This window comes from Squalius cephalus (assembly GCF_949319135.1).
Source record: "Squalius cephalus genome assembly, chromosome: 7".
Taxonomy (NCBI): domain Eukaryota; kingdom Metazoa; phylum Chordata; class Actinopteri; order Cypriniformes; family Leuciscidae; genus Squalius; species Squalius cephalus.
The window spans coordinates 18,862,567-18,934,655 of NC_137128.1; the positions used below are offsets into that span (position 1 = coordinate 18,862,567).

Here is a 72,089-nt window from a genome sequence, read left to right on the forward strand (position 1 = left end):
ACTGACAGAGGTGTGAGACAGGTGGAAATGAGACAATTTCCTAAAAGGTTTGGATTGTCTCATGTTGTTCTGCATTGTGCGTCAGAGGCTAAACTCATCTCTCACAATCACCACCCTGACATCTGACACTGGAGCTCCCATACTGCCATAGTTTTCTCTATTTTTAGCTTTAGCCATCTGGAAAAATCACCCAAGTCATGGCGCGCTGAACACAACGTTTTCAAAATCATCCCGACATTTCAAATAAAACCAGTAAGGCAGAAAAGCAGATCAAAGCTGATCACGTTCTCACAAATTACGCAAACCCTCGGGACACCCGTCTAAGTGATACTTCCTTCTTTCAATTTCAAATGAACAAGGGACATCAAATACAGACAGTGTAGTTATCATACAGAAAAAAGCGCACTGAAATCAAATGGACAAAATCATTTGAAAATTCTTCCGTTTTGTACTAAAAGAAATGTGCATTTTTATTAAAAGAAAGTCCCACCAGTCTATGTTGTCTCAAAAAAGTTTAGTTAACTATCCAGTTGTCCAGTGTTTCTGCATATTCCAGCTCTTTCTCCTATTTTTCTGTTCAAGACTCAAATCAAAAGCAGTTTCAATGTCTCCCAGTATCAGGCACAATCCTCTTCAGTCAGCAAGCTCCATTGAGACCTTGACAGAATGGCAGACATTATTGATTTTGATTCACAGTTATTAGTGATCCTTGAAGAAACACTGAAATAGAATAAATCACACAGTATTGTGCTTTTCAGTTACACTGAGATCTCGGAGATATCGTTGGAATTTGATCTCTATGAGTACTAGAAGTTTTATAAATCCATGAGGTATTTGCTTTTGACAAATAGTTTTTTCTCCCTGTGATGCAGAGATGCAATCCATGCTCCAGGCGCATCCTCTTCAGATAAAGTTATTGAGTCTTCGGTTCTGCCAACTTCTCTGGCACCATATCTAAGTCGGTTAAGCAGCAGTAGCACATGATCTGAGCATATTTGGTGAAAGAATCTGTCACAGAGGAAAGAGAGAGAAACACGTTGGTGGGGATAAAAAACTATAGAATCACACGAAGAAAAAAAAATATATATATAAATATATATACACATAATAACAGTAAGCATGATATGTCAGTCACATAGCCTTCTTTCTTTCAGACTAGAACATTTTGTGATGGTACGATCTCATAAAACATTTCTGAGTCTGTATTTGAGGTCCGTCTTCAGACCAAAAGAAAACATCTATAACCTCTCTTTGGTTTTCATTTAAATAATAGATTCACACAAAAATGCATATCAGTTAAGCAGAACTATGAACTTGCATGAACAATAGTCACATGTTTGTTGTGGTGAAGTGGTGGCTGCTATGGTTGTAAATCTTTTACCACATGACTATATGAAAAAAAAAAGAAAAAGAAAAGAGCTGACATGTTTCCTTTTACTGATTCTTTATATTCCAGTTACCTAAACTAAACTAAACACATTTTTTTAAGATATTAGCAGAAAAGTATTTGTGTCTTTCTCTGATCTGTGCCTTTATAACAGTAAAAAATTAATTTATTGTAGGCTCGTTGTCATGTTAAAGTCAAACTATTAAGGTCATTTTAAAACAATCAAGGAACTTCGTTTTCTGACACATATCCAAAATTTCTCTTTAAGGAATAATTGTTTTTGTAAATGTCTGCACTTCCTAAGACTTACCCACTTAGTTTTCCTGCTTTAAAACAGTGCTTATTGATAGCATTTTGAAATTTGTGATGACAATGAATACAACTACATATATTCTTGACCCTATCCCAACATTTATTCTTAAGGGGTGTCTGTCATCAAGTAGTCCCCTCATTTTGAATTGTGAACACCTCCCTTACTACTAATATTGTTCCAAAAGCACGTGAGGTTGCAGATATTACACCAGTCCTTAAAAAGCCTGGAAGTGATAAGTCTGACCTATCAAATTACAAGCCTATCTCAAATCTTCCCTTTCTCGCTAAGGTTTTGAAACGTGTCGTTGTGGCACAACTCCATTCACACTTGTAATTCAACAAGCTTTTTGAACCTTTTCAATCTGGGTTTAGAAAGGGGGACAGTACAGAGACCGCCTTGGTTGGAGTTATGAATGACCTGCTTGTCTCAGCTGGCTCTGCAGCCTCTATTTTGGTGTTGTTAGACTGAGTTCAGCATGTGACACATTGTGTGCCACTCCATTCTGCTCAATAAGCTTGAGAGTTGGTTTGGTATCTCTGGTACTGTGCTTAAATGGTTGAAATCCAACCTTACTGATCGTTCCAGTTTGTTGTCTTGGGAAGCAACAAATCTTACATTGGGGGATCCTCAGGGATCTGTCTTGGGTCCTATACTTTTAGTATTTATATGCTTCCTAATCATTAGGAATTATCACTTCTATTATGCTGATGATACCCAAAAATCGAATTGTTCCAAGACAGAGGTTCTTCTTATTGGCATACCAGCAGCTATTCATAAAGGTAGCATTTTTAAATTGATTATGGATGATGGTGTCGTATTGCCATCTACTCAAGCTTGTAACCTTGGTGTGATTTTTGACGCTCATTTGACATTAGACTCACATATTAAGAGCATCACAAAATCTGCATTTCATCATCTCAGAAACATTGCAAGAATTAGGCCTTTCCTCACATTGCCTGACGCTGAAAGGCTTATTAATGAGTTATTTCCAGGATTGATTATTGTAATGCACTATTTGTTGGTTTACCTAATAAATCTACCAAACGGCTGCAGTACATCCAGAATTCAGCAGCACGTGTTTTCAGTTATACTCAATTACGTCAGCACATCACAGACATTATTTATAATCTGCATTGGCTTCCTGTTCAGTCGCGTATTGATTTTAAAACTCTCACTCTAACATACAAATCTGTACATGGAACGGATCCTTCTTATATCTGTGATTTAGTTACCCAAACACGCCTTCTCGTTCTCTTCGCTCTGCTGATTCTTTCACTCTTCAGCAGATCTTTGTAGATTACAATCTATGGGGGAGAAAGCTGTTTCTGTGGCTGCGCCCAGGCTGTGGAATCCACCTCCTCTACTGTTAGAAATTCTCCCTCATTAGCGAGTTTCAAGTAGTTGCTAAAAACCCATCTTTCTGCTTGCATAGATTAACATGATTAGTATTTTATTTAGGGCTGTCAAACGATTAATCGCGATTAATCGCATCCAAAATAAAAGTTTGTTTTTACATAATACATGTGTGTGTACTGTGTATAATTATTTTCTATATATAAATACACACACATGCATGTATATATTTAAGAAATATTTGCATGTATATACTGTGTATATATATTTATATTATATATAATTTATATTATATATAAATATTTTATATATAAATAACACATTTTCTTAAATATATATATGCATGTGTGTGTATTTATATATAGAAAATAATTATACTCCGTACACAGACATAAATTATGTAAACACAAACTTTTATTTTGGATGCGATTAATCGCGATTAATCGTTTGACAGCCCTAATTTTATTGTTTTGATTAGTTGTAATGATTAGTAGTTTTTGTTGTTTCTTTGTTGTTTCAATTTATTGCTTCTTTGTACTGTATCATTTCTATAATTCTGCATTTTATTTGTTTTATTCGCTATAGTTTGTATCGCTTTGGGTACTTAAAAAGCGCATTACAAATAAAATGTATTATTATTAATGTTGGTGGTTGTTAAAATGCATTCATCAGTCTGGCATTAGGAATTTTGTAGCTTAATGTTTTGGTAACACTTTATTTTACAGTCCTTGTTATGTGTGTTACATGTACCCACTGTAGTAATAACAGTTAACAGTAAGTTATGCATAATTACATGCAACTATACCCTAAACCAAACCCTAACTCTTTAGAAAGTACATGTAGTTAAATACTATTCCACAGTAGCCTACTTAACTGTGTAAATACATTGTAACAAGGACCCCTTATTACTTTTTTATCCCCTCATGTGAATCAATGTGTAATATGATTATCCTCACCATTGAGTTTACTGATCCATTTTGGCCTTTTCTCTTTGGGCAAGTAGATACACAGGTAATAAACAGGCACTCCAGACAGTGCGATGGAAACTCCTATGAGGGAGTTAATGGTGTCGCTGTACAGAGGCACGATCACGAGGAACACACTGCACAGGCAGTAGACGAAGGGAAAGAACAATGAGAGCTAATGAAGAAAACAAAACAAAGTCAACAATATGCGAATATGCAGAATATGCAGATGTGAATACTGGAGCGCTGAATGGATCTAGTTACCTTGACAGGTCTGTGTCTGTCGGGCTGAGTGAAGCGCAGGTAAATGAGTCCGGCCACGGACAGACCCACATACAGCCAGTAACTGAAGCTGAAGTAGTTGATGAGTTGAAACACATCCTCCACACACAAGAAGATCAGACCCATAATGCCCTACAAACACCCACAAATACAATGCTTATCATTGCCTATTCAGCAAGACGACGGCCACATTGATAAGCGCAACATAAAAAAATGCACCTTTAAACATTCAACAGCAGAAAAATGATTGTTTAATTATAAAGGCAATAGAAAGACATCAGTAGGGGTGTCAACTTGTGTTGTTTCCGGGTGCAAGCGGTGAACCATTGTAAATTTTCGATAACAAAGTTTGCAAAGTCACTAAGTTTAATTCCCTAGACCCTCTTACTCTTGAACCCCTCCCTTCAAATACACCACGATCAAAGCACTTTCCAATAGATAAAGACCTGCCATCGCCACCCCCCATCCCCCCATTCCCCCCTAAATACATCCAATGACATAAGTACAATGGGTCGTGAACACCATTTCATGTGGACTTTACCAACTGATTATAATGTAGCATCATATTATCATGGATATTCTGGTCCAGTGAATTGATACTTGGAGAAAAAGGCAAGAGACTTACATTAAAGAGGAGTGCAGGTACGGGAGTGTAGCGCTCAGCCTGGATCAGACTTAAGCTGATGGGAAGGTGGCCTTCTCTCGCCCCCACAAAAAACAATCTAACATAAAGATACGCAACATCTACTATAAGCATAAATTATTACTTGAAAGTCATTGTTGTTTTAACTGGAACCAAAGTTTTACCTGGAGGCGGCAATGATGGAGGCATTGAGTCCTCCATAGCAAGACATGGCCACAGCAATGGGAACGATCCAGCTAACGGGACCTAGCACCTGATTCCCAAATGTCTACAGATGGGGACACAAACTAGATGGTTTAATCAAATGATGGTGTAATTAATACAATAAACTCATAAAGACTAAAGATCACATATTTGATACTCTGAAAGATCCTTACTACAGCCACTGCATCACTACCCATGAAAGAAGGCATGTCCAGAACTACGTAGTAGGCCACGTTGGTCAGCAGGTAGATGATTGTCACTATTGGCATGGAGATGGCTATAGCGATGGGAAGGTTCCTATGAACGATCAAGGAGAAAGATTAAACACTTAAAGCCCCGATATACTTCAAACGAAATCGAAGAACGAACTGATGTGATGTCATTTCGAACAAAATCGGGCCGAAACGGAGTTCGTTTTGGGAGTTCGAAACAGATTGCCAAAGGGAATTTTCCCGAAAAGTTCGCTCCGGCTGCTAAACACCTTCGAAATCCCATTGGTCTATGGCGATAACGTAATAGGTAGGTGTGCGAAGAAGCTCCGCCTTCTTTCATGTGAAAATCTTTTCTGGTTCATTTGGCCTGTTCAGTCTGTCGAGGTCAGATGTCACCCGCGAGTGAAAACATGAACACACTGGAGGAGCTGCTTTATAGTAGAAAATGAAGTTGTACTTCTGATGAAAAGAGACACTGACACTGTTTTTCATGTTTAATATGTTAAAGCTGCTTGATTTTAAGCCATCTATTGTATAAATAAACATGACGTGACTTTACTGGAGTGCTGTAGAGCTCGTGCAAATGATCATATGCTTTTCTAATGCTTTATTAAAATGCTTGCTGTTTTCTCTATTTTGTTGTGTGTTTATTTTGTTATTGAGAGGAAGGCGCACAGCCCATATTTACATATTTATCTAACCGTTGCTCTCAGCAGTGTGGGCGGCGTCAGATGTTCAATAACAGTATATCGCTGGTCACGCATTTCGAATTTCGTTTTACCCCTAAACAAAGAACGAAAAAGAACTTTAGGATGAATAATATTATCAGGGACAGGATTTATTCATTTTTATGTTGTTTTGGATAACATTATCTTCTAAATGAATAAATGTTAATGTAAATGTAGAATGATAAACACACCCAATGTGTTTGTCTTACAATGAGTCCACTGGTCATGAAGTTATTCACCAACAGGACCAGATGGAATCTACTGACACTTGCATTAACTGAGCTAATTTTGGAACCTCAAGAGTACAAAGCAATAATAATCAGATTTGCCAACATACAGAATAAATTAAGTGGTTGAGATGCGCATTATTGAGAATTAAAGTTTGATGACAAACTTTGATGTTGGTTTGACAAAGCTTTGTCTGAAAGGTTGAAATATCGTAAACACTGTAAACATGTTCAAGTGCATTGTTAACATGTTTTAACAAGTTAATAGCATGAATTAACACATTACTGGCACATTTTAACATGCTGCTAGCATGATTTAGTATGGTGCTAATATGTTTTAAAATGTTTCTAGCATGTTTCTAACATGTTTTTAAGTCCCCTTGTAGTCAATAATTCAATCCCTTAAAACTCATCTCTGATCATCAAAATTACATATTTAAATGTATTTGAAAATGTATTGTATTCATTGAAAAAAAAATTCTTCATGCCTTAAAATAGCTCGACTGTAACTACACCCTTGCCTCATTTAGTATGTGCAAATTAGCCCCGCCTCTACTCACTCACACCAGCTCAGAGATCCACTCGGTGATGTGATTGGTAACAAGGTAGTTTTAAGGAGAAAATGCTCAGCAATGGTGTTGACTTATGAACTTGCACATGGTTTGTCTTAAAGCATATTAAAAACACCACATAGACATATAAACAACATTAAAAACTTGATTTTCACCACAGGGTGAAACATGTTGGCCTAGGATAGTTGTTAAGCTTTGCGACTGTTTGGCAGCTTAAATACTGTGTCCCAATTCAGAGGCTGCATCCTTCGAAGGCCTTGAAGGTCGGACCAACCTGTAACGTGGCTGCTGCAGACAAGAGGCATTAGATCCAAGTGCAGTAAACATTTATTAAAACAGGACAACTGAAATAACTCTAGACAAGGAACAAGACAAATCCAGACACATAAACAGGAAGCTACAACAAACGCACATGATACAACCATATATTGGCAACGCTAGACAAGGAACAAGAGAAACACTGGGGTATATTATACACAAAGAAAAACAAGGTTAACAAGATAACAAGGGGGAGTGACTAATTGTCATGGGAACACACAAGGGTAACCAAGGGAACTAACAAGACACACCTGGGGAGACTAATAAACATGAAAAACTACAAATCATGGCATCAGACAATAAATAAAAGTCCTCACAAAAGACAGGGGAACACAGGCTGGGATCATGACACAAGCATTGTTAAATGGGACGGTCTTACCTACGAAGGATTGATCTTGTCGCCTAGCAACTGTGACAGCTGAGTGGCAGCAACGTTTAAAAAGTTATATATAACTGTCTGAAAACAAAACAGGGTTCAAGACCTGTCTAAATATGTTCACCTTGTTCTTCTTCTTCACATAGTAAAGAGTATAAACTATATAAAATCACATTTTAGTAAGACATACAAGTCAACATTTGTACAGCTTTATATACATTTATTTTTTACATTTGTATCATTAGATATTTGAGTATGAATTTGAGTTGAAACCCAGTACTTGCATTTAAAATTTTAATGTCTCTCAAAAAACTGGCGTGCAATGAATTCTGGGGTAGGCTATCTGTTGTATCCTTCGTTGCCTAGGAAACGAAAGCCGCATTTCGAGGCTACGTTTGAAGGAGCATTTGAATTGGGACAGAATTCGTTGTGACGCTGTGACACAATCTGCCTTCGAATGAGCCCTCGAAGGATGCAGCTTCTGAATTAGGACGCAGCTTATAAGAGGTTATTGTAGGAAAGTTTTGAACCCTTCCATGAAAGTCTATGTGAATTTCGGAATGTTCGGAAGACCAATACAGGAATTCCGTGAGTCGGATCAGTTAGAAAAGATATAGCAACCCGAGTCAGAAGAGTCTGAAGGTCTGACCCTAGTTTGGTGGTGCTAGTTTTAAATCTCTAGGAGGAGATACTGTTTAAATGTTGTCTCAGAAATGTCGGGACGGGTGAACGGAGGACTCAAAAGCAGAGGGTTCATGAAACAGAGATTATTTGAACACTTCAGGGAACAAACAACCTCCAAAGTGTAGTAACACATGTGGACAAAAGGGAGCTCCAGAGACGTCCGTACAGACACCTGTGGACACACAGGCTGTGGAAACCAGCGCCCAACGGGACAGGGAGCGAGACGAGACAGAGAACAGCAAGCACACGACCATCTGTATCACTCCTCATCTAAGCGTCCTGGGTACAGCAGCAAACAGAGGTCAAACACAACACAGATCCAAAAGCAGATGAGACAATGCACACTAAAATCTACTGACAACAAGGGGCAGACAGAGCAGAGAACATAAGGGAAAAGGGAACAAGCCATAGGTGAGGGCAATGAGCTGCAGAAAATGACAAGACAACAGGGAAAGCCGATGATGCACCCTGAACCGTGACAAGGAGGAAGAAGAAGAAAGAGGAAAGAAGGAAGAAGAAATAGCAAGCAGATTTTGGTTTTGTCAAGCCAACATAATTAAAGGGGTTTCCAAGTCTATGGCATCCCCTGTATAGAACTGTATAGAACAGCTAACATTTGATTTGGTCTCAAATATAAACTAAATATAACAGTTACAAAATATTTATTTAAACATTATATATATATATATATATATATATATATATATATATATATATATATATATATATATATATATAAGATGCAAAATTATCACTAGATTCATGACAGGTGCACTCGCACATATTTTTTCTTACCTTCATTTGATGTTCATGAATCCGAATGATTCTAAATGAGGAAGCACATGCCCACTGCTGTAATTTGCATAAAACACACCCAAACCAAGTCCATATAAGAACTCGTGCACTCCCGCCCGAGAGCATGTGCAAGCACGATCTTTAGAGTAAAGTGTGCCATTCTCAAAACCAGCTAAAACACAAATAACTTATACACTCACTGGCCACTTTATTAGGTACACCGTGTTCAACTGATAGTTAACGCAAATATCTAATCAGCCAATCACAACTCAATGCGTTTAGGCATGTCGACATGGTCAAGATGATCTGCTGAAGTTCAAACTGAGCATCAGAATGGGAAAGAAGGGTGATTTCAGTGACTTTGAATGTGGCAGGGTTGTTGGGCTGGTCTGAGTATTTCATAAACGTTTCGGTTACTCACGTAACCTCTGTTCTCTCTAGAAGAGGGAACGAGTATTGCGTAGTTGCTACGCTACGGGAAAGCCTTTCTTTCTCGAGATACTGAAGCCAAAAATTATCCTTAATTTTTATAATCTTGTCAACGCAGTGCGGCAGCCTGCAGACCTAGGGCGAGCTACTAGCGTGCCCATTGGCTGCCCTGCGGCAACTGCAGCAGCCTACCGCTGAGCCCTTGGCGTGACGTCACGACCAATGAGCGCGCTTGGCGCGCTTAATGCGTCACAGCCCGCGAAAAGGGGTGTGGCTTAGCGTATATAAACAGGGCTCGGAGGCTGCTTCTCTGGTTTCTGTCGCATGAAGCGAAATGAGCTCGTGGCGCGAGCACGGCGGGCTACGCAATACTCGTTCCCTCTTCTAGAGAGAACAGAGGTTACGTGAGTAACCGAAACGTTCTCTTACGAGAGGTTCTCTCGTATTGCGTAGTTGCTACGCTACGGGAACGCCCTTGTCAACGCCGTGCGCGCCCAGCATCCACTGAATGAGTCCCAGGGAGAGCCCGGGGAACGTGATAGCGGAGAGCCGGGCGGCCCAAAGAGGGCTAGCGCCGTACATAAGCACACACTAGGGGGTTAGGAGCGGCACGGCCGGTCCGAACTGACAATTCCCTGCATAGTGCAGCTCAACCAGTAGAGCTAAATCACACACCGTAGCCCGCGCACAGATAGTGGGCCGGCATACGCGAGACTTAGACTGATAACACTTTCGCCTGCAAGGCGGGAACATCCAGGTTGTAAAACCTAACAAATGTGGAGGGGGAGGCCCAGCCTGCCGCTGCACAAATGTCATGAATGGGAATCCCGCTGGACCACGCCCACGACGAGGCCATGCCTCTGGTGGAGTGAGCTCGAATGCCCAATGGGCACTGCAGGTCTTTAGACGCATAAGCCACAGCAATAGCGTCCACTATCCATCTGGACAGGCTGTGTTTCGAGGCGGCGAGACCCTTGGTGCGCCCACCAAACGAAACAAAGAGCTGATCCGAGCGCCTGAAAGCGGCGGACCGTGAAATGTAGTTTCTCAACGCCCTGACCGGGCAGAGGAGATTACTACCGGCCTCGCTGCCGTGCGTTGGCAGGGCTGAGAGGGAAATGACCTGTGCTCTGAAGGGAGTGCCCAAAATTTTGGGAACGTACCCATGCCTCGGTCTGAGAATGACTTTGGAGTCATTAGGTCCGAACTCGAGGCACGCGGCGTTAATAGATAACGCGTGAAGGTCTCCCACTCGTTTGACTGAAGACAGTGCTATCAGAAAAACGGTTTTGAGCGTGAGGTATTTCATATCCACAGTTTCCAAGGGTTCGAAGGGATGCGCTCTCAGGGCCTCCAAGACCAGAGAAAGATCCCACATAGGAACCGCGGGGGGTCGCGGGGGGTTCATCCTCCTGGCTCCCCTAAGGAAGCGGATGACGAACTCGTTCCTTCCTAATGCGCGGCCCCGCTCTGAAACAGAGAGCGCTGAAATGGCCGCAACATAGACTTTGAGCGTGGAGGGGGACCTGCCCGCGTCCAGTAGCTCTTGAAGGAAACACAGTATTCGCGATACCCCACATGTCTGTGGATCGAGCCCCTTAGCAGTGCACCATCTGTTAAACACTGACCATTTCGACATGTAGAGCCGCCTCGTAGAGGGGGCTCTAGATTGTATGATCGTGTTCATGACCCCGTCTGGCAGATCAGCGTGTAATCGTTGAGGCTCCACGCATGCAGAGACCAGCGCTCTGGATGGGGATGCCATATCGAGCCGCGGGCTTGAGAGAGAAGGTCTCTCTTCACCGGTATCGGCCAGGGGGCTGAGTCTGCCAGCTGTATTAGATCCGGGAACCAAGCTTGGTTCTCCCAGCATGGGGCTATGAGGAGCACTGAGTGGCGCGCTTCCCTGATTCTCTCGATGACCTGAGGCAGCAGAGAGACCGGGGGAAAAGCGTACAACGGGCCGCTGGGCCAGGTCTGGGCCAGCGCGTCCTCGTTCTTCGAGAAGAACTCTGGGCAATGAGCGTTGTCTTTTGACGCAAAAAGGTCGACTTTCGCTTTGCCGAAACGGCGCCACAGTGACTGGACTGTTTGGGGGTGTAGAGACCACTCCCCAGGGGGAACGTTGTCCCTGGACAGTCTGTCGGGACCCTCGTTCAGGTGGCCAGGCACATGCGCGGCTCTCAGCGAGCGCAGAGGGTGCTGAGCCCACACGAGGAGGCGTTCCGCCAGGGTGCAGAGCGTCTTTGATCTGACACCGCCCTGGCGATTCACATAGGCCACTACCGATGTATTGTCCGTGCGGACTAGAACATGGTGACCGTGGAGGAATGGGAGGAAGTGTTTGAGCGCTTTCTCGACCGCGAGCATCTCTAGACAGTTTATGTGTAGGAGATTCTCCTGGTCTGACCAGCGGCCATAGACCGGTCTGCCTTCGAAGAGCGCTCCCCAACCTAGGTTGGAAGCGTCTGTCGAGACAACTTTCCGGTGTGAAATCACTCCCATAGTCACTCCCGTGAGATACCATTCGGCTGCCAGCCAGGGCTGCAGGGCTGAAATGCAGCCCTGATTCACTCTGACTCGCAAGCCGCCGGCCGCCCAGGCTCGGTGGGGCACGCGCGCTTTCAGCCAGCGTTGAAGCGGGCGCATGCGCAGTAAGCCCAGCTGGAGCGCTGCTGCAGCTGAGGCCATATGCCCCAAGATACGCTGGAATGTCCTCAGCGGAACCCGGCTGCCTATTTGGAGGGATGCGGCGAGGAGGCGGATGCGGCGCGCGCGCTGCTCCGACAGTCTGGCCGTCATAGCCACCGAGTCCAGTTCTATTCCAAGAAAGGAAATTGACTGACGGGGCGATAGCGAGCTCTTGGTCCAGTTGACCGAGAGACCCAGCTCCTCCAGATGGCTGAGAAGCGCTGTTCTGTGAGACACAAGTTCCGTCTCTGACTGCGCTAGAATAAGCCAATCGTCCAGATAATTCAGTATTCGCATTCCCTGTTTTCTCAGGGGAGCGAGGGCCGTGTCCATGCATTTCGTAAATGTACGGGGTGCCAAAGACAGGCCGAAGGGCAGGACTGTGTACTGATATACTCGACCGTTGAAGGCGAATCTCAAGAATGGCCTGTGACGGGGAGTTATCTGGATCTGAAAGTATGCGTCTTTTAGATCGAGAGAGATAAACCAGTCTCCTGGGCGAATCTGCGCGAGGATTTTTCTGGTTGTGATCATTTTGAACGGCCGTCTCATGAGGGCTTTGTTCAGATGTCTCAGATCTAAAATAGGTCTTAACGCTCCGTCCTTCTTGGGTACGAGGAAGTAGCGGCTGTAAAAGCCCGACTCGCTCAGAGAAGGATGAACCTGTTCTATAGCCCCTTTGCGCAGCAGCTTCGCTATTTCTGCTTGAAGCAGGTGCGCAGCTTCTGAACTCACTCTCGTCTCCGTCTGTGCTGTAAAGCGCGGAGGGCGACGAGCGAATTGAAGCGAATAGCCGTGTTTTATAGTATTCAGCACCCATTCTGACGCGCCCTGAATCGCTTCCCATGCTTTCGCATGCATAGCTAGGGGTCGAATGGTCTCTGGGTTCAGATCGCCGCGCTGCGCGGGATGGGGAACCTGTATCAGAGAGGATGGAGCGGCGTGCGCGCCGCTGGTGCTCGGACACGGGGGCTGGTAAACAGTATTGGCCGACTGAACAGCATTCAGTAGCTCGGTCCCATCGGATGGAGCGTGATTTGCTGTCAAACATCCCAGGCGCGAGAGTGGCGTGGGGATTGTAATGTCTAAAAGTGAGTGCGCGTGCTCGTGAGCGGGCGCAGAGTTTACACTTATGACATGGCCAGTGTTTGGGAGCTTTAGAGGGTCTGTGACCCAAGGTAACTGACTGGCAGAGCGAACAGCGGGTAGGTGTGAGCACAAGGTTGTGGGCACATTTTCTACACTTAATACTCGAGCGGCTTGCGTCCGCTTCATGAGAGAGCGCTCTGTGCGCGTTACCATGGGGACCCTGTTTGTGTGAAGCAGTGAGCACATGGGAGTGGGCACATTTTCTACACTTATAATACTCTCGGCCTGAGCCGTTGTTGCCCGGGGTAACCGAGTGGCAGAGCGAGTTACGGGTAGATGTGAGCACAGAGTTGTGGGCACATTTACTACACTTAGTACTCGAGCGGTGTGTGACCGCTTTATGAGAGAGCGCTCTGAACGCGTTACCATGGGGACCGTGTTTGTTTGAAGCAGTGAGCACGTGGGAGTGGGCACATTTTCTACACTTACAACACCTTTGGCCGGAGCCGGAAAACCCGAATTTACACTCTTTCTGAGATTTATTTGGGCCGCCGTAAAAACGGCGTTTGTGTGCAGGCGAGCGAGTGGTGTTACTGGCTCGTTGGCTGCGGTGTAAGCTGCTGCAGTAGCCTGTACTGAGGGGACTGACAGAGCTGGGCGTTTTGATGGCGGTCCGGCCGCAGCGGGACTCAGCCATCTTTTCCTCCCTGCGGGTGCTAGGAGGACTTCGCGGGCTCAGACTTCAGCGTTATCTTGGGACGCGGACCCCGGGGGGGCGGCGGTCTGTGACGGCTGGTTGAGCGCGACCTAGGGCGGCCGCCCTGGCGTCGCTGCGAAGCAGTTGGTGGCCGAGACGAGCGCTGTGTGGAGCTGCGCGCAGGAGGCTGAGCTTGAGAGTGGCCTGCGGCTGGGCTCGAGCGGCGGGGCAGGAAGAGATTCATAGCCTGCGACGCCTTCTGCACTTCAGAGAAGCGGTCCACAATCCCGCTGACCGCAGGGCCGAAGAGGCCAGTGGGCGAGAGCGGGGCGTTGAGGAAAACAGCGCGTTCTGACTCACTCATATCCGCCAGCGTCAACCATAAGTGTCTGTCGATGACGGTGAGCGCGGCCATAGATCTGCCGATGGCTTGTGCAGCGGTCTTGGTAGCGCGGAGCGAAAGGTCCGTCGCGCTGCGCAGATCTGTTAAGGCTGTGTGATCCGAGCCCTTCTCGTCCAATTCGCGGAGGAGGTCGGCTTGCAGGATCTGGAGAACAGCCATCGAGTGCAGGGCGGAAGCAGCTTGGCCGGAGGCGGCGAATGCGAGGCCGGCGAGAGCTGATGTGGTCCTGCAGGCTTTGGACGGCAGGGCAGACTTTGAGCGCCATCTAGCAGACGGCGGGCAAAGGTGCGTTGCCACCGCTTCCTCAACGGAAGGGATGCCGGTATATCCTTTCTCGGCGGCCCCGTCCACCTGGGAGAGGGCCGAGGAGACAGATGAGCGGAGTCTAGCGGAGAAGGGCGCGTTCCACGACTTCGATAGCTCCGCGTGGAGCTCGGGCAGGAAGGGTGCTGACCTAGAGGCTGGCGCTTGGCGGCGGCTAGGCAGAAAACACCCGTCGAGTCGGTTCGGCGCGGGCTCCTTGGGTGGGGACCAGTCTAATCCCAGTCGGTCGACCGCTTTGGTGAGGAGGCGGATAAGCTCCGCGTCAACACTGGAGCGGGACCTGCCAGACTCTGGAGTCGAGGAGGCGGAGCGGTGAGAGCCCGACCACTCCTCGCTGTCCGAAGCAAGCAGAGAGCAGCTGTCAGCAGCGTCATCTGCTTCATCCCCTAAGGCGACGGCAGTGCAGGCAGTGCAGGCAGTGGCCGGCCGCTGCGCGTCGGTGAAGGGCGGGGGAGAAGGAGAGAGCGAGGCTCGCGGGAGGGGCTCCGGCGAGCGCTCAGCTATAACCACCGGCTCGGGAGGCCTTTGAGAGCGGCGTTTCTTCTTTCGCGGCCCTGAAGAGGCAGCCGGGGAAGGTGGAGGATCATCAAACATGGCGAGTCGAGCCCGCAGGGTCGACATCGGCAAGTCCTCACACTGTTCGCAGCCGCCCGTGGAGAGGGCGCGGGCTGCATGGTCGAGGCCCAGGCAGAGAGCGCAGACCACGTGGCGGTCTCCGTCGCTGAGCGAGGCTCTGCACGAGCCACAGGATGAGCGAGGCATTTGCAACAACGCCTCGCGCTCTTTTAGATGCAAAGTGTGTCGCGGGGCGAACACACACACACATACAACACAGAGCAGTAAAAGGATATATTCGCCGGATAGCGAAGCAGGCAGGGAAAGCTGAAGGCGGCGAAGGCGGCCGGCGTCCTCAGGCTGAGATCCTCGGCGTGCTGGTCGCTTGATTCAACGGCGGCTTCCTCAGAGAGCAGCGATGCGAAGAGCTTCGCTGAAAAGACAGAAATCAGAGAAGCAGCCTCCGAGCCCTGTTTATATACGCTAAGCCACACCCCTTTTCGCGGGCTGTGACGCATTAAGCGCGCCAAGCGCGCTCATTGGTCGTGACGTCACGCCAAGGGCTCAGCGGTAGGCTGCTGCAGTTGCCGCAGGGCAGCCAATGGGCACGCTAGTAGCTCACCCTAGGTCTGCAGGCTGCCGCACTGCGTTGACAAGATTATAAAAATTAAGGATAATTTTTGGCTTCAGTATCTCGAGAAAGAAAGGCTTTCCCGTAGCGTAGCAACTACGCAATACGAGAGAACCTCTCGTAAGAGAACTGCTGATCTACTGGGATTTCCACACACAACCATCTCTAGGGTTTACAGAGAATGGCCTGAAAAAGAGAGAATATCCAGTGAGCGGCAGTTCTGTGGGAGTAAATGCCTTGTTGATGCCAGAGGTCAGAGGTGAATGACCAGATTGGTTTGAGCTGATAGAAAGACAACAGGGTGTCCCAATTTTTAACTGAGAACTATTCAGTAATTCAAATAACCACTCGTTACAATCGAGGTCTGCAGAAGAGCATCTCTGAACATGTCGAACCTTGAATCAGATGGCCTTCAAATCATCTCAAACTGGTTTCTTGAACATGACAGTGAGCCCCTAAACTCAAATGGCCTCCACAGTCTCCAGACCTCTGGGATGTGAAGGAACGGGAGATTCTCATCATGGATGTGCAGTCGATAAATCTGCAGCAACTGCATGATGCTATCATGTTAATATGGATCAAAATCTCTGAGGAATGTTTCCAGCATCTTATTGAATCTATGCTAGGAAGAACTACGGCAGTTGTGGAAGGCAAAAGGGGCTCCAACCCGGTACTTAATGTAAAAAAGTGAGGAAACTCGTTGCCTTAAAATTAAGTAGATAAACTTCATGCATAATTGAAAAAAAAAAGTTGTGTGATATTTATTGTCAAGTTCACTTAATTTTTCAAGTTAAGTCAACTGATCAGTTTTTACAGTGTAGCAAAGTGTAGGCTACCTAATAAAGTGGCAGTTGAGTGTATATACTGTAGGCCTAGATGTACAGTTAATGGATAAGAGCCAATTTTACTGTAACATCCAGGTAATGCATTGAATACGGAAAACATGAAAAGGGAAATGCTGAAACCTCTCAGGGTTCTTGATCTCCTCAGTAACAAAGTTGAGCGTGTCCCAGCCAGAGTAGGAGAACAGAGCCGAATAAAGAGCGAGAGCGATGCTGCCCGCCTCCGTGGAGGAACCCTCAAAGGGATGATCAAAGTTCTTTGTCTCTCCTGTGGCGCACATGAAGTATGAGGAACAGAAAAAGAAAATTATTAAGACAGTACATGAAACACCATGAGCCTTTTAAAACAACGAAACCTGTGTAGGTGCAACCTGAGCTATAAATAAGACAGTCACAAGAATGCAAGCATGCAACAGCGGCTTTGGCGGTAAACAGCTTTTGTGAGGAAATAGCTTATCAATATAATAATGATAATGCTTTCTATTCCATGAAGGTAAACAAAATATAAATATTTTAATAAATAAATGTATTCTTTCTATGGCTTCCAGATTTCAACTCATAATATCACTGCCATTTATGCCCAAAAAGGCTATTTTTTAATGAACAGATTAAAATTTTTAACAAGGTTTAATGTGCACTATAGTGACCAGTAATCTGCAGCTACTGTACATTTACTAGCGATATAACAACAAATATAGAATATTATTTACAAGATGAATGCACTAATCCTCAAGAAACTGTGTGTAACGTAAACTGTAACTGACTGTCATAAAGCTCTGAATGCTGGCCAATGAAGTCACTGCCATTATATGATAGGCTGAGGTGCCTCACGTGATCCAAGTTAGCCGTTATGCTTTTTCCAATCGTAAGAGCCACAGACACTCTTATAATCTCCCAATAATAAGACAATCTCTGATTAAGAGCTACCTCCTTGTTCACGTTATCCCAGACAGCATCATAGTGTCGGCCCAGATCCGGGCCACATCTAGTTGGCTACATGTGGATTCCACACTTACCAGAGGTGGGCCGGATCTGGGCCGACACTATTTTGCTCTCTGGGATCTCAATTTCTCTTATTTACGGTGACAAATCCACTTAAAAACATCAGTATCCCCATAAAACGTATTTTTACCGTTAATTATCTTGATGATGCCCATTGTGATGACGAGAAGTAGAGACATGATCTTGGTGTAGGTGAAAATATCTTGAACCAAAGTGCCCCACTTTACATAAGCACAGTTTATGAAGATCAAAATACCTGAGGAAAGAGGAGGAACACATTAAATACATATTGAGGATCAGAACACTTAATATTAATGTTTTAATCAGAAGATGACTCACAATATATTACGTAAGAGGCCTGTTCTTTGTTTTAGTCTATATTTCTCAGAAACCACTTTCCATGCACTTTCCATGAATACAGTACAGGTTGGTGTCCCAATTTTTAATGCTTTTTAAATGAGAACTATTCAGTAGGTTAGATAAACTATTACACAACATAAGATTAAGCATGAAAGGAAGTCATCCAAAACAAATCAAATGCTGATTTTGGCCTGTCCCACCTCAGGGTCTTGACATAATTTCATAATTTTGAAAATCATATTATTGATTATTCATTCTTCATTCTATTGTGATAAAAAATAAAATAAAATAAAAAATTCATTATCAAAACCGTTGTTTAGCTTTGTGCCACATTTGACGTGTAAACACAGAAGCATGATTTTATTATAGTTGTATTAATATTTAGACTTTATATTTTTACTTTCATGTTTCATTTTTAGTAAATTTCGCTATGTTCTTTTGTCATTTTAGTCGTATTTTTATTTTATATTTCTATTTAGGTTTAATTTATTTTTTATGTCAGTTTTATTTATTTATTTATTTCCAGTTAATAATTTTAGTGCTTGAACTAAACTGAACTTGAATTGAACTATTGAATTATATATATATGATTAATAAGTAATGACAACATATATTTTTACATTGCTTTAACTAATAATAAATACTTTTTTTTATAAGTTAAATGAGATTCAACTCATTTTCTAATTTCAGCTTAATGTAATTTAAGTTGAAATGACTTAAACATCCAAGATGATAGTACTTAATTTAAGGTAGCAACGTTTTGTATATAAAGTCATTTAAAATCAGCTCCTTCCTTTTATATTGTATTCTGGATGTTCAGTAATCAAACATTTGACAAAAACAAAACAAAACAAACAAACAAAAAATAAAAATGGCTTTGTGTTTGTAGATTTTTTTCTTTTTCTTTCTGTACTCTGTTCTTGGAAAGTGCCAGGTCCAATCTCAGCTATCTCATGAATTGTGTGTGTTGCTACAGTCTGTCCTCATGCACTGAGTGGATCATGTCCCTGCTTTCTGAGAACATATTTAGCTCTGACTGGAAACTGTGTGAAGGCAACAGCTGCTAAGACGGAAAGAGAAAGAAAAACATCTCTTGTGTGTCGTGTAATAGAGCAGTGAACATTGTGCAAAAACTGAGAAGAGTGTCATTCATCCCTGCTTTGGGTTTCACTTTGCTCAAACTCTGTTTATCTTAGAATACAAGAACCAAAAGAAACATGTATAGATTTGTAGTTTTGAACAATTATGTTAAATAGAAACTCTAAATACTCTCAGGTTTAGATAACATGAGCCATCGACAAGAAAGTACAATCATGGCTTTGGACTTGTAATATAGCTTACCATGGTATTCTTTGAAGAACATTGGAGTATCATGTAAATATAATGGTGTGTGAAGATGGTAATCATTCAGTATCATTGTATTACTCTACTATTTTAGGATGTGTTGTTGATCTTTCACCCGAATACTAGAGTCTGCAACAGTCAAGCCAGCTCAGTCACAAAATAGACTACTACAATAATTTGGTCTGGTTCACAGGCTCCACAACAAGTGCCAACATTCAGCAGTCTGGACTATGATCTGCTAGAACATGTACTAAATATGTGCTACGGTTAATCATAGTGATGGTTGTTATATTACGCAACACCTTATGTGTTGTTGCCGATCATCTTTGTATGCTTCCTGCTAAATAATTTGTTTCTCATAGTACAGGCCAAACATTCTCTTTTTCAATTCATCATGCAGGTAACTATTAACTATTATATGTTAGTTTTGTGTAATAAACTTACTTCTCAATGGTGTTCATAATCTTTCATTTACCTCAATAGCTTGACTCACTTCTGAAACAACTTTCCTTTCCGGTTGACGTCTAAGGCTATGGGTTAATAAAGGCTTGTTGGTTCATTCTGGCATGGAACGATCGGGATGTTTTTCACATCACATTAGGGAAGTACAGTGGCTTACGTATGCTGTTTTATGTTGACTAACAAGGATACTAACAAGGACTAAGAATGATATGCTGTATGTGTCTCGGGGAAATTTAGTGAAGTGAAGAAAGAAAGGGTTTCGTGAGTTGTGAAGTGAAAGACAGCAGAAGGGAAAGATAATCTCAAACACTGCTAAAATCTCCTTCCTTAAAGGTGCAGTAAGTGATTTCTGAGAATCATTGTTGAACACTGTTGATATTTGAAATCAACCCAAACAAACACACCCCTCCCTTTATTGCTCCGCCCCCACAATGACAGTCTTTCTTCAAATCTCCCTCTTGTTCACTCTCTCTCCTCCCCCATCATAAGTGGACACGCCCCCTACTGCTGATTGGCTACAAGTGTGTTGTGGTACTCGGTCCGATCCACTTTCATCAGCATTGAAAATTCTCAGAAATCGCTTAATGCACCTTTAATGCCTGAACAAAAATGTAGAATGTTATTTTGATTTCATCAAGTGCAACATATTCCTGGATCAACATGTTTGTTGATCCTGGAACAACATTGCAATCAACCAATCAGATTTGAGGGGCAAGTTTACGGTTTATGTCAAGTTTAGACTTACAACCAGGGATAAGTGCTTCTACATCAGTGTTATTCACATACCACTTCCCTCTGATTTTAGGGATAAGTTATGGGTAGGGTTAGGTTTAGGGGTAGGGATTGGGTTAGGACTACATTTTCGGACAGGCATGTTGTTCCCGGATCAACAAAATAAGTTGATCCAGGAACATGTCATACTTGGCAAAATCACAGTGACCCAAAAACATAGATAGCATGTTATTGTGATTTCTTGTTTCAACTAAAGGGAAAGTTCTGTCATCATTTACTCATCATCATGTCGGTCCAAACGAGTATGACTTACTGTCTTCTGTGGAACATAATATTTTGAAGAAAGCTAGGAACCAAACCAACATCGGAGCCCATTGACGTGCACTGTATGGACAAAACAACAGACATTTCTCAAATATCTTGTTTTGTGTTTCACAGAAGATATAAGTCATCCAATTTTGGAACGACATGAGGATGAGTAAATTTACATTTAAAAGACAAATTAATGTTTCATGCGTTTCAAAAATACACCATAAAGGGATTTTATGTCAATTCTAATCAGGAACTGAATTGGGTACACACAAAGAGGTCTCAGCCAATGGAATACTTTCGGATGGAAAGGGCACAGGATCTCTCTCAAGAAGAGGCTAACTGGAATCAACCGAAAAGAAATGTCGTTTCAGAGGTGACAAGCCATTACGCTGCAAATACAGATTACAAAAATAATATATTTCTTTGGAACACCTCGAATGACAAGACCAGGAATGTTTAAGTAAGCAAACAAGACTTGCCACGCTGAGCAATGGCAACGAGGACTCACAGAGACAAGCCGCTGCTATGAGTCTCACAGCGTCGTACGGAGGCTGACAGGTGGGGTAGAACGCTTCCACCAGGTAGTTGGCAAACGTCAGCGAGATGATAGCCTGACTGGCTGGCTCCACCAGCAAGATGGACGTCCACAGGCGGATGAAAGCAAGGAAACCCCCAAAGGCCTCCAGGATGTACGCGTAACTAGCGCCAGACTTCGTAATAGTGGTTCCAAGTTCTGCGTAACACAGCGCGCCAAACACGGAAAATATGCCACCGAGAGTCCAGATGACCAGCGAAAGGCCGTAGGAAGCGCTGTACATCAACACGCCCTTGGGCGACACGAAAATGCCCGAGCCAATCATGTTGCCCACAATTAAGCAGATGCCATTGGTGAGAGAGATCTCCCTCCTCATGATCATCTTGTCCTCCTGTAGGTCTGGACCATTGCTGGCTCCAGCTGGTTTCTTCAGGTCCAGGACTCCCCGAGACCCCGGACACAGTTCCATCAGTTTCTTCATGCTGGAGGAAACAAAGGTCAACAGGGTATTACACTAGTAAAACACAATGATGATGGTTTTATTTGGATTTAACATCCCAGTCTTGTTTTTGACTAATGACTAGCAATTGGACTAGGAAATGAGCAAACTACACTTTGTCTACATATCTGTATATTTATATAAAGTGTAATTTTTTTTTTAACATCTCATTTGTGATTGGCATATTAAATAATATAACATGCAAAATATTCAGGTGACACTTCACAGAAAGGTCCTATTAGTTGACGTTAGCATTAGCAATGAGCAATACATTTGTCATGGTATTTATCTTTGTTAATGCTAGTTAATAGAAATACTGGTAACACTTTACAATAAGGTTAACTACCTTAGTTAACATGAACTAAGAATGAACAATACTTCTACAGTACTTATTAATCTTAGTTGATCTTAATTTCAACATTTACTAATACATTATTAAAATCAAAGGTTGTATTTGTTAACATTAGTTAATGAACTATTGTAACAAATGTATTGCTCATTGTTAGTTCATGCTAGTTAATACATTAACTAATGAACCTTATTGTAAAGTGTTACCAAAATACTATTAAAATCTGTTCATTTTTAGTTCATATGAGCTCAAGTGCATTAATTAGGCACTTTTAGAAATTTTTATTTTTAATAATGCATATTAGTAAATGTTGAAATTAGCAAACTAAGATAAGTAAATGTTTTAGAAGTATTTTTCACTAAGCAATCTCATTAACTTATGTTAACAAAGATAAAAAAAAAAATTTGTATTCCGCTGTATTTAATGTTGTCTTGAGCATTCAGCATCAGAAATTAATGTGTAAGACAGTTCAGTCAAAAACAGCTTTAAGTTAATTCCATTTTGTAAATAAGTTGTTAAAATGAGCCAATACTACTACTACTATTTCTAAAGAAATGACGTCAGACTTAAATATTTCACTGGCAATCCCCTTACTAACCCTTGGTTAACAAAACAGCCACTTTGGGGCCAATAGTGCAGGGTCCTATGTAACATTTTAAATGTAGTGGCAAAAACAAACTGGTGTACTTTACCTTTAATCATGTTAGAAGGAATGCTGTGTGAAAAAAACAATCATACAATTGGATTGTGGAGAGGAAGAGCGTACAGATGAGTTATGCAAGTTTCCAGAGAGGTGATGATCCTGGTCAGAATGAAGAAAACTAGACTATCAGGGTCAACAGGATGAGTGCTGTCGCAATCCCAGACCGCAGAGACTGATGTGTTTTTCCACCGGAGGCAAGATGGGTTCTTGAGTTCCCTGGCTATTTTAGGAGGTTTGTACTGAGAGAGAGAGAGAGAGAGTGAGAGAGAGAGACAGACAGAGAGAGAATGCCTGTCTATTGATAGTTCAAGTGGGTTTTGCTGAACAACTTTTACAAAAGAAAGTCTTTGTTATCGGATCTGTTTCAGCTCTGCCTCTAGAATTCAGTGTAAAGACAGACTGCTTCCCCTTTACTAGAGGTGTTTGCTAAGGCAAGCAGCACCATTACTATTGCACAGTATGAACACTCTGACTGCAAGAATTAATCTTGCGCAACTCGTTCTTCAGTTCACGCGACGACACCTCGACTAGTGGATCTTGTTGAGGAGATACTTATTTAACAAATCCACAAGGAGCATTTTTCCCTGACCGATGATAAAACTGGTGAAAAATCCCATAGATTTCTAATACAGGAGACATATTTAGTGACCAGGGCCTTTATTCAGAAGGATTTATCATGATTAGGAGTTCTCAGAAGAGGACTTCTTCAAACCGGTTCACAAAGCTACTAAGAAATGTTTTACTTAGGAAAACAGGGACATTGTAAGGTAAGAGGTGGAGGCAGAGCTCCAGTTGACCACACATTCAGTGAACACACTTGTTTTTTTCCACAAAAACTGATTGGTTGACTTAGAACCACAGTTTGTCACCAGATTCACACACAACGAGAAGTGCAGGCCTATATACAAAGACACCACTCTTTGGGGTCAGTAAGATTTTGTTCATTTTAGTTCATTTTATTCAGTAAGGGTGCATTAAATCGATCAAAAAGACTGTAAATATAGAAATTGATAGACACTTCAAATAGAAATCATGGTTTCCATAAAAAAATATTAAACAGCACAACTGTTTCTAAACATTGATAATAAGAAATGTTTCTTGCACATCAAATCAGCATATTTGAATGATTTCTGAAGGATCATGTGACACTGACACCTGGAGTAATGATGCTGAAAATTCAGCTTTGAATTTACATTTTAAAATATATTAAAAGAGAAAACAGTTATTTTAAATTGTAATATTTCACAATATTACAGTTTGCACTGTATTTCTAATCACATGAATGCAACCTTGGTGAGCATAAGATACTTTTTTAAAAACAAAAAATATGTATATTACTGACACCAAACTTTTAAACAGTGATATATAAATATATACACGACAAGTTTTAGTTAGTAAAGCAATCCATTACATTACACATTTCAGGTGATTACTTTTGATCTGACTCGATTCTTACATAGAACTGAATAGGATAATACTGTACCATATTGATGTAACATACAAAGAAAAAGAAATTCTATTCTATTCTTTGTTATCTACAACATGAAGTGCATTAAATTATGTCAGGGTTTCCCAAACCGGGGTTCTGCAGGGGGTTTGTGAGTTTAATGAAAAGTGAATTAAATCATATTTATATTTAAAAATATAAAATTAAAGTTATAAAAATAATAAAAAATGTTTGAAAGAAAAAAGCTTCCAAAAAGACAGCAATACAGGGTTAAAAGATTCACTGAGCGATAATCCGAATAATATTGTGTTTGTCAGGAGTTTTTCCCGATATGCAGCAGCTAAAATACTAAACATGTTTCATGTTATACATGAAAAATGAAGAATTAGGGAGTGTAATTAGGGATCATATAATCAAAAATACTGATTCTGATTATGAGCATTTTAAAAATGTAATATTATATAATCTAATTACAAGTGTATGTGTGTGTATGTATGTATGTATGTATGTATGTATGTATGTATATATATTAGGGCTGGGGGAATTAACGCGTTAATCTTTGCGATTAATTTGAGATGTTTACCGCGTAAAAAAAAAAAAAACGCAATTAACGCAGCACTTTTTTTTTTTGCCTCGTTTTAATGATTTCCACTTGCGGCTGCTATTGAAAGGGCCGAAAATATGCCGCCCCGTCCCTCCGTGATCGGCGATCAGGTTTCATTCTCGCGCGGCTTTCATGAGCGGGTCTTTTCCGCTCCGTGTATTTGACGCGATCTCCGTTCTCTCTCTGTGTGTGTGTGTGTGTGTGTGTGTGTCGGCGCCCTGCTCAATGTTCTGCTCTGTAGTTAACAGCCCAAACGCTCGAATCATGTACTGATCACGCATTGGAAAAGCAAAGTCCGCTCAAATATCGTGAAATTTCTGGGTAATAGACTTCTGTTTGCTGAGCTGGTATAGTCATGCTGGGCAACAATGGTAAAATGACCTGCTCTGATCACATGCTCTGGTAATAATAGCTTTGTAGGACTATCATTTATTGATAATTAGTAAAAAAATAAAAATAAAAAAATAAAAATAAATCTGTTAAATGATGTTGCTTGATTATTATTTTGATTATGATTGTATTATTAATATTATTTTAATAGGGCTATTTTTTTTCATGTGTTGTTTAATTTAATTAGGTGATTCTAAGTTTAAATATTGACAATTACAAGCTTGGGGAAAATGCAATTAATTGCAATTAATTGCAGCAAATTGTGCAATTAATTAGTTTCAAGCTTAATTATATATATATAAATATATATATATATATATATATATCCTTACCTGCATTTGCATTATTTAATCTTTATCGAGTGTTTTCTAGGTTGTTATGGTGGTTGTCTTACACAGCACACCTGGTTTCTATGATATCTAGGGTCATATTCACAAATTAGAAATATAAATTGTGAACCTGTGAAATTTAGGAGCCTACTAACTCTTCAGAAATGATTGAGTTTCACTGCTTATTTTAGGACTCTTACGTACATTATCTTTGTTTAAGAGGAGTTCATGGAGCATTTCAAAGCTAAAAGTAAATCCTAAACCAATGGCTTCGTCTTAAGGTGCGAATATTACCTTTCATGCAGTGTGTAATATAGCGGTCTGTAAACTGTCTCACACTATTGAGAGAGGTCAGATTAGTACCAGCTAATTGTGTTCACACAGTTCTGGCATAGAGGGATTTCAGAAACACAAAAACAAGAAAACCCACAGATTCAGGAAATTCAACACATTTTAATAACACTTAAAAATTTCCCATTTTTATGGAAGTTCCTCATATAGTACCATAGCACAGATGTATGCTACACGTACACTGCTACATACACCTATACATTATTGTCATTTTATATTTGATAGACATTTAGGTTCTTAAGTCTCCGAGGCAAAAATGAACATTGATAGATATCAGTAATAGTCATTTCAAATAAATCCCTAGCCTGTGTGGTTTAAATAACAATTGTAAATGTAATATGAATGAAATTGCAACATTTTCTATATCCAAAACAGGCCATTAGGCAATACAGTATTTGGCTGATATATTGCTAAGATGTGTGCTAAAGTATATTAAGCATAATCTAAAGATGCATTCAGCCTCATAGCATCACTGGATTGGCACAGCACTTAGAAGAAAGTCATATTTTCAAAACTATATAAAAAGAACACAACAACCCATTACAAACCACTTAAGATGCATGTAAAATATCACTAAAGATTAGTGATGACTATAAATAAATACAAAACAATCGCAGGACATACTCTTTATATAGTAAATGGTCCCAAACCCTGGAAGAGTCGACATAAAAATCAAACGATAACTAAAAAACTGATTCTTAGTCAATGACATCAAACACCAACTGGTTTAACCCTTTGAGTCGATTTCTAATCAGCGAGGTCTTTATCCGACACCCACCGAAATCAAAACTAGTCCAAAACTAAAGCGTGACCGATTTAGAGAAGGAAACACGAAAAAAACAACCAATTTCAGGACATTCCAGGGACAAACGACGTAATCAATCTAGGGAAAATACATCACCTCTGCGACGACAAGGCCTCCAAAACAACGTCTATTTGCACAGAGGGGAAGTTACAGCGCGGACACATTGGAATTCAATGACTTAAAACAAAACTAAAAAAAAGAGAGAACAGTGGAATAGCAAAACATTTATAAAATGCTTCATGTATCATCAAGCTCATGGTTCACGCAAAAAAAAAAAAGAAAAAAAAAAAGTCAATGATCAAAGCATTGCCACAAATGTAATTCAGTATCAAGAATTTCTATTTGTGTTCTGCTTGAAGAGCCCATATTTACAGTGCTAACTCTTGGCATTCCCTTTGGTTTGGTTTCTAAATAACTTATAACACTGCATCTGAAGCGTATTCATTTTGGAAATAAAATTTTCAAAAGACATGCTGCTGATCTAAACTGGCAATGTTTGTATAAACAGTCACTCGATATCATTTGTTTCTTCATAAAAGCATCTTGCCAGTAGCTTTCCTCAAAATCTCTCCAGCTGCGATGTAAGCATCAGTATATTTAATACAGTTACTTCATACTTAAGCCTGTTTTATGTACTGAAAGTGCTGTAATGTCTGCTGCTACATCTGGTGTCAATGGTAACCAGTGCAAACTAGGCTACATACAGTAGATCATGGCACGATATTTACTGAGAACGGCACTTTGGGCCGCATATGGTTCGATAAGCACAAGCAGGTGAGGCCACCGGTTATTAGACCGTTTAATATTGAGTTAATGTTCTTGACTGACATGCCATTTGAGAACAAGAACAACGTAACGGAGAAGTGTGACTTCGGCAAGTTAGTATGAACTCTATTATAGACTCTAGCGTACCGCCTTATTCTGCCTGGGTTGCTTTGTCTTCATCGTTTGTGCGGTCTAATATTGCTTGTGAATAGGATGCTACAGGACTCACTATACAAAAGTAAAGGCAATAAAAGAACGCCACCTGATTGGCTCAATGAAAAAAAAAAAGGGTCTGGTAAGGGTCTGTTTTTGGCATCTGGGCAAAATTCAATTCAATTCAATCAATTCTACAAATTCTTCAAAAGACCACAAAAATCTTGAAAAAATAAAAATAAAATCAAAGCTACCTTGTTGGCACCCTGTATTATTTTAAAAGGCATAGTTCACTCCAAAATGAAAATTCGGTTATCATTTACTCACCTCATTTAGTTCCAAACCCGGTGTGACTTTTTCCTAATAAAAGAAGATATTTTAAAGAATCTCTCTGTTTTTTTGTCCATACAATGAATTTAACGGGGCCCAATGTGGTTTTGGTTTTGACACATTTGACTTTCATTGCAAGGCCAAAAAAAAAACATTAAAATGACACAGAAAGTCATATATGTTTGGAATGACATGAGGGTGAGTAAAGGATAACAGATCTTTCATTTTTGGGTGAACTATCCCTTTAAGGCCAAACCATTAAACCATTGGTGTGCGAATTGATTTTAGTTTGTGTAGACTTCTCATTTAATGTGATGCAAATTAAACCTGATCAAACTCGACTTAATCTGAGGAAAAAGTTGTTTTGTGGTAAGGTTCAAGGTCATGTCTAATTCTTAAGACTCATTTGATTTTTGTCTTCAATCTATAACCCATTGAACACACAGTACCGTCCTTTCCTCGCAGCCTCAACCCTGTGATATTGCGTCTACCCAGACTAAGGTCTAGATCTGCAAAACGTCCACCACATGGCAGACTAACCCTGACACAGCATTAAACGCATGGCGAAACAACCATCAGACCTGACTTTAAGTGCTACTGTGGGAAGAACAAGCACTGGTTTACCAAATGGAAGACCGAAACTGCTGATTCACACAATTTTTTCACACAAGTCCGAACGTGTAACTCTGCAGCAACGTGGACGAGAAAAAAAAAAAAAAAAAAGAAGCATAACAGGAGGGTGTGTCTTTCTTTACAACTTAATTCAAGTCTTCTATTTTACTAAATTTCCTGGCGTGGAAGGTGCAAATGACAACATATGATCGATTGCTTGGATGTTTCACTGCTTTTTCTTTCCATGGCTGGAATAAAGGTTTAAACGTGACATTTTGAAACCACTTCTTGGGTTCACGTCCCTTTCATCAAGAACTTAGGCATTGAGTCAGTGATTCAACAACCACTATGTAAGCAGTCAATATGAGCCGAATAATTATCAGACCAAAGTCGGTCTTGAACGATGCGTCTAAAGCAACTGTTCAAGCTGATACCAAACAAAGTGCGTCATAGGTACCAACACCTTAACCACCGAGGCAAAAGCACTTGTCCAGGCACACAAAGTATCGGCCAAGCAGCACAAACAAATACAAGAGCGTGTGAACGGGAACTATCCTTAACTGAAAGGAGGACTCACAGAGCTCCGGTTCGAGAGCAGTGATTGGGAGCTGGGAGACGGTCAGAAGTTTCGTGTGGTGTTGAAGGAGTTGGTGATTAAGGGGGCGGTATACGGCGGTGGAGGAGGGCTGGTGGTGCTGAGTTCAGGGAAGGGCTGCAGGCCCATCTGTTTATTGTCCTGGAGCTTCCTCACCACCACACGGCAGAACTCCTCGCTGTGCCGCTCGCAAGTGTCCAGAAGCTTCCGCACTTTGGCGGTGCGTGTGGCTTGGTTCACGACCAGTTCGTAGTCCTCGCGCATCAGCAGCTCACGAGACAACAGAGCGTCTAAACTCTGATTGAGACACGCCTCCGTCATCTGCCGCACAACCTCCTCCCTTCGAGCAGCGATCCAGCGAGCCGCCGGTCCTTGAAAGTCCAATGCATTGACAAAATCTGCGAAGACAAGTCAGGAGCAGGAGGCGAATCAAGGGATGTCAGAAGTGCTGGTACTCTGTACTAGTGCTGGGTGATATGTAAAAAATATTTGATCTATAATTGACTTTCAAAATGTTGCAATAAAAGCAAGCTATTATTTTCATTCCGGCTCCAGATGTCTCCTTACGAAAGGTTACTAGTTAGAACGAAATACAACTACTGCTTTATTTATTCAGAAAAAGAAGAAATTCAAACATTTTATTAGTTTAGTACAACGCTACCAAAAGGCTACTTAATGGAGCTGCCCACACTGGAAACTCTGATGGCGCTTAAATCAATAAAATATTCAGAAACAGGACAAGCATAGGGTACTTTTTAATTTGATCTATTATCAACTTTATCGAAATAAATAGCCTAGCTTTTATTCGGGAGTAAATGCTTTATTATGGGAGTGAATGGTACCTGAGATTTTGAACCCCCCAAAAAAGTGCATCCATCCATCATAAAAGTAATCCATACGGCTCTGCGGGGGTTGATAAAAGCCTTCTGAAGCGAACCGGTGCGGTTTTGTAAGAAATATCCATACTTATAACTTAATAAACTATAAATCACTAGCTTCCGGTAAAGGCTGTACGCAAGTTTAGTTCCGGTGGAAGAGTGACCTCTGACCTGACACATGACGTAGGATGTAGGAGCAGCGTAAACTTTGACGCCTCCGACATTTCTCTTCCAAAATTCTCGTTTTAGACTTGTAATTCGTGACCGGTGTCTTGTTTTCCTCTGCGCCTCCGCATTCGTCAATACATCATGCGTCGGGTCAGGGGTCACTCTTCCACCAGAACTAGACTCGCGTACGGCCGTTACCGGAAGCAAGTGATTATGATTTATATGGATATTATATGCTTCAGAGGGCCTTCATTAACCCCCTGGAGCCGAATGGATTACTTTTATGATGGATGGATGTGCTTTTCTGGTCTTCAAAATCTCAGTTATTTTTCACTCCCATTAAAAAGCTCTGAAGAGCCAAGATATTTTTTAATATAACTCTGACTGTGTTTGGCTGAAAAAAGAAAGTCATATACACCTAGGATGACTTGAGGGTGAGCAAATTATGGGATTATTTTCATTTTTGGGTGAACTATCCCTTTAACTGACTAACTAACAGTCATATTACCCAGCCCAACTCTGAAACAAGTTGATCTCAAACACTATCCTTTAAAAAGGTTTTAATATGTACTATTTAGGAACTATGTATGCTTTTGGTACCAATTTGTACCTTTAAGGTACTAATATGCACTCTTTAGGTACAAAGGTGTACCTTTTGGGGTGCATCACCCCAGTGACCGCTTTTATAAAAACAATTGTCAGAGAGAGTGCAGTAACTTTGTAAAAGAAACTGCAGATTCTTCGGCCCTATTTAGGTTGTGGCAAACAGGTGTGGTTACCTTGTGGGTATGACTGCAGAGTGAGGGGTTGTATGACAAGAGCCAGATCACTTTCACTCTGAGGCGCATGTGGTTTAAAAGGTATGTTGAGGTCGGACACGGGCTGTGCCGTCGGGTTTTCAGCGCTGAGGTTGTTTCGAGAGTAGTTGTCCATTAGAGGCTTTGGAGGATCAAGTGGAAGCGATATTAACGATGGCTGTGGACCAGCCTGAGCACCTGACACACCTGTTGAGGATATAAAACGGCTACAATAAACAAACCAATTAAAAAAAATACAAAAAGCAGAATATAAAGAGCATCAACCCCAATATTTTGTCATCATTTACTCATTAGGGTTTTTCACACTGTGCTTAACCCTGGGTTATTGTCATTCTAAACACCACTTGTAATTTAGAAGCAGGGTTAGCACTTTTACCCGGGGTTATAGCACCACTTTTGCTATGTTCAAATGTTAAGGCTAGATGCTTAGCAACCGACAGCCAATCGCGTGCTACATATTCACATGCTACGTGTCAGAAGAAAACAGCCTCAGTCATAGAAACACCCTGCATTGAATAAACAGTTGTTTCAGCAGGTAAAAATGTCAAAATGGTGATGGAAAACACCTGAATTGACGCGAAGAATAGAAAATTTAATTCTTATCTTTATAGTCCGAAAAGTCTATTCAGGAGAAAATGTATATATAATAAGAGGATGCACAACGCTAGATCCTTTATGTAAACAGGTTGCATGCTGCATTTTTTCAATCAATTACACTGACAAAGCAAACAGGCAAATAATAATGTAAACCCAGGATTTAGGAATGTAGAATGGGAAATGAGAGCTTAAAGGGTTGGTTCACCCAAAAATGAAAATTCTGTCATTAATTACTCACCGTCATGTTGATTCGAACCTGTAAGACTTGTGTTCATCTTCGGAACACAAATTAAGATTTTTTTTTTAATGAAATCTTAGAACTTTCTGTCCCTCCATAGACAGCTATGCAACTACCACTTTGACGCTTCAAAAAGTTCATAAAGAGAACATAAAACTAATCCATATGGTTTGTTCTCGCGTGTCAAGCAGGTTTGGTTGAGCTTCTGTTTATGTTCACTGATTAATGTTTATATGTGAATAAAAGCCTAAATTCAACCTGTTCTTCATATGAAGCGATCAAGTCTCTTCAGAAAATTTTGACTAAACCGGTCAAGTTCATCTCTTTATGAATGTTTTGAAGAGTCAAAGTTTCAGTTGCGTAGCCGTCAATGAGAGATCAAACAGAGATATCAGATTTCATCAAAAAGATATTTATTTGTGTTCAGAAGACGAACGAAAGTCTCACGCATTTGGAACGACATGATGGTGAGTAATTATTGACAGAATTTTCATTTTTGGGTGAAATATCCCTTTAAGAATAGCCAGGAATAATTGTTAACCCAGGTTAAAGCTGCAGTCCGTAGTTTTTCCTCTTTATCGCCATCTCTGTTCGAAATCTGCAATTGCAGTTATTCGCGGAATTATCAACTTTACGTGGGTTGTGCCTCAGCACGGCACAGCGCGGATGAATCCAATGTTTTGAGGAGAATGTGGGGCTGTCAGTCACCGTGCCGATGTGGATACTGTCATTTGCAATCACAGATTCTGCTTTTTGGTATTATGACCAACATAAGAATTTTTACCGGAAAATGTCATCTGAACAAGTAAGTAACATCCACTTTTGTTCTGACCAACTAAGGGTAAAAAAGCATTGCAGTAAATCGAGCTGATTAAATCTAACGATCGCTTATCATATCACGTCAAACCTTGCAAATTATACTTTATTCTCAAATTGTTAATGTTAACAACATCAGCATTGCGTGACTACATTTAACCCTTCCGATATTTGTCCTTGTTTTCGCATGGGCCGGTTGCAGTCTCTTTTTTTTCTGTAGCCACTCCGAAGTCTTTCGCATTTTACAATGGGTGAATCTCCAGTTGTCACTGGTGATTGTCGTTTGAACCTTGCTGGATCCGCCATCAAATTGATAAGTTTAATTATATCAAGTGCTGTTAGAAAAGGCTATAAATCTCCACCTCTAACATCCTCACACTCATCGCCGACTAGCCGAGACTCTTCTTTATGTGTACAGATGTGACGTAATGACACAAAGACATGCTCGAATTTTCCGCTGATATCCACCAGTACCACTGGAATTAAAAACATTATTACAATCTTACCGTTTTGAATCGAGCTAAGGCAAGCAGATAGTTTTGAACACTGGCTGGTTATGTACTTGCTCAAATTTATTTGAGATAATTTTTAACCCAAAAAAAGTTACGGACTGCAGCTTTAAGTATGAGCAATTTGAAACGTGAAGCAAGATAACCCAGGATTCCATTTACCCGGGGTTTAAAATGATCCAGGGTTAACTATTTCAGGTGTGAAAAGCCCTATTGTGACTTTTCTTGGATGACTTAATTTCTTCCATGGAATACAGAATTGCTGAAAATTCTGTATTCCATGGAAGAAATTAAGTCATCCAAGTGGGGAACAACATGAAGGTGAGTAAATGATGGCAGACTTTCATTTTTTTGAGGGATCTATCCCTTTTTAGAAGAAATGAATCCTGCCTTGAGAGGGATTTGATATGGTAAGGAAGCCTGGATGGGACATTTCTGCTTCCTGGGAAGAGCAAGAGCAAGAGCCTGATCCAGATGTGGAACTGTTGTCCTGTCATATAACAGAGAAGAAATTTAAAACATTTCACTACCCAAACTGTTCTCATATCTGGTTAAATTCTACATCAACAACAACACAGAGATAGATAAATAACTTACTGGCCAAGGGACGTTTTGCTCCTTCACACTCTTTTCCTCAATTCTTTTCCCATTTGTTTGAGTTGATGAGCAACCGCTTGATGGCCTCATGTACTGATGGAAGGAAGGAAAGAAAAAATGTCAATACATTCAGTAGTTTTTGACCTCACAACCTGAAGATACATCAAACATATTCCACCAACTAAATCCAGACTAATACAGGCATGAAAAAAATAATCCTCCTTACATAATACATCCATGTATGGTCTAAACCCCTTAAAGACTCACCTTTGATCGTTTGACTTCCAACACCGCTTCCAAGACATCAATCTCATCAAATCTTCTCAACATCGGCTCCAGTTCAATAAGACAGCCTGTAAGGTACAGACAAAGCAGCAATTAAGCTACAGTTAATAAACATTGAAAGAACATTGAATCCGGAGTTGTTACAGTTATCTTCAGTTCTGTCAGTTCATTGTGTTTTAGTGTGGTTTTCCCTGTGCCCGTGGTTTGTTAATTAGCTCTACACCTGTTCTGTTTTCCATTGATTGCTCCTTTGTGTATTTAAGCCTTTAGTTCAGTCCGTTCCATGTTCGGTATTGTTTATGTGAATGTGTTATTGCTATATCTATCTCCTAATTTTTTCTCGTCGTTTAATAAAGAAGTATTTTTGATTCATCTTTGTTTGTTTGTGTCTAACACGTTAGAAGAGCTACTTCTATCTGTTTATGTATATGACGAGTCACGGTGGTACTGGGTTACTGTGGCGCTGCGTATGCAGTGACTCACTGCAACAAGAGGATATTAGAGGGAGAAAATTGGGGTAATTGTGCGTTTGACTTTGATCAACCGGAGTCTGTGCTTGTACAAAGTACCTCAGGACTAGGCAAGAATTCAATATTCCCGGTATATTCTATTACAATGGTACAAGCCCTACAGACTCAATGCATGGTCAATGGAATGGGTGTTGAGAGTGTTGAGCAGTTTAAGTATTTGAGTACTATTTTAGATAGTGCTTTCGTATTTGGAGAAAAAAAACAAAATATGAGGGGGCTGCAGAGATACTACTGCTTGAGGAAACTAAGGTGTTAATGTGTGTAAAAAATAAGAACTGTCTTGAGAAGATTGTAAGTCGGGGAAGTAAAATAACTGAGAAGCAGCAGATGAGTATGGCCCATTTGTATCAAAGACAGGTGTTGGGAAAAGCCCAGAGTATATTGTTAGATGATTCCCACCCCAAGCACCATGAGTTTTACCTCCTGCCCTCTGGTATTCGTTTTAAAAACTCCTATTAGTAAAACAAGTTGGTTTAGGCATTCATTCATCTCCTTTTTTTGGTAATGTTTGTGTGAAAACATGCGTTTTGTATGTTTGTATGGGATTGTCTTATGCTTGTATGCTGCAACCAAATTTCCCTTGGGAAATTAATAAAGATGACCTGAACTGAACTACTCTGCAGCGGTTGGCGTCCCGCCCGGTCTAAAACAGTCTGAATATAAACACTTTATTACAGGCAAACAACAGTGATTCAGGTTAAGACAAAACAGCATCGAGTACGACCATTAGCACTAGCAGCGTTTTATTTTGTCCTTTTGGCTGCTGTCAATTCATTACAACAGATGTGAAGAATGTGAGCTTCTCTCTGAAAGCAATTTAATGGGAGCAAGTCTCATTACTCTTTAATAAGTGTGAATTTATACACCAAGCATTCCTAAACTTTTTTGTCAGCTGAACCTCACTTGGCCTAAAATATTTACCTCCTGAGTTAAGTTCATTTTCAATAATTTAACTGTGTTCATGTTTCTCTAACTATCAACAGTGGTTCACTTCCAGTTGCATTCACAACGAGTTGTGCATGGGTGACGTCATTTTGTAGGCCAAAACCAAGAAACAACTCTGCATTTGATCACTTCCGGTTCAGTCACCTTGAAGTCAATGGGTTTTCAAAATGTTTCACATTTTATTCAACAACATAGTGTGTTTAACAACTGCCTTTCTCAAGTCAAGTAAAAGCCTAAAGTCCCCCTGTAGTCAATAATTTCATTCCTTAAAACTCATCTTTGATCACCAAAACTACACATTTAAATGTTTTTTTTCCCCCTGTGAAAAATTTCTTCATGCCTTAAAATGGCTTGAAATGTAATTACACCCATACTTCATTTAGTATACGCAGATTCATGAATATGCAAATTAGCCCCGCCTCCACTCACTCACTCCAGCTCAGAGAGCCAATCGCTCGGCCAACTTACTGAGGTTAACGCTGCACAATAGTATCGCTCTTTACAACGTCCGACAAAGTCAAATTAGCATTTTGCTTGACTATGTTATCAAACAGCTAATAATGTGTTGGTAATATTATACAAACCATGTTCCCGTTCGCCATCTCAGAGACAGAGTCAGAGAGCTGCTTTCTTACAATCATCAGAAAGGCTTTCAACAACTCAGAATGTCAATGGAGAAAGGCATAACATTGTAATATTCATCATACACCTGCTATATTGCTAAATCTACCAGACTTTTCATATCAACAAAAAATATACCGGAATAACCTGGCTTCTCAGACTCCCCTGCTTTGCAGCAGTTAATGATATGCTAAAGCCCCCCCTCCCCTCCCCTCCCCTCTATATAAGATAAAAAAACAACGCATTTCATAGGGTCAACTTTTAAAGGTCCCGTTATATGCCCCTTTTCACAAGATGTAAAATAAGTCTCTGATGTCCCCAGAGTGTGTATGTGAAGTTTCAGCTCAAAATACCCAACAGATCATTTTTTACAGCATGTTTAAATTGACATTTTTTGGGGCTCAGAAAAACGAGCTGTTTCAGTGTGTGCCCTTTAAATGCAAATGAGGTGCTGCTGGACGACACAGGGGGCGGAGCTTCATGAGCTCGCGTTCAGTCTGTCAGGAAAAATTCATCTCACGGAATGATGATAATATCAGAAACTCTCAGTAACGGCGTTCATTTCGAGTCGGACAATAATGCCTACAGAGTCAGAGTGCTATATAGAGATGGAACAGGTATAGTTTAGTAGTTTAATTACGGTTATTATAACGTATTTGTCATCTGCTTGTAGGCTATGTATCCATTATTTATTAATAGCCTACAAGTCTGCTGTCTGAATGATGATCAAACATGTACTGATGAGTTTAATAAAGTTTATTGTACATCACACAAAAGATGAAGCGTCAGTTTTACTTCAGAAAATCACCGTAAGAGCTGAGTAAACACAGTAGCCTAAGTTATAAGAAGTGTGCAAGTAGCCAGTAGAGTTGAGGGAGCATTTCTGTGGGCGGAGGTTAGTCAAGAAACGGTTCTAGTGACATCATTAAAGAAGGAAGTAGAGGGGTGTAGTCCAATCGAGCCGTTTTTTGTAGTCAACTTCTGTTAAATAAAATATCTCGCTTGGCATTGAACTTTGAGCTTTATAATTTTACAGATATTATTTATGCTCTAACAGCAACATTACACACTAACTAAAGTTTGAAACATGGGATCACGCAGAACGGGACCTTTAATAAATTGTTGAAAAATTGTATAGGCTAAGTTTCATGATTTCAGTTAATTAGACGTTTTTTGATTACTCAAATTTAATTTAACCATTAAAATGGAGTCCACAAGAAAACCGAAAAAAATGAATTTAGGAAAAAAAAAACGGATTTCATTGGGCCCTACACATGTTTAAGAGTTTGTAAAACCACTTTCACACCAAAAATATTGACCTCAAACGAACTCAGGTCAGAGTCAAAAGCTCTTACTCAACATTGCCTAGAGTTTACCAGGAAGTAAAATGTCTATTGTTAATAGGGCATGTTAAACATCAATGCCTAAATCTAGATATTAGACCTTCACATTGTGTGATGTAATTACCATTTTGTTAAACAATATCTGGTTAATTGATCATTTTATCTGAATATATGACATGAAGATGACCCCACTGCTCTCTCTGTCTGTCAGAGTCATTTCCTCATTCCTCTGATCAGTAGCAGAGTTTGCAAAAGAGAAATCGTCAGGAGAAAACTGAACAACTGTAATGACTCAACATTTTACTTGACTAACTCCAAATTTTATCATGAGCTGACAAAATTGCCAGTAAAGACCAATGACAGATTTGTGGTTAGACATTTAAAATATTTTACAAACCACAAGAACAGGTCACCCTACTGGATTGTGAAAAGCAGAGGAAAGGTCAAAGGTGGGACACTCACTGAGAAAGGAGGGGCGTTCGTCTGGGTTGGCGGTCCAGCCGCAGGTCATGAGGTTAATGAGGGTCTCTCGACTGGGAATGTCCGCCGGCAGACTGTCCAGGCCTGTGTCGGGCCGAGATCCTCGGAGGACGCTGAACATGATCTGCATGGGATTGGTGGCGTCTGCTCACAGAGTGAACAAAAGGACAATGTCAGAATGTTGAATGTTGCCTGTATAGATGACTGCTGCAGTTTATGAAATGGAGAAGGAAGTGATCGTGAGGGGAACTCTGTGTCATGATTTTGCAGCAAAAACATGACACAGCATATCTGCTTAGTACTGAGTAGAGCTGCACAATTCTGAATTTGATACTATTATACACTGCCCAGCCCAAAAAAGTCGCTGTTTGGATTTAAATAGGCAAATGCTTAAGTGTCTATGATTGGATCATTATCGCAGTGAATATTGTTTTTCTAGCATGTTACATGTTTGGCAATAGTTCTTCTAAGCCTAATTGATGGAGTGTGTAGCTTTTCATTTCTTAAACAACCATGTAGGAAGACACATCCTGGCCATATTCCAGGATCACAATGTCAAGATTCTTCAGGCTCAAATGGCCAAAAATTGATAAACCTCTTGATGGAAATATCATCCCAACATTTATTTCCATCAAGAGGTGCATACGTTTTTGGTCAAGATCTTGTATTGGCAATGCAAGAGTCTAGCACTCTGTAAAGTCTCCTCCAGCACACCCCAAAGACTTTCAATGAATTTAAGGTCTGGACTCAGATGCCAATTCATTTGTGAAAATGATTCCTCATGCTCCTTCCAACCATTCTTTCACAATTTGAGCCTGAAGAATCTTGACATTGTCATCCTGCAATATGGCCATGATGTGTCTTCCTACATGGTTGTTTAAGAAATTAAAAGCTACACTCCATCGAAGAGGGTTAGAAGAACTGTTGCCAAATACATAACATTCACACAGCACGTGAGATTCAATTTTTTTAAATGTTTTTTGTTGTTGCAAAAGGCAGAATTGTGAAGCGCGGACATGCAGTGCCCGGACAGTCTGTGACGCGCACATAACAGAGACGCATGATGGCTTAGCCCGAAATGCGAACTCTTCGTTAAAAGTTAACGTATGGAAAATTGGCATAATTTCATTGTGGACTATTTTGTATTTTTGTATGAGAGCTGCTTTCTGTATTGTTTAGTTTTCACATCAATATGCTGTAAACCGATCTGTTATACGTAGGTTTACTATACTGCCCTCCACAGTCACAGTGTGTATCAGTGCAATGCCAGTCACAAAGAGTTACATTTTGACTGTGCTCTCTGCAGATGTTCATTTACTTTTTTTGTATAAGCTGTTTTTGATTGTGGTAAACAGCAACAATTTCAAGTCATAAGTCTAAAACTCTTTATTATTTATGCGTATAAGAGCAGCTTTGTATGTTACTAATTATTCAGAATATCCGCAAGTCCACAAGCATTATTTTTGTATGAGAGCTGCTGGTACATCATTCTATATATTTTTTTTGCATGAAAGCAGTTTGTGATTTTGCTAAAGCAAAATGTTTTTTGTTTTTTTTGGTTTATATTGCTCATTGCACATAACAGGAGGATGTTGGATAGAAGTCTATTATTTTATGTTAAGAAATTCAGAATATACTGAAGTTTGTAATGTATTCATTTACTACAAGTATGTTGCTAGTACAGGCACACATTTCTTTTCCTGTTGGTTCTTTGCTATGTTGGGACATATGCTGGCAAATTTATAATGGGTCATTATAAATACTTCGCTTTAAAAGTACCAAGTAGTCACACACGCACACATCAATAATCGTTTTAGCATTGCAGCCCTCTGAATCGTAATCGAATCGAATCATGAGGTGCCTAGAGATTCCCACCCCTAGTTGCGAGTACTGAAAATTTCACAGGTGTGAATTTGGTTATAGAATGAGGTTGTCACTCCCGTAAATAACTGAACTATGGGTGACCGTAACCGTATTAAAGACTCAAATACAGAACTGACAACCGTATTCTGCTGCTGTGTGAACATGGCATTACAACCAATCACAGAAATGTCTATTTTATGCATGAATTCAATGGCGAATCAAGAGTTTCAATTAGTCTAGAAGCCCACTAGCAATGACAGTTATTAGTCTGACAGGTTAAGCAGTCTGATTGACTTATTCATTATTAGAGGCGGTATAGAGAGTCGTTTAAGTGTGGCATAATACAGCCTTTCAAACGATCTAATAAAACCATATGTAGACACATGGTGCTGTTTATTATGCCCTTTTATTAAAGTTTATTAGGGTGGTTATTGCAGTCTCATGTGCTCCAGCTCTAATTTGTTTGTTGCTTCCACTCTAATTGAGATTAGCGTTCATGGTATATTAGTGTGATAGAGATATATATTAGTATTCACATTCAGAGCTCCACATTACAGTTCTGTACCAAAACCACACACACAGTGATACACAAATGATGTAATATATAGCGCTTTTCCACCGTCGGACCAAACCGCGCTCTTTGCATAAGCGTTCCATTCTGTGCTGATACGATACGGTTTAATTTTCCAATGTGGAATATAAAATCTTTTCATTTTATCATTCATTTGCGTTTACGTCACTCAAATGTCATGCTTTACCAGCTACAGAGAAACTGGCAGCCAGGCAACAGAAAAGTGACCAATCCTGAGTGGCGACGTCACTTCAGGCATTCTACCAGCACGGTTAGACTGCCGTGCCGAGAACGGGTTGTAACCGCGCCGTGCCGTACCAGGCTCAAGTGGAAACATAACTGGAATCGTTCTTAGATCCTTTCAGCCAGACGGTGGAAAAGTGACTTATGTTTTGTTGTCTTAAGCACACAAAGAAAAATCAACAGATTCAGCTCAAAATAACAATGTCACGTCAAACTCAAATATTATTTGCATTAATAAACAAATCTAAAATTAGCCTACATCTATAGGCTGAAGTTTTAATAAATTATTGTTATTAAAATAAACTCTTTTTCATGTGACTGTTGATAAAAATATCATACGATCAAGTATCCAGCGTGCTTTATTAAGAAACAGTCGGGCTGACTCCTTGTTAACCCAAGAACCGCTAAAACCAATTCAATCAGAATTGTGAATGGTTTTGAAAAATTTGAAAACTAGATTTGTTTAAAAGATCTGATCCAAAAGAATGATTCCTTTGTTATTTTGGTGATGTTCAAAAGACAACAAAAAAACAGATTAAGGCCACATTCAAGTGTGGGAAATATAGCCTAACAAAGCCTGTCATGGACTTCACTGGTCCACTTCTCTATCACCCAACGTACCCTACCTTCAAATGGTATCCGTCTTGAAAGCACTTCCCACATGATGATGGCGTAACTAAAAGAGGAAGCACAGAACAGATGAGTGAATGGTTTCACTGTTGCCATGCAGTCTCTAAACCACATCTGGCAATCCCCTTTGGAGATAAAACACTGTCCAATCAGCCAAGGGATTTCAACATGCCCTATGACTATGACTAATGACTAATCTCACAACCTCAGGCCTGTTGGCAGGTTGACATTTAGCTCCTAAATCACTTCCTTTTTTTGACCAGCACAGTAGATGAATAAAATAAAGGCCTCTTTTGGAAGTAGTTTTTGGTGAACTATGAGTGAATCCAGAAACTGGTTTATGATTCATTTCCAAGTTTTGGAAAACTGGTGAAATGATATAATAATCCACCCAAAATTTCCAATATCCTACACTGGCTGCTACATTCCTCTCTCCCACTCAAAAATACTGGGTTGTATACCTGATGACAAATACATTTTCTTCTTTTTTTCATTTATTTGTGACTTGGATTGTTTTATAGATTTCTAGCCAATAAAAATATTTTAGAGATAACTAGAAAAAGTGTCATGAAACCCCCCTGTTTTAACACTGGCTGTTCATGCCTCAGATTTAAAGAAGACTCAAGAAATGGGAGTGTAAAACTGTGGAAAAGAGAGAGTATAAAGGGGAGAAAACAACCTGTGTGGAATGAATATTAAACAATGACTGGAGAAAAAACCCTGACAAATAACAGATTTTGGCACTTTGATGCATTTTTAAAAATGTAACTCTACGACAGAAATAATCTTATCATTTGAGACTACTAACAACTTATGAACAAATTAAATACGTTTTGATCATCCTTAGAAATAAACTTTTATAACTTTCCAGAGCTATTGGTCTATATGAAAAACAAAGAACCGAATAATATTTTCAATACCTTTAAAAGCAACATTCTCCAAAAAAAAAAAAAGACACACATTAGTTTATCACAGAAAGAATAAAGGCATTGTTACTTTTTTTTTTCATTATTCTTTGAATTTTCGATTTGCATCATTGTTTTCTATATCTGATTATAGATATAGGTTCAGATATCACCCGTTTCACACTTGATCTGTTTGCAGAATGTATGCAGTGCAGAGGCTTGCATGGCCTCATTATACTTTCTTTTACATAACATGATCAGCAGCTTTATACCAAAAATAATATTTTGATTTCAAACGCAAATGCACTGGGAATCAAATACTTTCAAATAAAGACAAGATAACACTAATTTTAAATACAGCACACAGCAAAAATGGCTTGCCTTGAATATGACAATAGTGGGCAACTGAATAGTGCAGCTTAGTGTAAAATCAAGGGTTTCAATTTTGTCGATCGTGCGTCTTCGGTGAAGCCGAACGCTCCTCCTGTCAGCACTTTAATTCACACAGACCGACCGTTACACACAGAGTAACACGCGTTCATGCAGGCTACAAATACTTTAGAAGATCTCAGAGCTGGATTTGACAACATCAGAAAGGTTTGGAAATTAAATGTTTTATTAGATATTCAAAGACTTGTTTAAATTATATAAATAAATATTTGTTGAATGCTGCATTTGCCTTTTTATTACTAATAATATATTAGAGAAACGTTACAATACTTTTTCATTTAAAGTCCCCCTGTGGTGAAAATCCAGCTTTTAATGTTGTTTATATGTCTCTATGAAAGCTTGTTTCCGCCACAGTATAAAAAATAAAAAACGGTAATTGCGACTTTTTATCTCCTAATTCTGACTTTTTTTCTCACAATTACATGACAAAGTCAAATAGCGAGTTATACAGTCAGAATTGTGAAATATAACCTTTTCCTTAGAATTGGACTTTATAACTTGCAATAGCAAGTTTATATCTCACAATTCTAAAAAAAAAGTTGTCAGAATTGCGAAATATAAACTTTTGCTAGTTATAAAGTCAGAATTGCGGGTTTATTTCTCACAATTGTGAGTTTATATCTTGCAATTGCAAGTTTATATCTCACAATTCTGAGAAAAGTCTAAATGATCTTTTAAAATGTTTTATTCTGTGGTGGAAACAAACTTCCATAGGTGTTTTTAATATGCTTTAAGACAAACCATGTGCAAATTCATAAATCAACACCATTGCTGAATATTTTCTCTTTAAAATTGCAGTGAACCAAAGACACTCTCAAAAACACGGTTTGAAATCGTTTGTGTTTCTGACATCACAAACTACCTTGTAACCAATGCGTGATCGTCAACGAGTGGATCTCTGACCTGGTGTGAGTGAGTGGAGGCGGGGCTAATTTGCATATTCATAGAACCAAAGCAAGTGTGTAGAGTAACATTAAAAGCTATTTTAAGGCATGAATTCAATTTTTTAAGGAAAAAACATGTAAATTTGTCTTTTTGGTGATCAAAGATGAGTTTTAAGGGATAAAATTATTGACTACAGAGGGACTTTATGACAAATGACAAATTATTGACTTCTATGTGATAATGTGTTAGACATAACAGTTAAACAGAGACCGTAAACTAATGAGGACAGAGAGTGGGAGCGATGTGCGCTCAACGCTGGCGTTCTTAGTCGTCAAAATAAAAATCCTGCGTCCAAACAAACAGATAAACTTATAAGCCAATTTCGATATTTAAAATACTGGCCGTCCGATATATTGGTCGACCACTACTATTACTTAATTCTGCATGTGTAGCACGACAAAAATATAGACTTGGTGTGGAAACAATTGATGCCCTGCTGCACCTCATCCGTGAGTGCTCTAACCTGTTAACATGGGCACTGAAAAGAATATGGCCCACACACGGACTGCATATGTACTACAAAAGGATCATATTTGAAATGGGCGTAATACAAGGCAGTGATTGGACAATCTGGAGAAAAGCTCATATCTTATACGCATATACCTCACATTTCTTGATGTTGGTTAAACTTTTTAAAAGCAGAAGTGGCTATGAAAGATTTAAAAAAAAAACAAAAAAAAAACTTCCCCCTTGATAATAAACAATGAGTTCATTGTTTTCCGTGATGTGCCATCTCAAACAAATGTGTTTTAGAGTTTCATGACCCTTTCAGCTGTTTTATTGACTTTTCCAGGCCTGGAAATCACCATTATAAAATTCCCTGACATTTCCAGGCTCACCATAGAGACTCTGAAGATTGAGGGTGAGAACATGTCCCTAATCTGACAGGAATTTTGCTGAGTCAACAACAGACTGGTGCCAAGGTGCACCAAGAATAGCTGCACGTCTACAAGGGCTGCCCCAAAAATATGGGAACTGAGAGAGCAGTAGTTAAAAATCCTGTAGTTGAAACTCAGGAGGAAGTTCACTCATCCAGGCAAAACTGGAAGCTTTATAGAATCCACAAAAACTGACCTGTACACGTCATATTTGACATCCGTTCTGCGGTTCTTGGAAGGTTCGTACTCCTCAGGTGGCATATAGATGACCGTGCCTCCCATTTCGGCAGGTTTGGAGCCGGACCCTTTAGTGATTGAGAGCTGACGCCATTTAGACAAGCCAAAATCTGCTATCTATCCACAAACACAGACATACAAGACACACTTCAGATCAGAAAGTTCACTGTGAACTTACAACAAAATATACTTAAACACAATATTTTAAAAATTTATACTGACTAATGGTTGACTTAAATTAACCAAAATGGGTTTTTCAATGGCCACTCTAGGTATCGAAAGACCAGGGTAGGACTTGTGTCGGTCAAGCTCCAAAATTACAACAAAAGCACCATTGTGCCACATTCATCTTGTTTTTTTACAAACTTTTCCATTTTCCAGTTACAATGAAAAGAAACTGGGACTTTTAACAGCTGGATGTGAATAATTACTAAAACTTTTGAATGAAAAGCTATTATATGCCTTTAGAAGTCTTAACATAGTACACAAAACATACAGAGCACTTTCATGATACTTTTATGGTGTTTTGGTGTCATTTTTGACGTGCCAGTGTCAAGTAAAAGAGTGACCAGCACATTATTCAAAATATTTCCTTCCATGTTCCACTGAAGAAAGTCACACAAGTTTGAAGTTATATGAGAGCGAGTAAATTATGAGTATATTTTTGGTTGTGCTATCACTTTAAATTTGTATAAAAGTTACAGATTCCCCAAAGCACAAATAAGGAATTAAGGCATTTTTCAAATCTACATAAAATACATGTTAATAGGTCATAGCTGATTTCCAAGGTACAAGTATTCGCTAATTGCGTTTAAAAGGGTAGTAGTAAGACTAAAACTGGGGAAGAAATATGAAACTTTCTAAAAAAGAAAAGATAAAATAAAAAAGATGATGATGTAAATGAGAAGGTTAAACAAGATACAGACACTGATAACATTCAGACAAATATGAATTTCAGCACATTTGAACAATGACTCGCATTCCAATAAGGGTTACGTGCAAAAAGATCAACGGTTGATCAATAGCTCAGGAACACTGCAAGCAGGACAAAAATGTACACATGCATCTGAATGCACATGTGGGGAAAAAAAAAACAGTTGTGGAAACATCTTGAACAAATCTCGAATCCAATTGTCTGAACGCACAAACCTTAGCATGGTACTCCCCATCCATCAGGATGTTCTGAGTTTTGAGATCATGGTGTAGAAGGGGTGGTGTCATATTGTGGAGGAAGTTGACCCCTAGAGCGATCTCATAAAGAATACGAAGCCTCAATGGCCAGGCCACCATTGGGTACATGTCTTTCTGTAACGCAATAAGAAAACACAGAAATGAACATTCAAGAACCTGTGTGCCACAAAGGGGAAAGTGAAACTGTGCATTACTCAAAAATGACTAAACAGAAAGCGCGTCATGTAAAGGAATGTTGATTGTACAGTTGTACCTCGTGTAGGATCTCATCCAGTGAACCGTTGGTCATGTACTCCGTCACAATGCAGAAGAACTCAGGCTCATTACACACCCCAAAGATCTGGATGATGTAGTTAAATCGAGCCTTGTGAAGCACCTCAGCTTCCTTCAATAAACAATTCCTTTCCCTGGAGAGAAAAAAAACCCCAAAAAACCTTAATGATTATACAAGGGCTGGTAGAGCTTCTCTACCACCAGACAATATTATCATTTCAAGAGTGTCAGGGTTTTCCACAACTTTTAACCATTATTCATGATTTGTTCTTGTATAACTTTCATTGTTCCATGGATTATTCAATGAAAACTTTGACAATCTTGACTTTTTGTTACAGGTCCAACTTAAATTTTAGCTAAAAATCAGGCGATACTGATAAGCTTATAATTATTTTCATATTATGGATGAATGATATTAAAATTCTGTTCCGAATTTTGTCTAAACAAATGAAAAATAAAACACTACAAACTAAAATCAATCGTTTAAAAACCTACAAGTAAGGCATTCCAACATTATAATATACAAAATAAAAAATGATATTACTCCTGGAAAGATTACAATGTTGTGTCCGGGTCATTTTGACAAGGAGAGGATTTTCTTTCACAAAAATGTTAATGTTATCGAATTGGACTAAAAATCACCAAATACTGGATTCAATCTTTTTGTCAACTTGTTTTCCTTATATTAGTAGAAATGTATTTTCAATTGTATTTCTTTTGATCTCAGCAATATTTGATGAAAATACAGCATAACGAGTGATTTACAAGCCATTTTTAAAAGGCTGGTCATTTTTGACCAGGGCAACACAAGGTTTAATCGTGTTGTTGAATTATTCATTCACTTAAAAAGTTAGTTCTTTCATCAATTACTCACCATGATGTAGTTCCAAATCCATAAGACTTTTGTTCATCTTCAATCTTCAAGGTCGTAAAAGAAATCCATATGAATCAAGCTGTTAAATCCAAGTGTTCTGAAGAGACATGATCGCTTTAATGATGAACATGAACATGCTTGTGTGAGATGATCAGTATTTATAGAAGCCTAAATTAAATCTGTTAATCGTATAAAGCGATCGAGTCCCTTCAAAATATAGGATTTAATAGCTAAATCCATAGATTACTTTTACAATGTCTTTATAAACTTTTTGAAATGTCAAAGTTTTGGTGGAATTGACTTTAAAATGTCATCAAAATTGCCTTCATTAGTGTTTTGGAGGTTTGGGTTTCACTTATGGTTTTGGAACGACATGTACATTATTTTTGTGTGAACTAAATGACAGTACAAGTAATCTAAACATGCATGCTCATTTCCCCTATTTTTACATTTAATTATCAATATTAATACCAATACTGGCTGACACTGATTAAAAATAATAATAATAATCTAGAATCAGTTGATAAACAATATGAAATATATCTTGCATCCCAAGAACAGACCAGTAAATTATTCTGAATTTCTCCTTTTGTGTTCAACAGAAACTACAGGTTTGAAACAACATGATGGTGAGTGAATGGCAGAACTTTAATTCTAATTGAACTATTGCTTTAATTGTTCACGCTAAATATTTCCATTTAAGTTTTCAGAATTTAATTTCTTTAAACAACTTATCCAGGCCAAGAAATCACATTCCATGATAAATGATCGTATAAACTCAGACCTGTGGACAAAAACATTCAAGCTGTAACTCAGTGCTTATTACCCCAAAACAATTAGTCGCTTTTTGTCCCAAAAGACCTTCTAGTCTGGTCAAAGAACCAAAAATAAATACTATGTAATACCGGTTAAAAGTTTGGAAACATTACTATTTTTAATGTTTTTGAAAGAAGTCTCTTATGCTCATCAAGGCCGCATTTATTGGGAAAAAAAAAACAGTAATATTGTGAAATTGTATTAATTTAAAATAAGTTATATATTTTAATATACTTTATTTATATACTAAATTACATTTATTTCTGTGATGCAATGCTGAATTTTCATTAGCCATTACTCCAGTCTTCATTGTCCTTCAGAAATCATTCTAAAATGATTTATCATCAATGTTGGAAACTGTTGTGCTGCTTAATATATATATTTTTTTTTTTAACGTGATACTTTTTTCAGGATTCATTGATGAATAAAAAGTTCAAAAGAACAGCATTTATTCAAAATAGAAATCTTTTCTAACAATATAAATCTTTACGATCACTTTTTTATATATAAATTTAACACATCCTTGTTGAACAAAAGTATTAAATTTCTTTTAAAAGAAAGAAAGAAAAAAAAAATACTGACCACAAACATTTGAATGGCACAGTATATTATTACAAAAGATTTCTATTTTGAATAAACACAGTTCCTTTTTAGAACTTTTTATTCATCAAATAATCTAGAAAAATGCATAATAGGGTTTTTTTTCTTTTTAAGCAGCACAACTGTTTCCAACATTGCAAAAAAACAGCATATTAGAATGATTTCTGAAGGATCATGTGACACTGAAGACTGGAGTAATGATGACACTGAAAGTACAGCTTCAGAAATAAATTATATTTATTTAAAGTAAAGTAAAGACCATTGTTTTAAATTGTAATAATATTTCACAATATTAGTGTATTTTTGATCAAATAAATGAAGGCTTGAGAAGCATAAGCGACTTCTTTCAAAAACATTAAATAGTAATTTCCAAACTTTTGACCGGTACTGTATAAACTAATATATACTATTACTATATATATATATATATATATATATATATATATATATATATATATATATATATATATAAAAACACACACAGAGTTGGGAGGGTTAGGCTACTTTAAAAATGTATTCCATTACAGTTAGGCTACAAATTGCTTAATTAAAAAAAGTATTCAGTATAACGTAATCCAAGCATAATGTAATCTGATTACTGTTTTTTTGTGTTTTTTTATTTTTATGTAACTGTAACGAATTAGAGTCAACAGATTTTAGTATCCTGATTAAGTAACGCCGTTACATGTATTCCGTTAACGTTACTCTCCAACACTGTAAAAACTCTTGAACACACAGTCCTGTAGAACAACGCTGTCTGACCGCATACTTAACCCATGTTCGTAAATTCTGTATTATAATTTAGACCAGTGACCAGATGTGCACAGCATTTCTTTCCTAAACACCTGCAACAACCAGCATTTAATGCTCCCATAGCAGACTGAAGCCATCCAGGCACACAGAACAAGCCCCAACAATCTGATCAGTGCAAAATCAGATTTTGACAGTGTTTTAGGAACTGCATTCGAGGTAACAAAGCAGATCACAACACAAGTGTACTGACTGAACTCACCTCTCACCAACCGGAGAATCCAGTTTCAAGCACTTGATGGCCACGGTGGTGCGCCAGTCGCTGTGCAGCGCCCTGAACACCGTCCCGAAGCCCCCTTTACTGATGAAGTGCAGGTCCGTTAGTTTCCGATACGGGATCACCGGTAAGGTGCTGGTGAGACTGCAGATGTTGACGCAGCCGACGTGCTCCATGTTTCAAGATATTGTGAGATGAAACGGGCCCGTTCAGCTTCAACAGAAAGGGGAACCGAGAACGCGCAGCTACTGCTGAAAACCCTCACAGAGAGAGAAAAGAGCGCGCATGTTCTGATAGTCTGCGTACTAGATCGCCCAGAGATAGGTGCATCTGCTTGACTAAATTATTATAGATCCTTGTTAAAAGTGTCACTGAATAAGATGGGAAGAAATGAGTCCTACAGCTCGCGCTTGGAGACACGCCCCCAACGCATTTCACCCGCACGCCATAAAACAAACTGCAAATTAACCACAGAAAAGAAAACCACTTTAAATCACTGGAGTTTGAGATTTAACGGTGACGAAACGAGGTTATAGCGTGGGAATGCGCTCGTCAAATGTTTCGAAGGTGTGTGAATAATGAGTGGGTCGGACTAAAACCGCGACGTATGTTTTTTTTTTTTTTTAACCACCCGTCTAGTCCCGCCCTTGACCTGAATGACAGATCAACTGTCCAATCGCAGACGTCGTATGAATCGCTTACAGCCAATCCTGTCGAAGAGGGCGGGACTTCTCGGAATACAGGTGGAGAACATGGTGGAGAAGGGAAAAATCAACGCCGATCACAGCTTCCGGGTGTCAGAGGGTTCACATTTAATCGGATTTGATTATTATATAAACATTTTTTTTGACATATTCACTAGACCTGAACAGTGTGTGCCGTGAAGTAGCCTAATCATTTTTTTTTTTGGTAGATTTTAAGCGTTGGCTATATTAAAGGGATAGTTAATCCAAAATGTTGTCATTAACTCCCTTGTTCCAAACCTGTATGAGTTTCTTTCTTCTGCTGACCTCAAAAAGATATTTTAAAAGAACGTTGGTAACTATACAGCTGACGGCACCCATTGACTTCCATAGCCATAAAAAAGCGACTTTATTCAACTATTCATTTTCCTCTGTGTGGGCCTCTGAGTGAGTTCACGTAGTGTAACAGCGCAGCGCTTCTGGGTTGTACGTCAGAACGTGGGCTCACTATTGGCCGACGCTGGTCACGTGTGTGATGCGTGTGATGCTGGTCAATAGTGAGCCCACGTTCTGACGTACAACCCAGAAGCGCTGCACTGTTACACTACGTGAACTCACTCAGAGGCCCACACAGAAGAAAATTAATAGTTGAATAAGGTCGTTATTTTTGTTGTTTTTTTGCGCACAAAAAATATTCTCGTCACTTGATAAACTTAAGGTTGAGCCACTGTAGTCACTTGGAGTATTTTAACGATGTTTTTACTAACTTTTCTGGGATGGCAGATATCGATTACCTAGCAGCCTATGAAGGAGTGAGACAACTCTCAGATTTAATCAAAAATATATTAATTTGTGTTCTGAAGATGAACGAAAGTCTTATGGGGTTGGAACAACATTACTGACAGAATTTTCATTTTTGGGTGAACTAACCCTTTAATAGGTGATTCCTTGTAAGGAACGTTTTTTTTTCCTCACAAACAATACGCCCCTGCATTCAGTTAATATAAAAGAGAGGGTGACTTTGTATGCTGACATGCAACACAAATTCACTCCTGAGATACATTGTTTCAGTAATGATAACAACAAACTGCAGAGGATGGAGCTGATTGTCTTAGTAACTTGAAGTGTTTTGCTCTTGGCACTAGGGAAGTGTCCTGAGGAGCATTATTTCTTAATCTGTTAAAGTCACCATGAAATCAAAATGTACTATTGTTTTAAATTGAATATTTACATTGTATTATAAATGTTTTATCCGTGCATTATATATATTTTTAAACATGTGCCCCTGTAATCTTTAATCAAAATAACTTCTCCTCCCTCTTGCAGGTCATCTCTTCTCTTCTCTGATGATGTGTTTACTGGCGTGAGGGCGGGGCAACCTGTCAATCACATGACATCACAGCAAAAGCAAACCACAACCATCCAATCAATTCCCCATGGACAAAATCAAGTCCCGCCCTACATTTGTTCTCCGGGAAGCCGTTTTACATCACAACAAAAGAATCACAATTTCTTCATCGCAATTTCTGTTTCATGCTGACTTATCTGGATATCATTATAGCAATATCATTCATTACTGCCTAAATCATTATTTCCTCTGAAAAACAGACTCACCAAGATTCAAGCATATTCTATGATAGTATTAATGCAAATCACACATTATTTTGTTTTCTTTCATTAAAAAGCAACTGGAAAAAACAATGAGATTAAGTAAATTATGGTCATTTTTTACAGGTTTAACAAAGCAAAATAAAAATCTTTCCAAGCCCCTGTAACCTGCATAAATAGCACATGTGGTTGGGAATCAGTGCAGTAAACAGAGGGCTAACAACATACTTCACCTCTGGGCATAACTAGGGAAAGTACGTAAAGTAACATTTGAAATGTATCGAGACATTTTATACTTCATGTTTATTGCTAAATGTTGTTTTGAGAACTAAATACAGATGTTGCTGTAAATTCTTTCTATTCACAGAAAAAATAAAAACCTCTATTACTACATCAGCTGTCTCCATATCACACTATACACTGACTTTCAATGGTCAACATATCATGATAAAAAAATAAAATAAAATAATTTTAATTTTTCTTCTCAAGCAAAAGGGCATGAAAATTACATTTCTCTTTTGTTTAGGCAACATTTTGACTTAATATGAATAGAAATACATTTATATAAAACACGAATGAGAATAATTTTTTTTTTTTTTTTTTTTAAAAAGAACTCACTACCATCTGCTGGTGAATTTAATAACCACCTCAAGTCTTAATTGCGCCATCTAGTGCCGCAGTGGGATTTCTCGTGTATCCTAATGGATAACAGCAGCCTTAGAGAATGTGTGTCTGTTTTGTGTTTTTTTTAACCTTTTTTTTTCACCCCTAACATTTCCACTTTCCATCAGCAAAATGTAAAACAAAGACACTCAGCCATTTGGGAAAAAGTACGTTTCAGGTGTTGTGAAATTAGTGCAAAAGTCATTACATTACAGGGAGGAAAAATATGGTAGGCCTATTTAATTCCACATTAATAAAATACCTAACTATGTCACAAAGTGTTCTTTTGGTATATTATTATTGTTTGTCTTAAACCAATGCTCAAAAAATTGCGCAAAAGTAGATACATTTACACTCTAACAAGGTATTTAGGGGACATGTCGGTGTATTTAGGGGACATGTTACACTCTAACAAGGTATTTAGGGGACACCTTTTACCACAACATGTCGGTATAGCTGCACTATGTAACTTTTGGCCCTCTAGCGGTTAAAAAACAAAACTGCGTGGAAAATTTTGTGGAAGAACATTGTTTTGACTGCGGATTAACATGACCCTTAGATAATGATTTTTACACACTCTAAAAAACAATGGGTTAAAAACAACCCAAGGGCTGGGTAAATAGGACAGAACACATGTCGGGTTAATTTTACCCAGCAAATTAGGTTGTTTATTTAACCCAGCATAATGGGTTGCTTAATTTTTACTATAATTCTAGCTTATTTTTTACTTCACATGAATCAATGCTTTTTTTTTGTTTTTGTTTTTTAAATAGGCTACTCCGCAACCACTGGTTTGCATGATAACATGATAATTCCTTTATTTTTTTTAATCATATTTTACAGTGTAGCATATTTTATATAATGTTTAATGTATATTGCCTTGATTCAAGCTTGTTTAACAAATATAAGTAAAAATTAAACATTTAGAAGTAATATAATTACAAGAATAAAGTCGTATTGCTACGACTTCATTCTCGTAATTTTGACTTTATTCTTAAAATATTACGACTTTTATCTTGTATTGCTACGACTTTATTTATAGACTTTATATATTTATTTATTACGACCTAATTAACTTCACCATAAAGCCACCTTGTGTTCCCTCATTGTCTAGTCTCGCTTTACATATGTGTGTGAAACCTGCAAGACCTTTGTGTCCCGTGTCCTCTGTCCCATGTCAATGATTACATGATCTGTCTTTGATTATTTAAAAAGTAATTTCCTAATTAAATTGCCTTAACTTTGAAAACAGTGAATTTCTGGTTCCCAGCATGCTTTGCATACTGGATAAGAAGAATAAATGTTGAAATTAAGTGAATAAATTAAATTAATTAATTAATTACTTTAAATTGTATGTGTTTTAGTAAAGGGAAAAGCTTAGTGTTTAATGCTGTTTGACATTTAAAAAAGTTTCTGTCATGCATGTTGAGATGTTTCTGTTAAATTTTTGTGGTTACCACTTTGCTGAAGAGAAATGCTCGTGGTTTGTGGATGGTTTGTAGGAACAACTTTTTGAGAAATCAATGTGAAAAAAGAAAAGAAATAAAAAAATATGTTACAGTGTTTATGCTTCAAATGATTAAGTTCCTGTAACTCAGTTAAGTTTGTTGGTTTAACATATTTCATTAAAAGTCGTCATAACTCAAAAAGATGAATGCCAACTGTTGCATTTTTTGGGGTGTAAATGAAAGAGATCTCCAAACATTTCATGTGTAAAATGGCAGTTCAATCAAACAAAAGTTCATGAAAAAAAGCAGTTTTATGGGTTTATGAGTTCTCCATTCATACAAAGGTCATTTAATCTTAACTAGTTTATGGTGTGTTTGGGTAGACCTGCCACACCATAAATAGGACTGACTTGAAATTTGATCAAAGAAGAAGAAGTTGTGGTTTGGTTGGTTGTGTCTCATTTGTGACTAGCATACTGATTCACTTATCTTCATAGTGAGGAATGCAGAAGATGACAATCAGTCAACTTCTGCTATTAGATTTAGGATTCTTTCTTGCAGCTCCCAAACCAGACAAAACACCCAAACAGATTATCAAGCTACTTTGGGTAAGAGAGAGAGAAAAAATCTTATTTATCATACCATGATGTGGTGTTAGATGCTTGTGAGGATACTTGAAATAAATCTAATGCTGTATGACTTTAATCTGTGATGTTTCTTATAACCATAGATTTAAACAATCTCTTGATAAATGAATGTGCTTTTTATTTATCATCTGCATCCTTTATTTCAGCTCGTTCTTTTCTGAGAGCATTGGATTTAACATTGCAGAAGATCTAGCATGTTTTACCAAAACCACAGTCCAGAAGTAGTAAGAAGAGGGAATGGGATGGAGTATTACAGTGATGGATTTTGTAGAAGGAGCAATGAAGAGAAGACGCTCAAGGTCACCCTGCTTGGCTATAAGGTTATGGAGGAAAAGACAAAGTTCACAGTAAGGAGTTAGTTATGCATGCTCTTTTCACTCCATATATAAGTCTGTTGTTGCTATTTTAATTGTTTAATACTTACTTTTTAAGGGATATACTTCACCCCAAAATGAACATTCTGGCATCTATTACTCACCATCATGTTGTTCCAAACTTGAATGACTTTGTTTCTTTCATGGAACACAAAAGGAGAAATTCTTAATAATGTGCCATTTTTGGCACGCAATTTAAAAGAGTGTGGCATCATTTACTCACCCTCAAGACAAGTTGTTACAAACCCATAAGACTTTCGTTAATCTTTGAAACACAATTAAAGATGTTATTTTATGAAATACCTAAGAGATGTCCGCGCCTTCATTGAAACCCCATTGAGTAACCAAAACCAGTTCAAAAAGTTCTTAAAAACATTGTAAACATAATCCATATGAATCGAGTCGTTGCTTGGCAAACATGAGGGTGAGTAAATGATGACAGAATTTTGGTTTTTGGGTGAAATATCCCTTCAATTAGAGACATTGAATCTTATATGGGAACAGAAGGAAAATTACACTGTATCTGTTATGAATCAAAGGGAGTTTTTGGTGATAAAGAGGACATGATGTTCTCTTTCTGCACATTTTAGGTCTACAAGATCTTAGTGAGGCGAGCGCCCGACGAGAGCTGGCACATTTTTAGACGGTACACAGACTTCTCTCGACTACATGACAAGGTCAGGCACAGGTGACTCATGTCAGCTGACCAGGCAATGTTGGAGATTTGCTCACTTTTTCCTCAGTATTTCCTTCTTTTAGATATGAATGACTTTATGTCTTTATGTGTATCTTCAGCTGAAGGAGATTTTCCCTGCGTTTAACTTTGTCCTACCACCCAAGCGTTGGTTCAATAACTTCGATGCTGAATTTCTAGAAGAGAGACAACTGGGCCTACAAGACTTTCTACAGCACCTGGTTGCTCAAAAATACCTGAGAAATAGGTACTTATGACATTATGCTTTGTTTAGAAACAGCCTTCGAAACAGTTGTCATCATTTACTCGGCCTCATGTCCTTCCAAACCTGTCTGCAGAACAGAATATAGCCTATTTAGAAAAAATTTTTTAGTCCCTATTATGAACGTGAAAGTCAGAGGGGTCCATTGTTGTTTTGGAGCCTATAGGCCAGGGTTTCTCAAACTCGGTCCTGGAGGGCCACTGTCCTGCACAGTTTAGCTCCAACCCTGATCAAACACACCTGAGCAAGCTAATCAATGTCTTCAGGATCAGAAACTCACAGCTAGGTGTGTTTGATCAGGATTGGAGCTAAACTGTGCAGGACAGTGACCCTCCAGGACCGAGTTTGAGAAACCCTGCTATAGGCTTTCATTGTATGGACAAAAACGTGAAACATTATTCAAAATATCTTATTTTCTGTTCCACAAGAAGAAATAAAATCATACAGGTTTGGAATAAAGTTCCACATTATGTGTACTTATTTTTGCATTCTCTCATTCACAACTTTTGCATTCCCTCAAGAAATGTTGCGTTTGCACTCAAACCTTTTGTGATTTGAGGTGGGAGGAAAAGCTGAAGATTCAGTGCTTTTGTAAGCGAATGCAAAGTTTCTCGGGGGAACAATAATTTTGCGAGAGAACGCAAATGTTTAATGAGCAGAGAGAAAAATATATTTATAATCAATCACTTATATTTGTTAACAACCAAACCAATCCCAGACTATATATATCCCTATACTATTTATATTTTTCATAATATGAATACAACTTGAATAGTTGATTCCATGCTGACTAATTAAATCATGTTTCACCTCAAATTCGCATTTAAAATTGCCTCTGTAACTCTGAAAAGACAAACATGGATTTGGATTCCTTCAACCGCTTTTGCACTCTCTAACCTTCCTTTCTTTGTTAAATCTTAGAATGAGTTGTGGCTTCACAATTACATAATCACCTCACTGTTAACAATGTCTTTGAGCCCCTTCAATCTGGTTTTTGTGAACACCACAGCACTGAAACAGTTTTAGTTGAGGTCAATAATGACTGATTCTGTTCTTTTTCCATCCTAATTCTTCTTGATGTTAGTGTCGCTTTTGACTCACCCATCTCTTTTACTCACCCATCTTTAAAATGTATTTAGAGTCAGATTGTATCTCTCTGATTGTGTGTCTCTCGGTGGATATAGGTCAGAGTTGGGTTCAGTTCATTTTGGTGTCCCTCAGGGTTAAATTTTAGGCCCCTTACTTTTTAGTATGTATGTTTTTTCTTGTGGTCAGCTTAATTAGTATTTTTATGCAGATGACACTCAGATTTATGGTGACATTGAGGTATAGTTACTTTTCTTTCACATGTGTTTCTGAGATGAAACCTTGGATTACATTTTCTGTGTCTGAACAGTAACAATACTGAAGTAATGCTCATTTGCAGAACTCCTACGTAAAGTTGGATCTTTAACCTTAACTGTGGATGATTCAGCTTTGGAGTTTCAAACAAAATAAACAATATATATTTTTTTAAATCTCAGAAACATTGCAGGGCTGTGCCCTTTGTTATCTTTCTTCTATGTGACTGAAAAGCTGATCAATACTATTGTGTTTTCTTATATACAGTAGATGCTTGCAATGCACTACTTGGTGGAGTATGCAAGTCTACGCTTATAAATTACAATATGTGCACAACTCAGATGCTAGAGTCCTGAGTAGGGCCAGGACAACGATCACATAACTCCAGAGTCCTTGCACTGGCTCCCTGTCAGATTTTAAGATTCTCTTGCTTACATACATGGTTTGACTCCTCAGAGTTTTTAACTTATTATACCCCAATATTGTGATCTCCGCTCCTCAAATACTGTTATTTTAACAGTCCCTCAATCTTGTGTTTGTACCAGGCGTGATAGAGCATCTACTCTTTACGCTCCTAAACTGTGGAACTCACTTCCCCTCGCTATTAGAGAAGCATAGTCTTAGTTCATAACTAGTTCACCCAAAAATGAAAATGATCCCATCAAGCCATATAAGACTTTCTTCTTTTAGCCGAACACAATTGGCGTTATATCAAATAATATCCATGACAGAGGATTTCGATATAAGAGAAGAGGAGCTACATCCTACGAATGCGAACGCATGCACGGCTGTTGCCATAAGCCAGTGATTATAGTTTATAAAGTTTTAAATATGGATATTTTTCTTACAAAAACCCATCACCCTGCTTCAGAAGGCTCATTAACCCACTGGAGTCGAATGGATTACTTTTATGATGGATGGATGAACTTTTTAGAGCTTCAAAAACTCGCTATTCAATGCCATTACAAAGCTGGTAAGAGCCAGGATATTATTTAATATAAATCTGATTGTTTTCGGCTGAAAGAAGAAAATCATATTCACCTAAGATGGCTGGAGGTGAGTAAATTATGGGATAATTTTAATTTTTTGGTGAACTATTCCTTTAAGCACTTTTACATCACACCTTGAAACATATTTCTTTAGGATGGCTTTTTTTTATGATGATTAATACATTTGTATATTGTTTTCATGTGATTCAACTTTTATGTAAAGCACCTTGACATGTCTTTTTAAAGGGATAGTTCACCCAAAAAAGAAAATTAGCCTATTATGTATTAGTGATTATGTAACGAATACAATTGGAATTTTATTTAAAAAAATGTCCTGGCTCTTCCAAACCTTATAATGGGAATAAATGGGTATATGATTTTGGAAGTCCATCAGAGCCTATCCATCCGTGATAAAAGTGCTCAAAACGGCTCCGGGGGGTTAATAAAGGCCTTCTGAAGTGAAGCGATGCTTTCGTGTAAAAAAAAAAAAAAATCTTCATATTTAAAACTTTATTGACTAAAATAACTAGTTTCCAGCAGACCGCCGTACGCAAGTCGACTTACGCCAAAATAGTAACACTTGACGATGTATGACGTAGGAGTAGCGTAAGCTTTGACGCCTCTCGCGGTTCAAACAAACAGGGCTGGGCAACCGCGTTCGTCATTACGTTGTGTGTCAAGTTCAAGGATTACTCTTTTTACTCCAGAACTGTTTCGAACACTTTTATCACAGATGGATTGGCTGATGGACTTCCAAAATCATATACCCATTCACTCCCATTATAAGGTTTGGAAGAGCCAGGACATTTTTTATATAACTCCGATTGTATTCGTCTGAAAGAAGTATGTCATTTTTTTTACATACACATATTCGCTTATTGCTCCATAATCTGTATTTAGAAAAATGGCCCTGAATTTAAAATCTGCATATGGGTACAAAAGTAAAATACATTTTGAAATAAAAATAAACAAATAAGATAAAAATACAAAAATCTTGATAAATACAGTCAACACTACAATAAAACTGTTATTGAGAATTGTGTGAAGATGAGTTGGTGTAACAATGAAACAATGAAAATCATGTGATAACAGAGTAACATTGCTTTCTCTCTCCTGAAGTGAAGCTGTCAGAGAATTCTTATGTCTGGATGACCCACCTACTGCTTTTGGCGATATTAGAGAGAGATGGGTAAGCTCGCTCAGTTACTGTACTGTAATACTTTTCCATTCAGCCAAATGTGATGCATCCAGACACCAGTTAGCTCGACACATCCCTGAGCACAATGAACTTATCCATTTATCCCTCTGTTCCGACTGAAGGCCTTCTGTGAGACGCTGGAAGGGACCAACTGTTGCCTTCAGAGAGATTTAATGGACGACGGGAGAGAGACTGAGTCCCTGAGAAATGTTCTGCTGCACAAAGAGCTCCAAATTAGCCAGCCTGAAAGAGCAAAAAAGTAATGTAGCAACATGATCTATTTGTGGGTTGCTTAGGAAACAGGGACAGAGAGGTGGATTTCGTCTTCTGGCTGAAACGAAATGACTCCAAAATGATTATTCTGTTCAAGGAAATTAAATCTAATTGGATTAAGTGCTACATTAACGCTCTGAGCTCACAGCCTGTCAACAACGCTAATTGCTTTTAGCAGTGCAGAAGTGTCATGCACGTGATTTCACCAAGTATAACATGTTCTTGGATCAACATCAACATCAACAAAGGGATAGGTTTAGGGGTAGGAATAGGGTTAGGTCTACATTTTCAGACAGAAATGTTGTTTCAGGCTCAAAAAAATATCTCAATCCAGGAAGGTTTTACTTGGCAAAATCACGGTGACTAGAAGTGTCATGATTATTACATTTTTAAATGCATTTTTTTAATTTGCGTAAAATTTTTAATGCCTCGTTCAGAATTGTATCTTTTTACCCTGTAAAGCCTGACATATGAAATAATAGTCAAATTAAGTTGAGTTAAGTATGAATTAAGTTGCATGATTATTGTATGTTTTTTTTTTAGTGCTGGGCAACGATTAATCGCAATTAATCGCATCCAAAATAAAAGTTTGTTAACATAATATATGTGTGAGAACTATGTGTAATTATTTTGTATAAATACACACATATGCATGTATATATGTAGGAATATTTGCATGTATATACTGTATATTATATATAATTTATATTATATATAAATATCAATATTATATAAATAAATAAAAAATATTTCTTAAATATATATGTGTATTTATATATACAAAATAATTATACACGGCACACACACATATATTATGTAAACACTAACTTTTATTTTGGATGCGATTAATCACGATTAATCGTTGCCCAGCACAAGTTTTTATTTATTTATTTTTTTACTTTTTCCTGTTTAACCCCATACAGTGGCATGTATAGAATCCAAGAGGAGTTGAACAAAGAGACGGGAGACTTTTTAACAGAGCAGGGATATAAAGAAGTGGAGAGAGACAAACTCGGGAAACTAAGGTATATAATTGATGTATTTTCCACTTACTCCCTTTGGAATGAATCCTAGTTGAGCATTATTATTTATATAAACATTCCATAGTCTTACTGAGGAAAAATAAACTTGGGACAATGGGGAGACCATTTTGTCTTATTAAACTGCTTGTATCTTGCTACAGTTCTGAATCGCGGTTCATGAGGAGTCATGGAGCGTGCTGGTGTGGATCAGCAACTGACAGTCCCGAAAAGTACAGTTCTGGAGGACCATTCCAAGAACTCCATTAAATAAATTAAAATAAAGGAAAACAACATCACATACAAAGCACTTTCTTCAAAGCGTCTATTTGTTCTTAGTCCATTATGCGAACAGAATACCTGAATTTTGGATGAATCAAAACCGCTTGGATTGTGGCGTAAATTGATACACCCAGATCCTTCTGATTCATCCAAGAGACATGATCACAGATCAAGCCATAAACTCAAAAACTTCTTGGAAATAGAAAAGGGGGGAAATAATACTTCCACGTAAGAATTATCTGGATGTTTTATTCACATGTATCGTTTGTGGTAGAGATTTCTTTCTTTAACACATATTTAATAATTGAATCATCTGTTCTAGTATATCTGGTTCCTCACAGCTCTTACCAGCTGGCCTCTGTTACACAACATGAAATGGCGGGTTGACCAGTATGATCTTTAGCTGGTTTAGCTATAGTTAAGAACCCTTTTTGAACACCATGCAGCATCCAAAACTCAACATGAAATGATCACCATTAAACAGAGACAAAATATATTTGATTTACTGTGAGTTTGTGAAAAATAAAATTCACAAAAAATCGTAAACTTATTTTCTCAGCCTGATTTGGGTTTAAAAAGTTGAATGTGTTCACCACATTTACATGTTTTCTGTTTATAAGATGCATTGCCTGCATTATAATTGTGTATAAACATAATAAAGACAATAAATGCAATGTGCTTTCACTTCAAAAAGTGTCTGCAGAGGAAATAGGTACATGTGCTAAACCCAAGCACTGGGCATTTCAATTGGAGACAGATTTAGGGAGTTACACATTTGTGTTGCTTTGTTGTAGACACTTTAATACTCTGTTCTCTTGGGATTTTGCAATCATGTCCTTCACACAGTTGACAGCAGCTAGCATTTCATCTACTGTCTGGGTGTAACAGTTTTCCTGTTGATGTCGCAGTAGCCGCCTCAGTGCAGTCATTATTCACCTGGGCATTAGAGGGTGCTCTGTCTGAGAAATGCATGAATTCACCAATTTAAGGGAGTAGAGAAGGAGTAACAGACAGTAGGAAGTTAATTCTTTACCCTCATGGAGAGGCTTTCCTCATTAGCTGCATCCTTCGAAGGCCGCATTTGAAGTCTGATTGTGTCAATACGGTGCAACGAAGGCTGTCCCAATTCGAAGGATCCTTCAAATGCGTCCTTCTGTTCCCGTGCAATGAAGGATACAACAGATGAATCGTTCACGGCCTTGCCTAGCCCAGAATTTATTGTGCGCCAGTTACGACAGGATTTTTGGAGAGACATCGCCGAATTACACTTTTAAACTTAAGTATTGGGTTTCAACTTACTGAAATATCGAATGATTCAAATGTAAAAAAACAAACTGTAAAGCAGTTCAAATATTGACTTATATATCTTGCTTATATGTGATTATATAGTTTATACTTTTTTATATACAGAAATGGACCATGGTGATAATTTTTAGACAGTTTGTGAACCCTGTTTTTTATTTTATTTTATATTTTATATGCCACATGCTGGTGACCCCTGCTGGTCAAAACAGTGTAAATGCAACAAAAAAAAAACTCAGGCCAAACATGCATAAAAAACCCTTTTACAAACCCATTGCAAATGTTGTATTGAAAGTAAAATCTTGCAAATGCAATTAGCAAACCATCTAATAAGATTAAGATTAAGATATCAAGTGTCTATAATATGTGTTCTTTTATCAATTTTCAGGGATTGTTTTGTTTGTTCCATGGCTAGCCAATAAGAGACTATCAAATAAATCACACAATAGCTCTTTCCTATTCTAGATGTGTTTTGGGGGGAGTTTTAGCATTCAAGCTGAATATTAATGATGGCATTCAAGTCTTTTTGCAGCTCCGTTGATGTAACTGACACAGCAGTTTCGGATACAGCAACTGTTTTTCAAACGGGTGTGCCAAACACCTGTCTGCTATTGGTCCAACAAATATGTATTTCTGGCCAAAACCCAATACAATGGCCCTGTGCAAGTTTCCAGATTGCCACAGAGGTTAGTGTGATTTTTCAAGACTGCCATAAGTGATTTTTCAAGATTTTTCAAGACTGTGAGTATAATACCATGAGCGTTAGCCTACTGATCCTACGGTGCTTTACTACCTGCCTCATTTAGTTCGGTTGAACCGCACTAGAGTTGGTTTTCCCAATTGGTGCGGTTCGTTTGGGCAGGTGTGAATGCGGCAATCGCACTCGGGTGTGCACCAAAAGCGGACCAAACAAGCGTACCGAGACCTCCTCGAAGAGGTGGTCTTGGTACGCTTTCAAACGAAATCTGGAGCGGTTCGTTTGAGGTGAGAACGTGATCCGACCTCGAACAGAACCAACTGCCAAAGAACTGCGCATTTTTGGACTAGTTGCCGTAGTCTGCTGAGTTGTGATTATGGGATGGGGAGAAATTTGTTGACAGTTTGCACTTTAAGCATGGCAGCTCGTGGACAAACTTGGAGTTGTGAGGTGCGGAGCCTGACAGAAATTTGATCTGATGAATTTTTTTTGGATGATGAGCATGTCACTGTTTAGCAACATTAATGCACGCCTCCTCCTGAATGACTTGCCTTCGGCGTGTGCAGTGCACACATTATTTTCGAGCCGCATATCCTGGCTTCATTCTCAAATAGGCTTATTGTTTGTCTAAAGTGGTGTAGACAAACTATATAATAAAATATGACCAGGGATACAATCAGCCCACGCAGTCGTCTCTCCGTAGTAAACAGCGGCGTGTTGTCTGCCGGATTTTCCACCTCTTTGTTTACTTCTGGGAGTTCTGTTGGAATTTTCCCGCACGTTAATTCTGACCAATCGAAGAGCAGTTATGGGAATGCGTTCAAGACACGTCTGGCCAACGAGTGATGTGGATGCTGTCACGTGACTGCATTTTGGTTCGTTTTTTTCAACCCATAAGCTGATTCGGACAGGAGCGATCAGTGTGGTGTGAAAAGGAACCAAAACGCCTGAAAAATGCTACAATGTATCATTTTTCGCCCTTAATTGGTCCGGACCAAATGAACCGAACTACAGATGTGAAAGCACTCTAAGATACATTCTTCCAGCGAATATTGCAGCTATTAATATTTGTGTCCCTTATTTCTGTTGACTAAACCAGTCCTACCAATCATTTGTAAATGAATAGTTATTTTCAAAATAAAAATGGATTTACAAAACGAGTCGATTCACATTTGTTCAGAATGCTCTCTCACAGAATCATCTGAAGCCATTTCAGTCTGAGAATAAACTGTGCTGGATGAAGTGGATATTTACCTACAAACAATTGAAACTAAAGACTTTAAGAGTTAACCTTGAGAAAATTCAGCTATTGCTGTGTCATGAAAGAGTTTTTGTGTCCACTCGCACTGTTTTTCAGTTGCTTTTCTATGCGAGTATGTGCTAGACAGTTGTCTTTGACCACTTAGCTGCTTTTTGCCAGTTTCATATTTTAAGGAGGAACTATGCTTTTTTACTTTTTCAACTTTCTTTAGTGTAATGTTGCAGCTTGAGCATGAAAAAGGTCTGCAAAGTTACAAAGCACAAAGTCTACTCTAAGGGAGTTATTCTCTATAACAGTAAGCACTTTGAAACACCTTGATTGTTGTCTTGAGTTTTCTTCAGGAAAAGTACGTCTCAATATTCCTAATTTAAATAATTCCTGCTCAAGGCATACACAAAAAAATGGGGACAAGGCCTGATTGAGTTGGGTTAGTAGTGTGTTGTAACTCACGATTACAGTAAGGGCCGTGACATTTCTGAAACGCTTCACCAAAGAATGATTAAACTCACATCAGGAACCAGAGACAAACACCAGCATGAAACATTAACACAAGAAAATTAACAGAAGATAACTGAGGGTTTAAATACACTGGATGACAAGAGGCTAATGAGAGACAGATGAATGTGATTAATTGTCATGGTAATAAACAAGGGTAACTATGGAAACTAACAAGATGGCAACGGAAACGGGAACTAAAAACACAGGAACTGAACACAAGCACATAAAGACAAAAGAATATCAAAATAAGAGTCCATGAACAAAGTCACATGGTAAACGTGACAGAATGCTAGATCTTAAGACACGGTCTTAACATAATGGCTATGTTTATGCAACTGGGCCCAGGCTTGTGTGGCAGAAGTGGGCCTTTAGAGACCAAGGCGGAGCCGCCAGTTCCGAGAGCCAAGGAAAAGCTAGCAGTTCAGGGAGCAAGAGCAGAGTTAGCAGTGACCACGGTGGAGCTGATGGAGTAGGAGAGGGTTAGGTAGAGTGGAAGACCCCAAAGGCAGAGCAGGAGACCACCATGGTGAATCAGAATACCACCATAGCAGAGCAGACGGGTTTGGAGACCCCCACGACAGAGCAGAAGACCCCTATGGTGGAGCAGAAGACCACCATGGGGCCAGTGGTTCTGAAGACCATGTGGAGCCGGCTGTGCTGAAGACCACAGTAAAACTGAAACAGAGCACAAAGAAATTATTGACGGCCACAATGGCCGTAACAGGAAGGTCAGAGACTTAAAAATGGACCGTCGTGACAGAAAGCTCAGAATTGGCTTCCGTGGCTCTGTGAAAGGAAGGAGGAGTTCATAATCAGTGTCCATGGTCGTGACAGGGCAGACAAAGGCTTCAAGAATGGCCTCCTTGGCCGATACTGGACAGGCAGAGACATCATATATGGCCTCCATGGCCTTGACAGGGCAGGCAGAGAGTTCATAGATGGCCTCCGTGGCCTTGACAGGGCAGGCAGAGAGTTCAGATTCAGCCTCCTTGGCCAGGACAGGGCAGACAGAGAGTTCGGGAACAGCCTCGTGACAGAGACAACAGGGAGCACAGGTAAAAAACAGAGAATTCACAAGCGGACAGAGAAGAGTTGAAGCCAGCGGCGGTTTCTTCATTAGGGCGATCGGGCGACGCACCACCAAAGTGTGAAAGGGACTTTCAATCACTATCTCATTCAACCACAGAGTTACGCTAGCAGTCACTCACTGTTGTTCTGCCTCTGGATATAGTCCAATCAGCGCCGAGTCACGTTCTGTGGAGTACCGCCTCTTTTTGGGCGATTTCACTCTGGCTGAGAATCGCCCAGAGTCTTCCCATGGACTTACATTCAAAGATTTTTTTTTTCGAACTGCAGGCACTGCAATGCATTCTCTATGGGTTCCAGGAGGGCTCGCACTAACATGCTTTCGTCATCATACGTAACCTTAACTTGTGCAGCGATTGGTGGAAACAAATGTACCTCTATTAGTATTTAGCCATAAGCTGAAGTGACATCCAATAATTTCCTCAGTGCATAACTTACATTTCACGGACATATTCTCCATCTGTAAATGTTAGAAAGTCCAGTTTGCTGTCATGAGTGGGCGAGCTTTCTGCAAGCTATACTTCCGTGAACGAGCGCCCCCGCGTGCATGTGCGCCGAACAGACGGAGCGCAATAGAATAGGAGCGCAATTATTCTGACTAAAATATACATTAGCACTAAATTATAAATATATTTAGCTAAAACATTTGTTGTTGAATATTTGTTGTTGTTGGTGAACATAAATGTGCTAGAGAATTTCAAACCTACATGTGTATTTTTATGATATTAGCTTTTTTTTTTTTTTTTGGTTTAGTAAATTTAACTACTTCTTTAAAAAACATTATTTTGTTTTTAGATTGTAATGTTGCAATGTTAGAATGTAATGTGATTTGACCCCTTTTTTGGATAGACTGCAGATAGACAGCAAGGTTACACTATGTTTGTTTTTTTAACCTTCAATATAAACATTGTTTGTAGGACAATATCGATCAGGATATTAAATATTTTTTTTAAAAATTAAATACAGGTTTTTTTTTTATTCAAATAGAAAAATAATAATTAAATACTCAGATTATACCATACATCGCCATTTAGCCCAAAAATTCAGATTTATTTGGCAATTGGCTATTTCCCAACCCTACCGGCTGAAGTTTTAGCTAAACTTTAGGCTAATGCATAGCTACATTATTATCACTGTTAAATTGTTATTTAACAATAAGCCTACATTCAGTCCTGAATTAAAAATTCAGTTTGTTGTGCCCCCCCAAAATTTTTTAGCACCAGCCGCCACTGGTTGAAGCGGTTGACACCGCCTAAGGAGGATCAGTAACGGCCGCCGCCTCCTCGGGAGGAGCTGTAGCAGTGTGTGTGGCCCAAACACACAAGATGGCGGTAGCCATCACAGACGATAGTGGCAGTAACTCTGGAAACACTGGACTAGGAAACTCTGAGACCACTGGACTTGATCTGCTCGCCTCTCGCACTGACCTCAGTTGTGGATTTATAACACCTGCTATCAGTCTTCTTCGTCCCAGAAATGATCCAGTGATCGAGGGGATTTGTGGCAAACCATGCTCCACGGCCAAAGCTCCAGGCATAATCGATGTATTGAGCAAGGGAGTAGTGAATTTTCTCCCCAGGCAACTTCGAGCAAGTGGGTTTGTTTTAACCCAAATGAAAAATGTTTTTAAGGGCAACATCATTAAAATCCACTTGATATGCTAATCCAATTAAATTTCTTAACGTAGTCCTCAATAGTTCACTCACCTTGACGGTTCCTAATGAGACAAACTGCTGGTTCATGATTAATGGTCTTGTGTTCTCTCACGTGCTGGCTTGACACTAGTAATGTTACAATGAACTCACATTTAATAAACATCAGAGACAAACACCGGCATGAAACATTAACACAAGACAATGAACAGAAGATAACTGAGGGTTTAAATACAATGACAAGAGGCTAATGAGAGACAGGTGAATGTGATTAATTGTCATGATAACAAACAAGGGTAACTACGGAAACTAACAAGATGGCAATGGAAACAAGGAAACAGGAACTAAAAACACAGGAACTGAACAAGGCCATCAAGACAAAAGAATATCAAAATAAGAGCCCATGAACAAAGACAAAGGATAAATTTGTCAAGAGTGTAACAGACAGACTGTAAAGAGAGCTGCAATAATGTAAAATATGTGGGGAAAAAACAATGTGTTTTTGGAACATTCAAACATGAAAACCTATTCTAGTAGACCCCATTAGCAAAATCAAGACTTTGTAAAAGGGCATAATATGGCCCTTTGCTCTCACTGATTCTTTGGTCTGAAGAATCTCAAGAAATGTGTAGGTACATGAATGCTAGACATAAATCTTCTCTCAGAGTTAAATTTACATACATTGAGCATACATTTAGAATTTTTTAACTATAATTTTGCAAAAATAAATCTTCTGTATCTACCACGGATGAAATCCGGCATGTGCCCCTAGCTGTTTCAGTTATATTTATCAGGTAAAAAAGACATTTAATGCAAGTTATTCAAAGAGACTGCTTTCAATTATTTTGTAACCACACCACAAAGATTCTTTGAGCTTATAGATGCTATAGGGGCTGCACAGTGGGTAACACTGTGCCCTGACAGCAAGGATGAGATGGTCCAAAATTAAAAAAAAAAAATTTTTTTTAGTTCAGACATTTAATGTTAACATGCCTTGAAGGGCTTAGTGATTTCTGGCCACTGTAACTGCGGTGGAAAGCAAACACACTGTCATCTGCAATCAGTGGACGACAAATAACTCACATAAGTGAATATGGCCCAGTCAGCAATTCATCTTATCCCTGAGGAGAAAGCTATCAGATTGTATTTCCCGGGCACTATTTCACTCAGTCACTCCCTTGCTTTACACTCTTTGTGCGCTCCATAGATCAACAGAATATCTTGAGACATTTAGCAATAGTGAAATACAACACAATGGCTACATGATGTTTACTTTGCGATGTTTTCACAGAAAGTTGGGGGCCTGATAAACATCACCAAATAAGTACTATCACAAGGTCAAGTTTTGGTTTTGTGAAATGAGAAATGACCTGTGAGCTGAAGGGATCATGCTGTGTGTCTCAAAAATTAGCAACAGCCAAAACCTGGTCTTGTTTAAGTTTTGCCATCAGTGTTGCTTTAAAATTAAGCAGGCATTCTTCAAAAGTAATTCACTTACACAATCAATCTTGGTTAATCATGGGAAGAATAAAGGCAAGTGAATCCATATTAGACCGTATTAGATTGTACCCGGATTTCCATTTGGCACAAACATCAAAGAGGTCTCTCTTTCTAGTTTATCCACAGATCATCTCAATACAGTAAAAGTCCATATCCGCTCACATGAATGGTGCATGTGTTTAAGACACTGTGATCTATTACACCACCAATATTTTATTTATAAGCTTGCTTTAGATCAGTTTAGATCAGTGAACTTGGGCATATTTACAAGAAATCCTGGCGTCACAGCAAATCCCATAGTTCTTATCTCTTTGCTTCGTGTTAAACCACAAATGGTCTCAAAACATTAAATGGAGAGAAATGGCACAAAACATGCCATTGATTAGCAGCAAGTAAATGTGGTAATAGATCGCATATGTGCAGGACTCAAAGCTGCGAGAGTAATTTTTGCTTCAAGTCATTTTCGTTGGGCACAGAGCTGTCCTATTATGGCAAGCCGTTATAACATTTAATCCTTAAAACCTACTAGTATCTATTTGAATGCTTACTTATTGTTTAGATTCTAGTATCTATTTCACTAAGTACTAGTGCTTATTCTTTAGCTCATATTCTTTAGATACTAGTATCTTTTTAAAATTCATTAGTTCTTATTTTTTTAGAGACTGGTACTCATTCATTAGATACATTCATTAGATAGATTCTAGTGCCTATTAAATTGGTACTACTTATTAGATACTAGTACTTATTCATACTAGTCCTTATTATTAGATATTAGTACTTATTCTTTAGATACTAGTATTTATTAAATATAGTTCTTATTCATTAGGTACTACTTATTTCGATAGTGACTAGTAATTATTCTTGCACATTTAAATTTTTTGCCATTGACTTCTATGGGGATTTGTCATTCAGATATCAACTATTCAGTTCTGACTATGTATTCCAATTGTGACTTGTATGTATTTATTAGATAGCATACTAGTAGTTATTCATTAGGTACTAGTACTTATTTTTTATATACTAGTACCTATTACTAGATACTAGTACTTGTTCAATAGTATTTCTTCATTAGCTACTATTACTTATTCAATAGCTATTACTTATTCAATAGATACTAGTTCCTATGCTACTATTACTTATTCAATAGATACTAGTTCCTATGCTACTATTACTTATTCAATAGATACTAGTTCCTAGTACTTATTATTAGCTACTAGTACTTATCCCAATAGATACTAGTTTTATTAATAGATACCTATTTATTAGATACTAGTATTTATTCCAAATGTTACTAGTAAGATTTTTTATTTTACTAGTAATATTTTTAATTGAACTCTACAGAGGCCGTTCTGACTAGTCATAACATAAGACGAGTAAAAAACAGTTGTGACTAGTAAGATAAGAAATGTTACTAGTTACAATTAAAAAAGATAGGCCTACTAGTGTCTAATAAATAAATACTAGTACTTAAATAACTACTAGTAGCCTATATATTAAATAGGTACTAGTATCGAATGAAAAGTAATTGTATACAATAAATAACTAGCATTTAATGAATACTTACTAGTAATATTTAAAAAGATACTAGTCAATAATTGGAATAATTACTAGTCATAAATTAATAGATGATATCAAAACATAATAGCTACTAGTATCTATTAATTTGCAGATATCTTCAACCTCATGAGGAACTAGAAAGAAAATATTAAGAGATATCTTCTTTTAACAGATCATTACATAAACACTGTAAAAAGTGAATAGTTGGATCAACTTAAAAAATTACTTCAATTGGTAACACCTAAAGAAATGAAGTTTTCTCAACTTAAATTATCACGTTTTATCGTGAAAAATCTGATAATTTAAGTTGAGAAAACTTAATTTCTTTAGGTGTTACCAATTGAAGTAATTGTTTTAAGTTGATCCAACTGTTCACTTTTTACAGTGAACATGACCAACCAATTAGAGTTTATATGGTAATGCAGGTTAAACTAAGGCTATAGATGTAACGTCAGCGGGATGAAGAAGACGAAGGTCAAGCGAAGATACAAAATACTCAATATTTATTTCCATGGGCAAAATCCAAACAAACTCGAAACCGTGTGCTAGTGCACAAACACAAACACAAACAATAACCGGCCGTGAACAGAGAAACAAGGGGAGCTTAAATACACAGAGATAATGACAAGACAACAGGTGAAGGAGATGATGATGAGTGAACAGGTGCTGAGGATGATGATGACAATGTGCAGGTGAAGATGATGATGACTGAGGATTCTGGGAAGTGTAGTGCAGACACAGACGAAGACAGATGGTGAATGTGACAATAGAAGATCGATTTGTTATAAGTAAATGGCTTTGTTGGTTTATCTAGCTAATTGGTTAGCATAAACACAAGGAAAGATATATGTTTAATATGACATTTATTGTTTTGAATGTACAGTAGGCTATAATAAAGACTTAACTGCCAATTCAAACAACAGTTAAGTAGATCCAAAAACCGGTTCATGCCCACCAGCCAAACAACCACAATACCCAGAGATTGGGATATTTGAAGAGCATTCATAATTCCTTACAATCAAACACTCAGAATATTAATCTGCGTCTGAGAATGAGAGCCATGTCAAAATAAGAGTATATATGCACTATATTACATATGCCTATTCATTATTTTATTATTTTACTCTAATACCTTTAAAAATGTAGGTTATTATTATATTGTTATTATAAAAACGGCCTTGTGCAATCCAGTCCATTTTCTGTGTCATCTCTCTTTGATATGTTGTTGGTTCATTATATTCAACATATTATTTGCATACTGATTATTTAAATAGTACTAATATCTATTACGGTAAGGATATCTTTGATCTAAAATGTTACTAAAAAAT

At 38.8% G+C, this 72,089-nt stretch overlaps 3 protein-coding genes across 3 annotated transcripts; 1 reads left to right on the forward strand and 2 right to left on the reverse strand.

The window, feature by feature from the left end:
- Positions 1–444: 444 nt before the first annotated feature.
- On the reverse strand, positions 445–23,494 carry LOC307162108 (Y+L amino acid transporter 2). Its single transcript, XM_079877182.1, has 10 exons — positions 23,008–23,494; positions 21,441–21,949; positions 17,853–17,978; positions 16,844–16,988; positions 5,321–5,444; positions 5,108–5,211; positions 4,926–5,022; positions 4,283–4,432; positions 4,010–4,193; positions 445–1,008 (listed from the first exon to the last, which is right to left on the reverse strand). Exons 2-10 carry the CDS (start codon positions 21,946–21,948, stop codon positions 914–916), a joined length of 1,533 nt encoding a protein of 510 aa, XP_079733308.1. The 5' UTR covers position 21,949; positions 23,008–23,494; the 3' UTR covers positions 445–913.
- A 4,417-nt stretch (positions 23,495–27,911) lies between these two features.
- On the reverse strand, positions 27,912–50,364 carry ripk2 (receptor-interacting serine-threonine kinase 2). Its single transcript, XM_079877178.1, has 11 exons — positions 49,713–50,364; positions 46,391–46,544; positions 46,096–46,251; positions 44,906–45,063; positions 41,528–41,577; positions 38,207–38,368; positions 34,288–34,373; positions 34,021–34,113; positions 33,814–33,913; positions 31,225–31,449; positions 27,912–29,797 (listed from the first exon to the last, which is right to left on the reverse strand). Exons 1-11 carry the CDS (start codon positions 49,901–49,903, stop codon positions 29,424–29,426), a joined length of 1,749 nt encoding a protein of 582 aa, XP_079733304.1. The 5' UTR covers positions 49,904–50,364; the 3' UTR covers positions 27,912–29,423.
- Positions 50,365–55,503: 5,139 nt separating this feature from the next.
- LOC307161802 (sorting nexin-16) lies at positions 55,504–61,595 on the forward strand (the record flags this gene model as incomplete). Its single annotated transcript, XM_079876746.1, has 8 exons — positions 55,504–55,574; positions 55,741–55,827; positions 55,946–56,091; positions 59,556–59,625; positions 59,757–59,893; positions 60,831–60,932; positions 61,091–61,159; positions 61,550–61,595. The coding sequence occupies exons 1-8, from the start codon at positions 55,569–55,571 to the stop codon at positions 61,593–61,595; spliced, it is 663 nt and encodes a 220-aa protein (XP_079732872.1). The 5' UTR covers positions 55,504–55,568.
- Between the last annotated feature and the right edge of the window lie 10,494 nt (positions 61,596–72,089).

Coding starts and splice junctions, on each gene's coding strand:
- ripk2 (XM_079877178.1), bottom strand. CDS start 49,903: ATGGAGCACGTCGGCTGCGTCAACATCTGCAGTCTCACCAGCACCTTA. Junction 38,369..41,527: donor AAGACGGATACCATTTGAAG/GTAGGGTACGTT, acceptor CTCTGTGAGCAG/ACGCCACCAATCCCATGCAG. Junction 33,914..34,020: donor AGCAAAACGTCCCTTGGCCA/GTAAGTTATTTA, acceptor GTTATATGACAG/GACAACAGTTCCACATCTGG.
- LOC307162108 (XM_079877182.1), bottom strand. CDS start 21,948: ATGAAGAAACTGATGGAACTGTGTCCGGGGTCTCGGGGAGTCCTGGAC. Junction 5,023..5,107: donor TCCATCATTGCCGCCTCCAG/GTAAAACTTTGG, acceptor TCTTTATGTTAG/ATTGTTTTTTGTGGGGGCGA. Junction 1,009..4,009: donor ATGGATCAGTAAACTCAATG/GTGAGGATAATC, acceptor CCTCTGTGACAG/ATTCTTTCACCAAATATGCT.